At 46.3% G+C, this 62,927-nt stretch overlaps 2 protein-coding genes across 3 annotated transcripts in view; both read left to right on the top strand.

The window, feature by feature from the left end:
- Positions 1–2,446: 2,446 nt before the first annotated feature.
- Positions 2,447–40,771, top strand: ACSS1 (acyl-CoA synthetase short chain family member 1). Of its 2 annotated transcripts, XM_009562582.2 has the most exons (14): positions 2,447–2,742; positions 7,299–7,395; positions 17,910–18,109; positions 20,167–20,342; positions 23,264–23,416; positions 25,210–25,357; positions 25,653–25,790; positions 26,298–26,390; positions 32,781–32,893; positions 33,763–33,889; positions 35,731–35,858; positions 37,365–37,428; positions 38,337–38,455; positions 40,243–40,771. In XM_009562582.2, exons 1-14 carry the CDS (start codon positions 2,472–2,474, stop codon positions 40,414–40,416), a joined length of 2,001 nt encoding a protein of 666 aa, XP_009560877.2. In that variant the 5' UTR covers positions 2,447–2,471; the 3' UTR covers positions 40,417–40,771. The 2 variants fall into 2 exon arrangements, 1 of the variants encoding a protein (XP_009560877.2); XR_008449128.1 differs by lacking the exon at positions 37,365–37,428 and having other exon boundaries at positions 40,243–40,381.
- Positions 40,772–48,259: 7,488 nt separating this feature from the next.
- APMAP (adipocyte plasma membrane associated protein) overlaps positions 48,260–62,927 on the top strand; it is a 17,787-nt gene continuing 3,119 nt past the window's right edge. The window contains exons 1-7 of the mRNA XM_054063841.1: positions 48,260–48,409; positions 52,598–52,714; positions 56,546–56,661; positions 58,394–58,486; positions 60,111–60,227; positions 61,490–61,664; positions 62,536–62,670. Coding sequence (XP_053919816.1) covers positions 48,318–48,409; positions 52,598–52,714; positions 56,546–56,661; positions 58,394–58,486; positions 60,111–60,227; positions 61,490–61,664; positions 62,536–62,670 — 845 coding nt within the window. The 5' untranslated portion in view covers positions 48,260–48,317. The remainder of the gene's footprint in view (positions 48,410–52,597; positions 52,715–56,545; positions 56,662–58,393; positions 58,487–60,110; positions 60,228–61,489; positions 61,665–62,535; positions 62,671–62,927) is intronic.

Below are 62,927 nucleotides of genomic sequence, written 5' to 3'. Positions count from 1 at the left end.
CTCAATGCTCCTGTCTGGCACCAGGTGGCAAACGTGCTGCTGGTGTTTGAAATTTCACAGGGAAACCCGAACTGTATTAGCAGTGAGGCAATGCGAGCTTTACAAGGAAGTTAAAAGTCTGTTTATTCTTGTATAGAATCATAGAATCGTTGAGGTTGGAGAAGACCTCTCAGATGATCCAGTCCAACCGTCAGCCCAGCACCACCATGCCTACTAAACCATGTCCCGAAGTCTCACACCTACATATTTTTTGAACACCTCCAAGGATGGTGACTCCATCCCTTCCCTGGGCAGCCTCTTTCAGTGCTTCACCACTCTTTCAGCACAGACGTTTCTCCTAATATCCAATACAAACCTCCACTAGTACAGCTTGAGGCCATTTCCTCTCATCCTATTCCTTGTTACTTGGAGAAGAGACCAACACCCACTTCACTACAACCTCCTTTCAGGGAGTTGTAGAGGGCGATGAGGTTTCCTGTCAGCCTCATCTTCTCCAAAATGTTACCTATAAAACATAGCTGCAAACATCAGAAGTGCCAGAATTCCAAATCCTGCCAAAATCTGTACTATTTACCCCAGAATAAAGTGTCTGGTGATGTTTGCAGGACAGAAAATCTACAGAAAACACTACCACTGCCAGAACAAGCTACAGCTTAGCTCAAAGAGTAAGTTCAAATTTTTAATCTTGAACATGAAATATGCTTTGTCTGCCCAAACTCTGGGAGCAAGTTAGTGTTCAGGAACTGCTCGGGCAGTATGGCATTTCTTAAGGATGCCCAGACCTTGCCACTCTAATGTGAGTTTTCAAACTCCATCCTGGGAGACTGGACCAGTCTGCCTCTAAAAGAATTAACGTCCTCATGTCCAGCAAAGAGGTCCCTGCTATGCACAGAGCAGAAGTTCTGTGTTATCTGCTTCTCATTGTTGAGGGTTTGCAGCCAAACCTGTTAAGATTAAGATGGAGAAAGAAGCATCGTGATACCAAAGCCAGGAGCTCCACATTGTGGTAGTGAGGATGCTCGCAGGGCTGCCAAGCAAAAAGCGGATGTGTACCCACTTAGACTTACCCTATTCTGACCTGTGAAAGCAAAAGAGAGGACAAGGGTGTGACATGTGGTGGCAGACATCAATTGTGGGGAGGACAGCGTGCACGTGCGCTGTGGATTACTGTGTGTCTGGAAGTGCATGGCTGTAGCTGGGTGCCCGTGTCTGCAGTGATGAAGATGGGTGCACCCAGGGTGGTGTAAGCGCAGGGTGTATTTCTGCGGGTGTCTCTGTGGGTGCAGAGGGGTGGCTCCCAGGGCTGTGTGGACACAGGGGTGCATTTGGGTAGATGTCTCTGAATGGAGTGTACCTGTGTGAGTGCTATGGGTGTTCCCAAGGCTGTAAGGGTGCAAGTGTGTCCCTCTGGGTGTGGGGTGCTCCTGCAGCCCTGTGGATGCAGGGCTGTCTCTGTGTGGAGTGCTCCCAGGTGTGCAGAGGAGTTGCTGGGCGCAGGGTGATCTTGGGGCCATGTGTGGGCACAGATGTCTCTTGGGGTGCTCTTAGGGCCACACAGGGTGCATGGCTGTCTCTGGGTGTGGGAAGCTCCCAGGGGTGCCTCTTGAGATGCAGGGTGATCTTGGGGCTGTGCAGGTGCGGGGAAATCTCTTAGGGTGCTCCTGGGCCACGTGAGGGTCCAGGGCTGACTTAGGCTGTGGAATGCTCCCAAGCATGCAGAAGTATCTCTGGGCGCGGGATGTTCCCAGGGATGTCTCTTGGGGTGCTCCCGAAGCTGTGTGGGGTTGCAGGGCTGTCCCTGGCTGTGGGATGCTCCCAGGCGTGCTGGGCTGTCCTAGGCTGCGGAGCTCTCCCAGGACTCTCCCAGGCTGTGGGGCTCTCCCAAGGCTCTCCTGGGCTGCTGGGCGCTCCCGGGGCGCTCCCGGGCTGTGAGATGTTCCCGGGGCTCTCCCGGTCTCTGGGACGCTACCAGGACTCTCCCGGGCTGCGAGATACTCCCGGAGCTCTCCCGGGGCTGTGGGGTTCTCCCGGGCTGTGAGATGCTCCCGGGTCTTTCCTGGGCTGCGGAGCTCTCCCAGGACTCTCCCAGGACTCCACCGGGCTGCGAGGCTCTCCCGGGGCTCCCCTGGGCTGTAGAGTTCTCCCAGGACTCTCCCGGGCTGTGAGGCTGTCCCGGAGCTCCCCGGGCTGTGAGATGCTCCCGGGGCTCTCCTGGGCTGTAGAGCTCTTCCAAGACTCCCCCAGTACTCTACCAGGGCTGCGGGGCGCTCCCGGAGCTCTCCCGGGGCTCTGGAGCGCTCCCGGGACGCTCCCAGGCTGGGAGATGCTCCTGGGACTTTCCGGTGCCGTGGTCCCCTCCGTGTTTCCCCGGCTCCCCCGTGCCCGCAGCGGGCAGCCCCTCCCCAGGGCGGTCGCAGCGGCGGGGGCGGTGCCGGGCGGTGCCGGGGCGGTGCCCGGTGTGTCGGTGCCCGATGGCGCTGGCGGCTGCCGGGGCGCTGCGCGCTCTGCGCCTCCCGGCGCGGCTCCCGTTCGCTCCCCGGCGCTGCGGCTCGGGGGACGCGGCGGTGCTGCCGCCCGGCGGGTACCGGCACTGGAGGGAGCGGGCGGCCCGGGACCCCGCCGGGTTCTGGGCGGAGGCGGCGCGGGGGCTGCTGCGCTGGGACGGACCCTTCCACACCGCCTGCCAGCCCGGACCCGCCGGCACCGCACGGTGGTTCCTGGGCGGCCGCATCAACGTCTCCGGTAAGGAGTCCCCCCCCGCTGTCCCCGGGACCTCTCCCGGAGGGAGAGTTTGGGACCGTGTCCCTCCCCGTGGCGGCGGGTTCGAACTGGATGGGCTTTAAGGTCCCTTCCAACCCAACCCATTCTATGATTCTATAGTTCTCCCCAGCACCGCTCTTTTCCAGCAAAAAACTCAGAGTTTGGTTGGGTGGTGCCTGGAGAAAGTCTGCCGGGTGTTGGGACATATGAGGAAAATCCAAAGGTGGGATAACCAGTGTCGTGCCAGCAGGGATCGTAGAATCATGGAATGGTTTGGGTAATAAGGGATCTCAATGCCTATCCAGTTCCACTTCCCTGCCATGGGCAGGGATACCTTCCACTGGATCAGGTTGCTCAAAGCCCCATCCAGCCCGGCCTTGAACACCTCCAGGGATAGGGCAGCCACGACTTTGGTGTGCAGGGGTGCTGCATCATGCTATGCTGAGCAAAAGTGACCAAAGGTGAGGGATGGAGTGAATCCCAGGCTTGTACAGGGGAAGCTGCAGCTACTTTTTGCTGTCGGACAAGGAGATTGGTCTTTGCCTCCAACTTTGCCTTTGAGGCAGGGGCAGTGGGACTGGATGGGTCTCTTCTAACCCAAACCATTCTGTGATTGTATGAACTTAGATGAAGGAAGAGGAAAACTTGCTGTGGTGGTTCTAACCAACTCTGTGTTTCTTCCTGGCCGTACCTGTCTTGAAGACTCTTCTGTGCTGTGCCCCTGCTCCATCCCGTGGGAGTAAGCCGCTCCCCCCTCTGGAGCACAACTCTGTAGTGAAAGTTGTTTAACGGGGACATACATTTTCTCACCTTCTTTTCCCTATTCCTGGGAGAGTGTTTCAGTCACTGTCAGGAGCTGTAATGTCTTTGACCACTAGAGCAAAAGAGCAAACCCTCCTCAGGTCTTCCAAACAATATAGTGGAGCATCTCCTCCAAGATATTGCATGTTGAGTTGATGGAGTGGTGCATATAGCACACCTTCCAGAACTTAGCAAGGAATTTTAACTGGACTTCTGTTTTGTTTGATTCCTGTTGAAAGGTAAATCTTCAGGGTTCTGTTTCTTTCCGCTGTAGAGTGGGATCAGCACCTTCTTCTGGGTCCCATGTGGGGCAGGTGTTCGAAATCCCAGTATCGCTCGGCCTGATTTTAGATCATGTCTTAGGTCTGGTTTTCAGGAGGCACTCAAATGCCACTTAGTTTTCTTTCATAGGTAAAAAGAAATCACAGACCTTGGAGACGTAGATGCACAGTATTAAGCAGTTTTGCTGTTGCTGGCTTTCTTTTAAAGCAGATGATACTTGGCCATAGCTGACTGGCTCCTTTTCTGTTAGGAAGCTCTAACTTTGTCCCTTGATCTCTTGATTTGAACACTGGTTACAGAAACACAGCAACAGTTCAGGTCCCCGATCCAGAGCATCCTGTGTGCCCGTTTCCCAATGCAGTTGGACTGCAAGCAACCGAAACACCTGCTGCTTTTTTGCTTGGGGAGACCTTGCAGAAGGGTTTGAGGGAATTGTGAGCTTCAGCGCTTCTGGGTTTATTGGCCTAGCCAGGAAATACCCCAGCTAACTACTGCACTTCCAAGGTCCTCAGGAGCATGTTTTACCAAAATGGATCATTTCCAAGTGTGGCTGAGGAGGCAAGAAGGCACATGGAGAAAACATTGAGGTATAGTAGTACAGGGAAGGTCACTAAATTCTATTTTGTAAAATGAGAAAAAGGCTCTTGTAAGCCTAAGATCAGGAAGGAAATAATAGCATTTGGCTGTGATTCTTACTGAGCAAAGAGCTAAAGCCCTCACTTGGCTCAGCTGAGGCTTCCTGCAACAGAAATTCCTGCTGAAGGCTCGTATGGCTGAGTAAGAAATGCTGTTTGGGCAGTGAATGTCCATTAATGTGATTTACTGTAGCATGGTGCAATCCATGAGGGTGTTACTGCAACGAGCTTGGAGGTGGGAGTTGTGAAGGATCGTGGACCAAGCCACAGTGGATCCTATTACTTAGGGATGGACAACAGAGGAAACCAGTGTAAAACTGCTTCAGGTGTTCCCCATTAGAGCTTTTATCCTCCCGTATTGTGTGGGGGACGTGATAAATAATATATAGTATTAGAAATATAAGAAATGGCTTTATCTCCTTTATTTTTATAGCATGGCTGCAGGAATTTACATTAAAAAAATAAAAGACTTTGAAAAAGTGCTTTCCAGCTGTTTATGATTTTGAGATTGACTGTTGTTCTTGCAATTAAATGTGCTGAATTCAGAGGGATTTCTCTCTGTGCACCTTTTGGGGCTCGTTCCCACCCTCCGTGTGGTGGTGTAAATCAGAGAACAGCAGAAGCTGGCTCCTGGGCTGCAGGCTACTTAAATTTCACAACTTGTGATAGCCAGCTTTGGCTGCACTTAATTTTATATGGAACAATGGAATCCTTTCTGGCAGCATTAATATTTCTTGGAAATATGATCTGAAACTCAGCCTCTTTTTTTTTTTTTTTTTTTTAATAAGGGTTTTCTCTGAGCTACATGGCAGTATGTCTGACTGGTTTTTAATGGTTGTCTATTGAAAGAAGTATCTGCCTTTGGAAGATGATAATGATCGAGTAAGCATAGTCTAGGCTTGGAATCAATATTTTGCAAGGTTAATATCTTACCATCAGGCAAGTTGCTGACGAACGTGCAGGCAGGCAAGTTTCTCCATAAGTCTCTTCAGGCTGGGTGCTCTCCCGAAGTCCACTAGAGCATCTTGTGTAGTTGTTCAAGTTTTCCTGACCTTTGGTTGTTGAGGGGGGGAGAGATGTGCCTTCAGAAGGTACTGTTATACCTTCAGGTTTTAGAAGGTATAGCACACAGCTTCATAGAACTGTTTTAGTTGGAAGGGACTTCAGACTCATCGAGTTCCAACCCACCTGCCATAGGCAGGAACACCTTCCACTGGATCAGGTTGCTCAAAGCCTTACCCAGCCTGGCCCTGAACATCTCCAAGGATGGGGCAGCCACAGCTTCTAAGGGCAACCTGTGCCAATGCCTCACCACCATCAGAGGAAAAAAATTCTTTTTAATATCTCATTTGAATCTCCCCTTTTTCAGCTCTTGAGATGTGTTTATATTCCCAGATATCTGGTAATGTGTACATATCTGTACTCCGTGAGTTTACCCTAGATCCTAAAGTTTTAGATATTTTCAGTTACCCGAGAGTCAGCTCTTCCTTTACACCCTGAAACAAAATTGTTTCGCATGAGCTTTAATTAGAAAATCCAAATGATACAGTGCTAAAAACTCAATCTGGGAAAGCCAGACTGTTAGATTTTTATAGTGAAATGCTACTTTGTGTGTCACCAAAATCAGGAAAAGAAACTTCTTAACACCAACATGGTCTAAAGAAGCAGGCATTCTTTTTAATTTTTGGTACCAGATACACGAGGGGATTGTTCTGCCTACCATGTGTGCTGACAGTTATGAGTATCAGTTTTTCATACACTGAATTCATACATATGTATTAAACTTCTCCTAAAAATCATGCATATTAATCACATTACCCAATATTAATTATAATAGGTGCCCTACCCTTCGTGCATGCTCCCCACAGTCTTTTATTGAGTCTGAGGTCTGCAAAGCAGCCCCCTACTCTATTTTGTTGACATCTGTCCCCCTTTGAAGTTTCCATATAAGGTTTACAATAAGGGTTGTCTTGACCTCCTGTCTCTTTTTGGCTCCTAAAGTACTGGCCAGATGCCGGTCTTCTGCAGTCTTCATGCTTTCCCATTGTTCTATTCCTCAAATATCACGAAAGGAGAGGACGTAACTGTTCGTTAGCTCCCATGATTAGATATTAGTACAGATGCTGCATCCCACATAGCAGCTCACAGTGGTTTGCTCGGGTGCAACATGGGGAAGAGAAACATCGAAGCAGTGTTTTGTCTTTGTGCTGCTGAGAGCAAGGGAGAGATTTGGGCTGGTTTAAGCTTAACCGGTGGAACTAAGCTGAGTGGAATCAGCTGAGGCCTCTTGTGGGATGCCATCTCTTAGGCAGTTGTTCCAATTATCATAGAATCGTAGAATGGCTTGGATTGGAAAGGACCTTAAAGCTCATCCAGTTCCAACCTCCACTGTGATGGGCAGGGATGCTTTCCACTGGATCAGGTTGTTCAAAGCCCCCTTCAACCTGGCCTTGAACACCTCCAGGGATGGGGCTTCCACAAGTGAAGTTTATTAAGTGTAATTAAGTGTAGTATTTGTAATATTTGCATCCTACAGATATGGCAGGGGATAGCTTTACCAATGCTACCACTACAAAGGACAACTTCCTAGTGTTATTATATAGATGAGTCTGTGGGTCGCTAGCTAATGAATGGTTTAGTAGGCATGATGGTGTTGGGCTGATGGTTGAATTTGATGATCTTAGATGTCTTTTCCAACCTTAATGATTCTCTCATTCTGTGTTTCATCTTGTGCTAGCTTGTTGTTATGCTTGACCGTGCGAAGTTTACAGAGCACCTTGCATATGATCAGGCTTTATTTAAACCTCTGTTTTCTTACAGTAAATTGCTTGGATCAACATGTTGAAAAGTCTCCAGACAGAGTGGCTTTGATTTGGGAAAGAGATGAGCCTGGCACTGCAGTGCATGTCACATACAGGTATGGCACCTTCTCATGATGCTCTGGAATGCCGTTTCACAGAGGTCCAATTTCAGACCAGCAATATATTTTCAGCATATTTTCAAGCTTCTGCTTGTATTTGAGAGCCACATTCCTGTTTCTGCCTGATGCTCTTGGTGAGATGAGTCTGCCTTCAAGTGACACAGTTTCTTAAGAGACTTCGGTCCTAGGACATGGTGAAAAAGGTCACTTGGTTCTCTGCTTATCTCATTAAGTCAGGAATAGCTTTGTTGAAAACAGTGATATTATATGGGTGTGCACACAAGGAAAGAATAAAAAAAAATTGTGTTTTCTGTGATCTTTGGACTGCATTTTCAAAGGTTCCAAATAGGGCAGTAAGGTTTTCCAAGTTGTGCTGGCACTGACCTCCCTGTGAGGCTGAGCTGAGTTGAAAGCTTTTTGCAGTAGCGCCTTGTTTGAGCTAGAAGTTTTGTGAGGGGAAGTGTGTCAGAAAAAGAGGTGGCCCAGAAGTGGTGAGGCCAGTTGAGTAATATCTTCCAAGACCCTGCTCTAGCAGGGTGATATCTGCACTCCAGCCTCAGTGCAGGACAGCCCCGGTGTGAAGAGGGAATGAGAGAGATGCTGGGTATCAGGAGGACCCAGACTGTGGTGTCTGTAGTAGAGGTGTGCCCCTTTCCCTAGAATCTGGATGTGCAGTTAATGGGACAGCAGCACTAGGAAGTTGAAGACTTTAATTTGGCCACTGCCTTATGGACCAGCTTTGAGGAAGGTCGTGGAATCTCAGCTAGGAGGTGTCCAGGGCTTATGTGCAGAGAAATACAAGGCACCAGTTTGTTACATTATCTAGTTTGCAAAGCTTGCTGGTGTGAACTGCTTCTCCTTATCCGTAAGCCTTGGGTGGCACAAGGAAAGACATGGCTGCTGGCATGGGTGCTTTCGCTTCTCATTCTCAGGAGCAAGAAAACAGCTTAGCACTGGCCCTGTTCCCATCACAGCCTGCAAAGGAAGCAGGCAGCTCTTCAGGAAGAGGGCTGGAACAAGCTTCCTCCTCCCTGAGGGAGGGAAAAGCCTTGATCAGCTGGGCTTCCACTGTGGATTGGGAAGAAAATGCAGCTGTATTGGAAAGTGCTGTCCCAGCTTGCTCATGCTTGGGAGAAGAAAGAACCTCTGTTTGCCTCTGCTGCCCTGTGAACTGACCGGCTTGCAGCAGGCAAAAAGCTGGTGAGGCTGTGCTGTAACCCAGCCTACATCCCTTTGTACACTTTTCAGCTAGGTGGGTTGTGTTTATGGAGCTTGGTTCAAGTGTTCTGTGCTAGGAGAGGAATCCATACATCTCCTTATTGGCAAAGATACACAAAGCCATGGAGAGAGTTGAAGTTGCTCAGCCTAGAGAAAAGAAGGCTCCAAGGAGATCTTTGAGAAGCCTTTGAGTACTGAAAGAGGCTACAGGAAAGCTGGGGAGGGGCTCTTTATCAAGGAGTGCAGGTATAAGATGAGGGAGGCTGGTTTTAAGCTTAGGGAGGGATTTAGATGAGGTCTTGGGAAGAAATGTTTTCCTGTGAGGGTGGTGAGACACTGGCCCAGGTTGCCCAGGGAAGTTGTGGCTGCCCTATCCCTGGAGGTGTTCGAGGCCAGGTTGGTTGAGGCTTTGAGCAACATGGTGCAGTGGGAGGTAGCAGGAGGTTTGGAACTGGATGATCTTTAAGGTCCCTTCATCCCAAACCATTCTATAGTTATATGATTTTATGAAGCCATGGTTGAAATATTTCAGTTTTGCTTGAATAATTATTGCTGCCCTTACAAGCTCGATTGTGATGTCCTGTGATGTCCTTCTTTTTTCTGTCCTGTCTCTCCAGCAACTCAGCCTTTTGGGGAAAAACAAGTGTTCCCTGGCATCTCTTGTGTTTTTCCCTCCCTCTGGGTTTCTTTTTTATGAAGCAGAAATTCAAATAAGTTTCAAATTATCTCCAGTTTTGAATGGCAAGGCAGGAGACTTGTTTTTTGTTCTGCTTTGTGACAACAGGGCATGTGCCATCCTGGGGTTCGGTGGCTGCAGTCAGCAAAGCGGGGACAGATTGTGCCAGTCTGTTATCAGGAGGTCTGGCTGTCTGAAGGTTAAACCACGATAAATCCATTGATAGGGCAGTGGCGAAGGGGCAGTTAACCCACAGGAGTGTCCTGCTGGGAGCAGTCAGCTGAATTTGTTGGCAGGATGGTTCAGCCCATCAGGGAGAGTTTCATCCTGCCCTGTGGATGTTGTCAGAGCCCAGAAGCCTTGAAACCTTGTAGAGGAATTCCCCAACTCGTTGCTGAGCCTGAGTTTTAAAGGGCACTGTATTTTCAAGCGCCTTATATAAGCATGCGGAGTTGGTGGCTGGAGATGTTGGATTGCAGCCTCTGTAAACTCAGCAATGGGGAATGTTAAAGACAGCAGCTCAAGTTATGCCAGACCTCCCAGTGTCTGACACGGGGTTATTTATTCCCTTCAGTGTTCCTTTGTTTACCACGGTCTCCACAATTGAGCCACCTGTGAGCCACTGTTTCCTAGCGCTGTAAGATCCTATGGGCATTGCCAAAGTGAGCCATGTGAAGAAATGGGCGGGAAAAAAAAAATGCAGAAAAGATTTAAAGCAGAAGCTGGAGAGCTGGAAATTGCTCTCCGAGGCAGCTTTTCCTAGGGTGCTAGGTGGGTGGAAATGAGCAGAGAACACATGATTTGACACGGTGACCAGCAGGTTGAAGGAGGGGATTCTGCCCCTCTACTCTGTTCTCATGAGGCCTCACTTGGTGCCCTGCATTCAGTTCTGGAGATCTCAGCACAGGGAGGGGATGCATCTGTTAGGGTGAACCGGGAGAGGGCTGTGAAGGTAATCTGAGGGCTGGAGCACCTCCCATATGGAGGCAGGCTAAGAGAGTTGGCGTTGTTCAGCTTGGAGAAGAGAAGGCTTCAGGGAGAGCTTATAGCAGCTATCCAGTCCTGAAAGGGGCTACAGGAAAGCTGGGGAGGGGCTCTTCATCATGGAGTGCAGGGATAGGATGAGGGGATGTGGTTTTAAGCTGAAAGAGGGGAGATTTAGATGAGATCTCAGGAAGAAATGTTTTCCTGTGGAGGTGTTGAGGCACTGGCCCAGGCTGCCCAGAAAAGTAATGTATGGTCCCTACCCCTGGAAGTGTTCAAGGCCAGGTTGGATGGGGCTTTGAGCAACCTGATCCAGTGGAATGTCGCCTTTATTTCCAGGAATTAAATTGGTTGCTGGAAGAAATACTCAATGCAGCCTCAGTGCTGAGAAAGCAGAGAACATGGCTTGTGCTGAACCTCCTAAATGAACACTGTCAAAGCCCTTATATGGAATTGAATATATTAGGAAAATATATAGGAACGCTTTGGCAAAGGCTGCTTCCCAATGAAGGTCTTCATGCAATTTTTGGGGATATAAGAGAGACTGACTTCCTTTGTTGAGAAGCCACAGCGTGTCTTGCTGTGGCAAAAGATAGCGTGAGACTTCTTGGAAAAATGTTCCTGCCAGGTGTCCCTGAAATGTATCAGAGAAATGCCATGACTTAGTGTTGGGTTTTACAGGAGTTGTTCCAGATATTGAGCAATGGGCTTTGGAAATATCAGTATCACTGTATCTGGTGAGGGATTTGGTAATTTCTGAACAGACTCTGCTGAGGGGACAGCCCCTTGCTTTGAAATGATGCTGTGATAGGTGAGGATTTGCCTCCATAAAGGGTGATGAATCTAGCAGAGAACAGTTTTGATGCTCAAAGGCATAGTTATAGGCAAAACCGAAGCAGACTTTGTACAGAGAGAGACAAGAGTTTTATTCTTAGTATAACTGAGCCCTTAACATTCTAATCATAGAATTATAGAATCATAGAATGTCCTGAGTTGGAAGGGACCCACAAGGATCATAGAGTCCAACTCCTGTCCCCGCACAGGACAACCTCAACTTTCACACCATGTGCCTGAGGGCACTATCCAAATGCTTCTGGAATATTGTCAGGCTTGGTGCTGGGACTGCTTCCCTGGGGAGCTGTTCCAGTGCTCCACCACCCTCTGGGTGAAGAACCTTTTTCTAACATCCAACCTAACCCTTTCCTCACACATCTTCCTGACATTCCCTCGGGTCCTATCATTGATCACCAGAGAGGAGAGATCAGCGCCTGCTCCTCCTCTTTTTTTTTTGTCAAGATCTTTCTTTTTCTGTAATAATTAGAAAGAGGTCCTCTTGGTGACCACTTTTGTCCAGCATCAGTTCCATAGTTCTTTTACTGGTTGTTCGCAGTGTGGGGCCACCAGTGACAGCCTGTGCTCCATCTTTTATCATCCCATGCCTGTTCTCCTTCACACCACATCCTCTACCTCTACTTCTCAAGGCCTCTTTTCATGCCAAGCCTGTTTTTCTGTATGTTACTTGGCTGTGCTAGTAGTTTCTATGCCACAATGGTAGCATAAAAAGATAAAGAGGCATAAAAAAATATGGTTAATATTAAAAATAAAAATACCATGGTTACTTGGTCAATTAGAAGAATTAGTCTTGTAGCTAAAAGAAGCTTAACAAAGCTTCAGGTAGGTTAAGGACAGCTCAAACAGAACAAGCATCACAAACTGCATTCCTGAGACCTTGCAAACTCACTACAAAGCCTGTGGCATGTTGCTTAGCAGGGCAGTTCATGTTACAGGGATGCAACAAGGATCCTGAAAGGAACTGGTTTTCCAACAGGTTGTGACATGAGACAGCTGTGTGAAGGGTTTGCTCAAAAGCTGATGGAAATCAGCAGGCAGTGGGTTGGAGGAACAAATTCAAAAGCAGCTCTGCAATGGGGCGGTTATTGTGAATATGCAGAGAGGGATTTGTGTGCAGCCCAGCCCCTCTCAGCTCATGTTTCTTGCTGGTACAGAAGTAGAGCCAGCTATCCCCACAGAGCCTTTGTGCATGGCATTTAAAGCCTGTCGGTGTCACTTGCACTATGAGCAGCCATGTCATTGTCATTGTGGTAGGCTGATGCTTCCCTCCGATTTTAGAGGTTCTGGGTTGGGATTAATAAATTCACATGAAATCCATGTCCGGTGGCTATCTGCCCTCACACCTGTAGTGCAGTGAATTGCTTGGGCTTGTCTGCATCTTTAGTTGGAAGAGAACATTTTCTGAAAGCAAGTCCAGAATCTTATCCACGCATCATAATTTTTCACCTTCCCTGCTCATGTTCATTAATGCAGCTACTGTCTGCCTGGCTTGCTTTGGTTTAAAAGCACATACCGTATATATACTGTTCTTTCTCCTGTGCAAATGGCCTCACCTCCTGGGTCCAACTGGTAGCTTCTTCCCCATTTCTCAGCTCCACCTCGATGCTCTACCCACAGGAATGGCATGCCGCTGCCCTATTTTCTCTCTTATTTGCCCTCAGCTCTCATGGTCAATTTTTGCAGAGACATTGCAGACTGTTGCACCTTGAACTGACTTTGCGTTTTCTGGGCTGTCTCTGTCCAGAGGGGCTGGGCACTTCCTTTCGTTTTGGCACATTTCCTTATGCAGCGGCTCTGCTGAGATCCTGCTGTTGTCTGCCCAATTTGCATGCAGAGAGCCAGGCATCCCAGGACCCCCTCTGTGTTCCATGGCATTGTTCATCTGTGGTGGTTGTCCTGTCTGGTTCTGCTGAGCATAGTGCCCTGCTCTGCACAGTCTGCTTGGGCAGCTGCACTGAAATCCTCCAGAATGCAGGGAGGTGTGCAATGCAATGCACCTGGGATTTTTGCCTTTCTCTCTCTTCTTGTGGTCTGCAGGCAGCAGCGTGTGGCTGTTCTGAGTCTCTGGCCACCCTCTGCCCTCCTTCACTAGCAACAGCTGAGCCCTTTCAGGGTAGATAGTTTCACTCTATGCCTCTGCTTCCTCCACCCTTCCTCTGTACCCCAAGTTTCACTGCAGGCAGAAGCTAAGTGAAGCCTTCTCTTGCACTGCTCCAAGACAACAGCGTCCAGCTCTGTTCAGCACCTGGTCTATGTTTTTTAAATGAGCCTTGCTTCCATCAAAGCTCGAAGGTGTGGATGGGAGGCAAATCCTTCCCTGTGCACAGCCTGCCAGTGTTCAATGGCTTTGCCTCTGTGCCAACGGTAGGGCAATGCTGGGCCTAAGCCCAGAATTGCTTTGGGATCTTCTAACCTCATGTGATGGAGGGATTCATAGAATCATGGAATGGTTTGAGCTGGAAGGGACCTTAAAGATCCCTTTAAAGTTCCACCCCCCTGCCATGGGCAAGGACACCTTCCACTGGATCAGACTGCTCAAAGCCTCATCCAGCCTGGCCTTGAACACCTCCAGGGTTGGGGTAGCCATGACTTCTCTGGGCAATCTGTGCCAGTGCCTCACCACCCTCAGACGAGAACATTTCTTTCTAAGATCTCATCTAAATCTTCCCTCTTTCAGCTTAAAACCATCCCCCCTTGTCTCATCCCTGCACTCCCTGATAAAGAACCTTTCCATGGCTTTCCTGGAGGCCCCCTTTCAATACTGGAAGGCTGCTCTAATGTCTTCCCCGAGCCTTCTCTTCTAGCCTGTCCTTGTATGGGAGGTGCTCTAGTCCTCAGATCATCTTTGTGGCCTCCTCTGGACTCACTCTAACAGATCCATGTCCTTCCTGTGCTGAGGACTCCAGAACAGAATGCAGGGCTCCAGGTGAGGTCTCACAAGAGCAGAGTAGAGAGGCAGAATCGCCTCCCTCAACTGCAAGGCCAAGCTTGACAGCAGTAGCAGTCAGGCAGGGTAATGGTCGTGGTTTCCTCCTTCTCAGTTTGGTTAGGTCTGTTGCACCCAATCATGCTGGGAATGGTCCTGCAGGGTGCTTGTTCCACTCTGAGACGTATCTAGGTTAAGTACTGGAGATGTGTAACCTGCTGGTTTTTGCCTACCTGTTAGCAAAATGTGTGTGAAGGAGTGAGGGGGTCTAAGGAAGGATTGCTGACACAGAAAAACTCCCTCTCCTTGTGCAAACTCCCTTCCTTGAACTAAAGGGGAAGGTTGAGTTGCTGCTGCAGGAGCCAGAAGAAACACCTGATGCGCAGGGATTTGTGGATTTCTTTGTTGGAGTTCTTGGCTTCACCTTCTTTCTGCTTTTGTGTCTGTTCTTTCATGTGCTGCGCTGCCAAGGGACTTCCAAGGCCTTTCAGAGCACAAAGAAGGAAAACCAAATAGATCCAGGGCTGAAGACTTGGTCCTTCTTGTCCATTGGCCTGCTCACACACCTTCACTGAGCAGATGTAAAATTGGGGTTAATCATAAAAAACAGTGCCATCATGGTCACCGAGTCGTGAATGAGCAAATGAAACACGTTGCTTTGAAAGGACGCTCTGGCCAGAGCTTTTCTGGCATTTGTGTTCAGGAGAAAGGCTGCAGCTCTGAAAGCACTTGGGTATTTTCCATCGCACGTAAGTGGGGTTTTTTTGCTTTCTCACCACTGCCTGGCTGGGGCTTGTTTCACTTCCTGCACTCTGCAGTTGAGCAGCTTTAGTTTTGTTTTGGCTCTTAAATCTCAATGTGGATCAATATTATTCTCTAACACAGAACGGGATGAATTCTGGAGCAGAAAATGTGACCTTTTAGTTCAAGGCACAAACCCTAAATGCTGGGTGGGAATTCGTTATTGCATGAAGTTGCTCAGTTCTTAAGCTTAGTACTCAAAATAATACATGTAACAGACTGTGCTTATATGGATAGCCGGGACGTGCTGGGTAGTGAAACTCTTGGAAGACGTATTGAATGTTGTGCTTTAGAGTTCAGGCTGATCTCAAGCTGTGAGGAGTTAGGAGGAAGTTCAGTCTGGGGTAAAGCCGCTCCATATCTGCTTTCTGCAGGGTTGTGGTGTCTCTATGGTGGGAGCTGCTACCAGTGACTGCCAGAGAGCAGGCACTGAGCACATCTGACCACTTCTTCGAGATCCTGTGCTTCAAGAGTGTTCTGTTTACTTGATGCTACAGGAATAGTCTTAAACTAAAGAACACCGTGCTGCGGCTGGGATTCGGGGCTCCTTTTCCTTATTTCCTAAAAGATCATAGAATCATGGAATCACAGAATGGTTTGGGTGGGAAAGGGACCTTAAAGCTCATCCAGTGCCAATTTATCTGTCATGGGCAGGGACACCTTCCACTGGATCATGTTGCTCAAAGCCTCATCCAGCCTGGCCTTGAACACCTCCAGGGGTGGGCCATCCGTGACTTCTCTGGGCAACCTGTGCTGGTGTCTCCTCAGTCTCACAGGACAACATTTCTTCCTAATATCTAATCTGTATCTTCCCTGTTTCAGCCTAAAACCATTACCCTTGTCCTGTCCCTGCATTCCCTGATAAAGAGCCCCTCCCCAGGTTTCCTGTACACCCTTTAAGTACTTGAAGGCTGCTATAAGGAAGATGGCAGGAAAGTGGTATCCCTCCAGCCGTCACTGTCTTTATGGCTGTGTTACTTCACTACCTCACAGGCAGATAGATTTTTACCCTAAAGAAGTAAGATGCTAAGTTATTCTCAGCCCATGGTTTTGTTACAACATTTCTCAAGTGGTGCTCTTGGGCTTTGCCTGTTTCCAACTTGTATTGTTTTAAAGAAAGAAGCAAAACAATTTTTGGTGGACCAGAAACAGCATTTCATTTTATTTGCAGTTCAGCCACCAGCTGAAAACTGGTTTTCTTTGTTTGTTTGCTTTTTCACAGCTATGGCCAGTTCTGGGAGATAAGGATATGTGGGTAGTTTCATGCTGTACAGCTTATCGTGGAATGCAGACTCCCAAAATTCATTTGTTTAACAGTTTTTGGAGTCCCTGGTGGCATAGCTTGCAGATCCCTAAGGATTCACAGATTGAAAATGATTGTGCTAGGGAGCAGAAGATATCTCTCTCCTCTGGGCCTCAGTACTCAGCGAGTTCCTGAACCCAGAGGACAGTTTTCATTCCCATCAGACTCTGTGAGTCTTCTCCTCTGAGCTGATGGTTGGCACCACCAAGGGGTAATCTGCTGTCCCTTGTGAGGGTCACCTCCTTCCCTGGCCTGAGACCACTCCTCATCTGGCAGTTACCTGTCTTCTCAAAGCCCTTCCACTGTGGGTGCACAGAGCTGTTAAGTTCATGACAGCGTCTTGGTCCCAGGCATGCCTGCAATCACGTTATCCCTGTGCAGGCATCAGAATAAGTGTATATGGAAGTCCTTGCCCACCAACTGCTTTTTAGTTCCTTAGAGAAACATTTATGCTATTAAGTCAGCACGTTGCAGCAGAGAGCCCTCTGAAAAGAGCCTTTGTTCTTGTTCTCGATGTTCCCGAGTTACTCTCTGCAACAGTAGCTGCAGTTTTACTCAGAGCTGTGTCTCCCTTCTATGAGGCCATTGCACTCTGCCACATGGTGGGGTGAAGAGACAATGGAGGGTACAGCTGTGATGACAGTCTTGTAAAATCTGCCACACACAAGTGGCTTGGGACTTCTTTTATTCATTATCCATGCAAACCCATTGCTTACCATTGTGATTTTAAAGAGAAGTTGCTTGTTTTGAAGCCTTCCAGCAGTTCCCCAACACAAACAGTGCGGGGACTCTTTGAACAGCAGCTTCATCTTGTGTTTATCCGACTCATATTCCAGGTAGCTTATAACTGAACCTCAGAGGTAAAAAAGGATGGCTAAAATGAACACTGACTTCTGGAGGCAGTAGAATCATAGAATGGTTTGGGCTGGAAAGGACCTTTATATGTCATCTAGTCTAACCTCCCTGCAGGAGCAAGGACATCTTCAACCACATCAGGTTTCTCGGACACCCATTCAACCAACCTTATCTTGATTGTTTCCAGGGATGGGGCATCTACCACCTTTGCAGGCAACCTGTGTCAGTGTTTCATCACCCTCAGTTTGAAAAATGTCTTACCAATATCCAGTCTAAACTTCTTTTGGTTTAAAACCATTACCTCTTGTCCTGTTGCTACAGGCCTTGATAAAAAGTTTTTGTCCATCTTTCTTATAAGCCTCCTTTAAGTACTGAAAGGGTGTAATAAGGTCTCTTTGGAGTCTTCTCCCTCAGAGTCTTCTCTCCTCTAAGCTGAACAACCCCTCTTTCAGCCTTTCTTCACAGGGCAGGTGTTTGATCATTTTTATTGCCCTCCTCTGGATCCAATTCAAGAGGTCCGTGTCCCTGCTGTGCTGAGGGTTCCAGAGCTGGATGCAGTATTCCAGGTGGACAGTCTGGAATGGACAGCCATTGGATTGATGGCTGCTCTACCCACACCAGAGCCCAGCAGCTCCTGGGAGTGCCTGTAGTTCTTGCTTGCTCATCCTTCTGCAGCAAGTGTTGCTCTCCATCTCCCTTTTCTTCTCTTCCTAAGGGCAGGAGTGGTCTGACTCTCACCACTCTTCTTTAAGACTCTTAGGTGTGCCCTCTTCTGCTGAGATGATGAGGTCCAAAGGGGATAACAACGCCTCTCTTGGTTCAAGTTCATCCTTTTTTTGCTCCCCCACGTAAAACCTGATATGCAGTCGCGTGACAACGTTGCTTCTGTGCTGCAGGGAACTTCTGGATCTGACTTGCCGTCTTGCCAACACCCTGAAGAAATACGGGATACAGAAAGGGGACAAGGTGGCCATCTATATGTCTGTGTCTCCCTTGTCTGTCGCAGCCATGCTGGCTTGCACCAGGATTGGTGCTGTCCACACTGTGGTCTTCGCTGGATTCAGCGCGGAATCCTTAGCTGGAAGGATCATGGACTGTAAGTAGATGCAGATCGGGGAACAATCCTGCCTGGATAGCGCTCCAAGCCATATCCCAGTTCTGTTTTCTTGGCAGAAGAAGAAGAGGCTCATTCTCAGCTGGCGGGACAGTTCACTCTCCTTTGCAATGTACTGTGAAGAGCCTTTTCCTTAGAGACAGAGGCAAAATCCTCTGGCCTTAAAATACTTTATAAATTGTTTGACATTCAGTCTGCGTTGGGTTGCTGCCAGATAACAGTGAAGCTGGAGGGAAAACCGGGGCTTAGGAATGGAGCCCGATTTGTTCTTTCACAGTATAATCACAGTGTTTCTTTGGTACTCCTGCCCAGCGCTAATTCTGCAGTCTCAATTGTGATATTGTGATTTATGTATAGCCATGGAAGTACTGGCAGCCTGCCCTGGCTCTGTTAGCTGTTGTACCAACACACAGAGCTGGTCTCAGCCCAAAGTGCTCCAAGTGCGATTAGGTAAAAAGTAATGCTAAAAATACCGGTGGAAGAACAAAATAGCAAGTGGCTTATGTCCCAGCAGTCACGTTGGTTTCTTTATGGCTAATGTGAGGGAATATGTCTTACAGCAAGTTTCATAGAATCATATTAGCATTGGAAAAGACCTTCGTGATCATTCAGTCCAAGCATTTCATGCCTTTTTTTTTTTTTTTCCCCTGTTTTAGTTGAGTTAATCTATAGAGAGCAAGTACCTCTTCTAGTTACCCCTCACTTTTGGCCACTTGTATGGAGGAGATAGGCTGAAAAGCCATTTCTCTGCAGTCACAACTTCATAGTTAATGTAGTGTGGTAGAGTTTGAAGTGCTCTGCCAAAGTGCTGCTGTATGCTGTGGCTTCACAGAATCACAGAATGCTTTGGGTTGGAAGAGACCTTAAAGCTTATCCAGTTCCAGCCCCCTGCAATGGGCAGGGACATCTTCCAAAGGATCAGGTTGCTCAAAGCCTTGTCCAACCTGAACACCTCTAGAGTGTTTGCATGACTCCAGGGGGTGTCCACAACTTCTCTTCCAGGAGTTTTCCGCTTAAAATGTGGCTGAGTTTCAGAAGGCTGCAGGTGTCTCAGAGCAGGGTGCACCTCTGAGAGGCTGCTGAATTTGGTGTTGTTCCCTTTAGTCTGCAATGGAGCCCCAGAGACAGGATGGGAAAGGGTAGAGGTGGTGCTTGTTCACTGCAGTGATAGGAGGTCTTGCACTAGTTTCAGTGTGCATTTTGTTGGGCTACAGCAGCTGTATTCACTGTAGCTGAGGTAACTGGGAAGAAACTGTTCTGCACATCGGCTTTGCTAGGCAGGAGTTGAGGCATTTAAATTACAGTGAGTGGTGCTTAAGGTAGATGTTGGGAAATACTTTCTCCTGTTTGTGATAAGCATTGTAGTGGACTGTTGGAAGGGGACAGAATAGTTACCACTGGAGTATTTTAGGAAGTGTTTTAGGGGTGAACTTATTGCTCTCTACAACTACCTAGAAGGAGGTGTTATAGTGAGATGGGTGCTGGTCTCTTCTCCCAAGTAACAAGCGATGGGATGAGAGAAAATAGCCTCAAGTTGTGCCAGGGGAGGTTCAGATTGGATGCTGGAAAGAATTTATTTACTGAAAGAGTGGTGAAGCACTGGCAGAGGCTGCCCAGGGCAGTGGTGGGGTCATCCCTGGAGGTGTCCAAAAAGCATGTCAATGTGGTGCTTCAGGATGTGGTTTAATTGGCATGTTGGTATTGTGTTGATGGTTAGACTTGATTATCTTACAGGTCTTTTCCAACCTTAATGAGCCTATGATTCTATTATTGGACTGACAGCTGTTAGAAGTAGTTTAGCTGGTGCGGACCCTGCCTTGCGGTAGAGGAGATTGACTGGAGGTTCCTGCCATTCCTAATCTCAGTGGGTCTCAGGTTTTAAAATGTCCATCAGTGATACTGACTGTTTTTTATTGATAGAAATTCTGAGTGTTTGTCACACACATACTATACTTCATCCCTAAAAGTAGTGAAAGCAGAGTGCACATAACGAGCCTGGAAAACAGATGGTGTGTCTGCTAGTGTTTTTTCTTTTTTAGCTGAATGCAAAGCAGTTATCACCTACAACCAGGGAGTCAGGGGAGGCCGAATCATAGAGCTGAAGACAACTGTGGATGAAGCTGTGAAGAACTGCCCAAGCATCAAACATGTTTTTGTGGCTCAGAGGACAGATAACAAAGTCCAGATGGGTGAACGTGATATTCCCCTCGAGGAGGTATGTTGGTGTCGGTAAACTGTGCCTGTTTCCCTGGGTGTTTCTTGAAGTATGTGATGTTTACTGTGCTGAGGGAGAGGAATGTGCTTCACTGATGAGTGTAGGGACCAGCTAACACAGAGATCTCTGAGAGACCCCATGCAGGGCTAAGCAGAACATTGTGTGAGAATCTTCCTAAAAATGTAGATCATAGAGTCATAGGATGGTTAGGGTTGGAAGAGACCTTAAAGATCATCCAATTCACAATCCGATATTTGGCTTTGGTCTGATCTGTGCCACACTGGGTATTGGCAGCCAAGGAAAATCAGGCAGTCTTCATACTTTTCTTGCGTATGTGAGCTAAGCTAAAAGCCTATGAAGCAGCTGCTGCAGCTTGGCACTCTGATGTAGCTGCACCAGACCTGCCAACAGTGACTGCTCTTTAAAATGCTTCTGGAGCAGGTTTTCAGTGTTTCCTGCTCTTCCCATGTTGCCACAGAACCCTGGTGGGCTAATGGATACAGCTGTGCTGCAGTGACAGCATCTGGATGTCCCTGCAGTCACCACTGGCTCACTGGATAACACCTTTTAGGTCTGAGTGGTGGCTAGATCATCTTTCTCTCCATCTGTGCCTTTTGGACCTGACTTCTGCAGATGGAAAAGAGATGCCCTTTTGGCATCTGGATCTTCATCCTCAAATGGATTGCCTGTGTTTACAGCCTGCTGGGACTGTGAGTTGAAGCAGCTCAGTCTATGTCTTATTCATCATGGCGCGGACAGGGATTGTCCTGCTCTATTTTAATAGTCTTGCAAACAGTTCTGAGGTTTAAGGAATGAGAGACCCGGAGTGCACTGATATCATTGCTATTGTTATACTGTGTTCACTCTGTTGTGGTTTGTCACATGCACTGTTACGCTGGACACTGTTGAGAGGCAGTGCAGAAATAGTCAAGTTCCTGTAAAGACTTAATACAGTGTTGGGGTTACCCCATGTTGGGAGGATGGTGATGGCTTGGGAATATTTAGAACCTGTGCTTCCTGGGGAAGAAAACAGCACTCGTTTTAATGTGTTTAGCTGGTACACATGAGACTGCAGCCTGCTGCAGAAGTAGTTTTATCAGAGTGCCAGCAGCAGTAAACAGAAAGAACTCATCACAATAATGCCTGGAAATCGTCTGTCTGCAGCCAGTGTAATTACGCTGGAGTCCCTGTGCTGTTTACATGAGATACGAGCAACTACAGGGGAAGTGAAACAAAGCAGGCAGGTTTTGTTCAGAAATTGTTTTGCTCCTCCTTATTCCACAAAGCGCATTCTGAAGATTTTCTTTAACCTGGCAAACAGCCCGATGCACTTTGGTAATCCAAGAGCTGAGCTCAGCCCATTGTCAGTTGTAGGGTCTGAAACTAACAAGAATGAAACCATTAATGCTGTTAACTCTTCATGATCTTTATGGCAGTTGTGCTTTCCAGCTCTTGTGTAATGGCTCCTGCAAAATGTAAGCTCATGTTGTAATGGGGCATACGACAACTTCATCTTAGTTTCGGAAACTGGCAAGTCAGCCTGAATTGGCCATTCTGAAATGTCACAATAAATACCAGAGATGAGCAGGAGTGCTGTAATTCGGAAGCTAAAAATTACAGCTGGCACTATCAGCTCTTCATATTTTACTAATTTTTATTTGTCAGACACTTTTAAATAATTGGACCTGACCTTGGTAATGTTCCCTTGTAAATCATAGAATCATAAATGTTGGAGAAGACCTCTAAGATCATCCAGTCCAACTGTCAGCCCAACACCACTGTGCCTACTAAACCATGTCCCCAAGTGCCATGTCTACACTTTTTTTGAACACCTCCAGAGATGAAGACTCCACCACTTCCCTGGGCAGCCTCTTCCAATGCTTCACCACTCCTTCAGTAAAGAATTTTTTCCTAATATTTGATCTAAACCTCCCCTGCGACAACTTGAGGCCATTTCCTCTAGTCCTATCATGTAGCATGGAGATATATATAAATAAAGCATGTTTACAGTGTACACCTGTAAAAAGGCAGTGCCTAGAAATCCCTTCAAAGAGCCACTGGATAACCCTTGCAGGAGTCATTATTCATCTAGAACAGGGCAGAGCTTGGGAGAAGCAAGCCAGCTGTGGTTTTTACAACCATATGTTGAACATCTGGATACACAGGGATTATTGCAAGTTTGTGCATGCATAAGAAAAATGTTCTCTTTCTGAGAAATCTACAGTGTGGCAGACAAGTCCTCTGCTGCTACAAGGTGTAGTGACCATTCAAAGCATGTTGTTTCACTTTCCTCTGCAGGGCTGGGCACATGGGCTGGACTAGAAGTGTGCTCTGACCTCACAGGACATTGCATCCTGACCATAGCATTGAGGACATGAACTCTCCCACCTGACCGAACGGTGGAGTATGAGGAGAGCAACAGAGGGAGAGTAAAACACTCTTCTTGTCATGAGTAGAAGCTGTTGGTATCTGAGGATCAAATGGACAAGACAGCTGTCCACTGCTAGGGCCAGGGACGGCTGATGAATGTTGCAGCACTGTGGTTTTAAAAGGAAAAGGAAGATCCTGCACAGTGTCCAGTCAGCTTTGCTGCTGCTGGCAAGTGTGGTTCATGTTTGCAGTCACACTTTGGTTTTCTACCAGCAGCTTGCAAAGGCTTGAAATGTAATTTTTTTTTCCTGAAATGTTATTTTATCTGGCCAATTTCCCTTGATTTCTGCATCTGGCAGGTGCTGTGTGCGCACATGAACCTTTCCACTAGATGAGCACGTATAACCTATGATACCATGGATGTTTGTGAGGGGGCAGCAGCAACAGTGGTTCTTGTCTCTGTACACTGCTGGCATGCTTACAGATGGAGTATTGGTTGGCTTTGTAGATCCAAAGTCTTCCTGTTGTTACCACCCTTTTATTGTCCGTAGGAGATGGCCAAGGCAGCTTCTGTATGTACTCCGGAGAGCATGGACAGTGAAGACATGCTTTTCATGTTGTATACCTCTGGCAGCACTGGGAAACCCAAAGGCATTGTTCACTCCCAGGCTGGATACCTGCTGTACGCTGCTCTCACACACAAGGTAATTCAGCTGCACCCTCTGGAAGAGGTTCGTTTACCTTCTGACAGTGCTTAACGAGAGGGACGTGGACTGATGGGGGTGGTGGCTGCATTTTGTGTTTGGTGCTGAGTTGGCTCACTGGGTGCAAACAAACTGAAAAACATCTAAGAAATTGTAATTAATCTTTGAGATTTGTTCCTGGGCAATACAATACTATGCAAAGCAGAGGAAGGAAACTGTGGTGCTGTTGCTTCTGCTTTTAAAACGTGCTAGTGTTGCAGGCCAAAGTTTGCGAACATTAAAGTGATGCAACTAAGGAGATTCTGGTAAGTATCTTACTGGCATTGTTAATGTGGATATTACTGTACTATTTTGCAGTGGAATGCTGGCCGTTTTTATTTCAGAAAGGATCTGGACCCTTAGAACAACCTGTTTGCACAGCACTTAGGATCATAGAACCATTAAAGTTGGAAAAGACCTCTAAGATCATCAAGTCCAAACCTCACTCCAACACCACCCACTAAACCATACCCTAAAATGACTTGTCTGAAGATCAAAAATTACAATCATGCTCTGTGGTTGCACCTTTGCGTTGCTTTTCTATGTGATTGGGGCTAGGTGTTTTACCACCCTTTCTCATAAAAAAATAAAAGTTAAGTCACTGCTTCTTGAAGCTTCTGGTCCGAGATCTGCATATGAAAAGGTAACAGTGAGGTGTGGAGAGGACTGCAGTGAGTGGTCTCCATCTGGCTTTTGAGGTATCACCTTGTTTGTAATCACGTTTTCTTTCTTTAGGCTGACACAGTTGAACTTTTAGAAGATTTAAATGTGTAAGTGTCAGACTTCTCTATGTGAAGGGTTTTTGTTATATCAGCTTTTCTAAGTGACTGTGTGATTGCCAAGGCATCTCTTCATTAGTCCAGAAGGTAAACCCTGCACTCTGGTGCAGATATGCAGGGAGGCGCTGTAAGCAGTTGTGGTCTCTTCAGAGCCTGACAGGGACGGGGAGTAGCAAAGGTAAGCGAGAATTGGCTCCTCTAGGTAGAGACATCAGCTGGTCTGTGTGGCCTCTGGGGTCTTGCACACTCATGGGTGATGCTTCTGTCATACACTCCTGGACTGGGATTTTTTTTGGTTCTGATCCATTTTCTTTCATTTAAAACATAAAGCTGACTGTGCCTTAGGAGTCAGGACCTCTTCACACAGTTGAGGAGTTAGATTTACAGTGGGGAGCATTTTCCATAACTGAGACAAGATAGTGAGTTGTCCAAGGTCTTTATCTTGAATTTAATGAGCAGGGAGAGGGGAGCATCTGGAAAGCGATAAACACTGATAGAGAAGCTGAGTAGATAAGAACGTTTTTCAGAAAGCATTTAATGGACGCGTATCAGTTTCACCAGCTTTCTCATGGAAACCTGTTAATATTGGTGAGGGGTCTAAGTCTCTGAGCCCTGCAACTGCGGTTCGGGGTCATTCCTCCCACATGGACTTACCTAAGGATGCTTACTCCAGGATCCAGGGCTCTGGGCTTTGGTTGTAGGTTTTTTTTTCCTCCAGTCTGAGCAGCTCCTAGTAAAGCCATGCTCCCTGGCTGTTTGCAAAAGAAGTCAGGAGACTGAAAGCCCTGGTACTGCCCCTCTGATTTGCTTCCTCACCTTGGGCTGGCTGTTGTGTTGCTGTGTCCTACATGTCTGGCTCCACTGGCCCTGTGTGCTCTCTTGCTCCCAGGTGGATATGATGAGTCCAGCACCTTATCTTTAAGCTCTTTGTGCCTGCCAACAGAAAGTCAGCTGGCCTTACATTTATCTTTGCAGTATGTATTTGACTACCAGCAAGGCGATGTTTTTGGCTGTATGGCTGACATTGGCTGGATCACAGGACATAGCTATGTTGTGTATGGACCACTCTGCAATGGAGCCACCTCTGTCCTCTTTGAAAGCACTCCAGTGTACCCTGACCCAGGTGAGGAAGTGATGGGCAAAGGTTTGGCTAGACATGGCAGTGTGACAAAGGAGATGCAGAAACTTGTCCGGTGTGACCTGCCTCCTCAGTGGAGGTAAGCTTCATTTCTTGGGAACGTGTGTCTAGAATATTCAGGAACATCTGTGCATCCAGGGTGAGATAAAAACATTGCCGTTGGTTTTGTTCTATACTCACAGTATGTGCAGCTTTTGCTTTGGTTGTTAACCTTCCTGCTTAGTGTTTGTGGCGGTGTGTCACTGTGAGACAGATTAAAAGACTGTTTGTGATCTTGCAGGTCGTTACTGGGAAGTGGTACAGAGGTTGAAAATTAATCAGTTTTATGGAGCACCTACGGCTATAAGATTGCTCCTGAATTATGGAGAAGAGTGGGTGAAGAAATATGACAGATCTTCCTTGAAGACTTTGGGATCAGGTACTTCTTCTGAAAAAGATATGGAGTTTTGTCTGGTGAAATGAAGGAACCAGAGCAGCTCAGCTGACCAAATGGGACAAGCTTAGAAATAGATGCTAAATCAGGCCCCCTATCTGGCTTTTCAGATATTTTCTTAGCAGAAGGAGAAACAAACTGAAGTTGGGGCCATTGAACCTTAGTGTGATTGCCTGTTTCCTGGCTTATTTTGCAGGATTGCATTCTTTGGTAAAAGGATTTAATCCCAAGGTAAATAATATCACTTTGAATTTTATTGGCATAGGTGTCCTAAGCAGCATTTTCCTGCATTATTTAGTTTTCTGAAAGTTCTTATACATGACTTGCATTGATTAATTGCTTTCAGGGATATTTATTGCTTACCTTTTGGTCTTTCTGGATAAAGTCAGTCCTTTACACATCCCGGCAAAAATGCTGCTTAAAGATCATGCCTTCAGCGTGTTGTGCACCAAACCCCAGTTACAGTCTGCTTCCTTACTTATTTTGATCCAGTTGGAGAGCCCATCAACAACGAAGCCTGGCAGTGGTTCTACCATGTGGTGGGAGAAGGGCGCTGCACCCTTGTCGACACGTGGTGGCAGACAGGTAAAGGGCATCACTGGGGAGTCTGGACAGGTTGCTAATGGGGAGAGAAGAATTAATAACATTTCAGTTCAATCCCATGAGTTTGTCAAACCCTGGCATTTTGTTCTGCTTTTGTAAGTAACTTGGGAGGTTCAGCACATAATAGCAATGTAATAAAAGCACTAGCGGTCTTGTTTTTTTATTTTCCCCTCTAAATGTTCTTTGGTGTTTTGAATGCTGGAAAATCTCAATTGGTTCTAGAAACAGGAGGTGAAGATTGAATTTCTGGGTGAAGCTGGGAGGAGGCAGCTTGAATTGCAAACCTCATTTTCAATTATTTATGCAGCTGTACTGACCTTGATGTGGTCTTATCATGAAAAGACATTTATAGCACCATATAGCCGCAACCCGTACTTAGGTGTGCTTTGTTTCCCTTCTTGGGAATGGTCAGAGGAGGATGGAAAGTTAAGTTGTGTAGTCAAAGTGACTCGAGCAGCTGCTGTTGTGGATTGACAAGGAGTGAGCTGAGGCTTGCTGGCTATGTTTCAGGTGGGTAGGAGACAGTGGCCATCGCCCAGCAGGGCTGCCTGGGAGCAGGCAGCCCAGGAGTGAAGTTGTATGCTCTAGTTGTTTTGGACCTGGACATTTGATGCCTCAAAGAGATGCGCGCTTCTGTTTTGGTGGACATGCTTGATGCAGCTGTGTGTATATCAGTTAAGGTTTTTTTTGCACTTAAAACTAGTGGGACAGAGTGGCTGGCTCTCGTAGATACCTCTCCAGTTAGAGCTGAGCTGGTCCCTGCCTTCTGCCGGCCCTGGCCTGCAGTGGAGAGAGGCCACAGTGTTGCACTTTGGCTGGGGCTCTGCTGGCTTGTGGGGCCCTGCTCTTGAGAGGCCTGCAGTGGAGAGAGGCCACAGTGTTGCACTTTGGCTGGGGCTCTGCTGGCTTGTGGGGCCCTGCTCTTGAGAGTCCTGCAGCTTCTTCCCAGCTTCTTCCTCAGCACCCACTTCTCTTTTCTGGGCACCAATATTCAAAAGTTGCTAAGGGTGTCTTGCAATATGTCCTCAAGTCTTGCACAGTTTGCCATGGAGCTACAGGCTTCAAGGATTATAGGTTCATAGAATCATAGACTCATAAGGTTGGAAAAAAACACTAAGATCATCCAGTCCACTTGTGAGCACTCCTGTGTCTACTAAACCATGTCCCAAAGTGCCACATCTACGCATTTTTTTGACACCTCCAGGGATGGAGACTCCACCCCTTCCCTGGGCAGCCTCTGCCAGTGCTTCACCACTCTTTCAGTAAAGAAATTTTTCTTAATATCCAATCTAAATCTCCCCTGGCACCACTTCAGGCCATTTCCTGCTGTCCTATCACTTGTTACTTGGGAGAGGAAACCAATACCTGCCTCACTACAACCTCCTTTCAGGTCCTTGTAGAGAGCTATGAGGTCTCCCCTCAGCCTCCTCCAGGCTAAACAACCCCAGTTCCCTCAGATACTCCTGTAGCCCCTGTACTCCAGACCCTTCCCCAGCTCTGTTCCCCTTCTCTGGCCATGTTCCAGCATCTCAATGTCCTCCTTGTACCAAAACTGATCACAGGATTTGAGGTGCAGCTTCACCAGTGCTGAGTTCAGGGGGATGATCACTTCCCTACTCCTGCTACCCACACCAAGGGTGCAGCACAGCTGCTGGCATTCTGTCTCTGCTGAATAAAAGCTATGTCTACTCTTAAGTTTTCAGCTGCCATTGGGTGGAATATTCATTTTCTTTCCAGTCAAGTTGGTCCTGATTTCATCCTTATCCCAGCTAACAGCCTCTCTCTTCAGAATCCCTGTAGTCCATCTCAGTGTCATGAATTAGCTTCTGGCACACAACCAAGCTCCATTTAATCCAGACCAGACTTTTTATTTTCAGAATTGAAATAAAACAACCTCAGAATTCAGAGCAGCAATGTTAACTACTATCTACTTCAATTACTGATCTCATAAACCATCTGGGTTCTCACATGCTGGGCAGAAGGAAAGCTGACTGGTTAGGTGTTATATGCTTTCCTCCTCACTGTTCTGAAATAAAACAGTAGAGAAGCAGTTGCTTACTGTACAGTGATGGAGTTGAGAAGAATCTGTTTTTGCCCTAATACTTTTTTTATTTGTCTGCAATTAACTGGTGTGTGCAGTGTGCAGGCAGTGTCTCTTATTTCCTCTAAAGTACGGGGTTAGATCTTATGTTAAACTGTATTTCTCCTGGGTTTTTTTTGGAGCCAGAACTGTTATGTGAGAGTTTAAAGAACATTTGCTGTACAGTCTGTAAGTGCAGAGTGCTTGATCTTACCTTGAACCACGCATAGTTTTGCAGATAAACAGTTACTGGCTCCTCAAAGCATCATATAATGATAAATATTCATTAAATTGATTTTATTAAAAAGTGGAATCAATCTTTCTCCACAGTGGATGCTTCCAATAACGAGTAAGCCAAATTAATCTTGGAAACGTTAAATATGCCATTTGAAAGTAAAGGGAGCATGGAAAGAGATCATAGAAACCGTTTGATGGATGCTGGCTGTGAGCCTGCAGTGTCACCTCTCATAGACAATTCCAATAAAGCTTGTTAATTGTAGTGTTGTATGCAGTGTCCTCTACGGTCTCTTGCTTTCTGAAGCGGCAGCATGTTGCCACCTAATGAAGCCTGGAAGGCATAAAGTTCAGCAAATGGTGATTTAAGAATCCACTTGAAAGTCTTTGGATCAGCAAATGAATGAGATAGCGATTATAAGAAGCAATTTAACTAGCATGGTATTTGCAGATGAGAGAGATGGAAAATTCCTATGGCTCTTACTGTTAGAATATTAGGTAATGCTGTGCTCTGATTGACAGGAATAGAATCAAAGCTGTGTGAGAGTTTCATGTGTAGTTCTCAGTGCAGAAGAGACATGAGGTTTTTTTTTATTGGTTTCATAAAAAAAGCACAGCTGTTCTATGCAGCTGGGAACAAAAGCTGTTTTTTAAAGACATCTCTGAATAGACGGTGGAAGCTTTTTTTGTTGGTGCCATCCTATGATGATTTAGATTGGGCAGGTGCTTCTGAGATGGATTCTTTCCCCAAAGCAGTCAGCCCAATCTGTCTGTGGTGGTGAAGACAATAGTGGCAGAGTATGTGCTTCACTCTGCTGTCAGAGGCAATTTACCCATAGCAGAGGGAAGCCTGTTTCAATCCATCGCCATCTCTGCTCAGATTCTTGCTGTCCTTGCTTAAAAGGACATCCTGGTGGATGAGAAACTCAACATGAGCCAGCAGTGTGCATTTGCAGCCTGGAAAGTCAACTGTATCCTGGGCTGCATCGAAAGCAGTGAAACCAAGAGGGCAAGGGAGGGGATTCTCCCCATCTACTCTGCTCTTATGAGACCTCACCTGGAGTCCTGCATTCAGTTCTGAAGTCCTCAGCACACGAAGGACATGGATCTGTTGGAGAGAGTCCAGAAGAGGCCATAAAGATGATCCAAGGGCTGGAGCACCTTCCATCCGAGGACAGGCTGAGAGAGCTGGGGTTGTTCAGCCTGGAGAAGAGAAGGCTCTAGGGAGACCCTGTAGCAGCCTTCCAGTACTGAAAGACGCTACAGGAAAGCTGGGGAGGGGCTTTTTATCAGGGAGTGCAGGGATAGGATGAGTGGGGACAGTTTTAAGTTAAAAGAGGGGAGATTTAGATGAGATCTTGGGAAGAAGTATTTTCCTGTGAGGGTGGTGAGGTGCTGACACAGGCTGTCCAGACGAATTGTGGCTGCCCCATCCCTAGAGATGTTAAAGGCCAAGTTGGATGAGGCTTTGAGCAACCTGATGCAGTGGAAGGTGTCCCTGTCCAATGCATGGGGTGTGGAATTCGATGATCTTTAAGGTCCTCTCAACCCAGACCATTTTATTTTTCTGTGGTTCTAAAATCTCGGTGTGTTTGCTGTATGGTGACAGCATGGGCACAGGAAACGTGGAAGTAGGGCTTTTCTTCTGCCAGCTCTGCCCCTAAAGAGACAGACTTCATAAGGGCAAAGCAGAGCCTGGAAGCCTTGCTGGCTTTGTCGTTTGTCAGAGGCTAACTTGGTACTTTTAAACCAGTTTAAAATAGGTCTTTGCCATGCAAATAATTTTTAAAGTATGCCTGCCACTGTGCAGCTACCTTTGGACATCACTGCCTTTTGTGAAGCTGGCTGCAGAATGTGTAGGATGTGGCAAAACCCACGCTGAAACATAGCTTTCAGTGCTGTGTTCAGAATGAGTAGTGGCTTACGAAAAGCAACCATCAGTTTCATAGAATCATTAAGGCTGGAAAAGACCTCTAAGACCATCCAGTCCAACCAGCAGCCCAACACCACCATGCCTACTAAACCATGTCCCAAAGTGCCATGTCTGCATGTTTTTCAAACACCCCCAGGGATGGAGACTCCACCACTTCCCTGGGCAGCTTCTTGCAATGCTTCACCACTCTTTCAGTAAAGAAATTTTTCCTAATACCCCATCTAACCTCCCCCCCCTCAGCACAACTTGAGCCATTTCCTCCTGTCCTGTCACTAGTTTCTTGGGAGAAGAGAAGAGACCAGCACCCACATCACTACAACCTCCTTTCAGGGAACTGTAGAGAGTGATGAGTTCTCCCCTCAGCCCCCTCCAGGCTAAACAATCCCAGTTCTCTCAGCTACTCCCATAGTGGATACATGCCCATTACTGAATGTGGAATAATTTTGTATGTAGGCCACACGGGAAACTATTTTCTGCAGGCTTGAAGCTTAGGGTTTCTCAAAGAGACCCTACCTTCTTACCACATCTGGGCAGCTGCATGCAAGTTCGGGTCAAATTCAGCCTTTCCAGTCTCTGGTTTCAGTTTCACAACTTCAGCAAAGACCAGGTAGAGGAATACACTCTCAAAGTGGCAGAACATTTATTTACAGAGCTGTATTTTTAAAAGCCTGATGCTCTTTGTTTTTGTTTCTCTGTTGTGTTTCTGAATTAGTTTTAGAGTAAATAAGATCTGATTAAGGCTGAAATCTGATTTAGTGCTCATCCCAGCAGGAATGAAAAAGGATGATTAAAAGATTCAATTTGGAATAGAAGATAAGCTCGACCTGCCTGTCAGGGGTGGTTTAATCTCATACTCTGTAATAAAAGTAATTCAGACTCCTAAAGTGCTTTTCATGCTAACTTTAGACAGCTGTAAAAAACAGCACTGGGAGATAAATCTCCTGATATGCTTATAGTTTCACTGTAAAATCATTTCTAGTGTAGGACATGGGGCTGGTGAGTCCTGTCCCTGCCTTCAGGCAACCCTGTTAGTGTGAGAAGGAGCTGTGTGGGTGTTGGTGTGCTTTAGAGCTGCCTGCAGTCTCTGGGGATCTTCACTGTTGCTGACTGACTTGCCACGGACGAGTCTGTGGGAAGGCTCTGGAACCTGCATGTGGTGGCTGCCACTGCTGCTGCAGGATCCACAGACTGAGGTAAACCTTTGAAGAGTTAAGCCGGATGACGTTCTGGAGCATGAGGAGCTGCTCTTCCCCTGAAGTGACTGCTTGGCCACCCTCTGTGGTTTGTCACTGATGTACATGGTGGGCAGCAATTTTTGCAGCCAGCACTGAATAATGCATCATGCAGAGAAGGGAGTAGGAGTAGTTACTCCTTAATCCAGGCTCACCAAGGTGGGGGCCTGCCTGCAGCTTTCTGCCTTCTGTAGGTAGAACAGGCCTTGGTGCTGTTGCCCTGGCTTGCCAGACATTTTCTGTGTTTAAGCCTTTGTTGTATTCACAAAGAGCTCTTGGTTTATCAGGTCTGTACTGCTTCCATAGGATGACAGAACTGTAGAATCATTAAGGTTGGAAAAGACCTCTAAGATCATCCAGTCCAACTGTCAGCCCAACACCACCATGTGTACTAAACCATGTCCTGAAGTGCTATGTCGACATGTTTTTTGGACACCTCCAGGGATGGAGACTCCACCACTTCCCTGGGCAGCCTCTTCCAATGCTTCACCACTCTTTCAGTAAAGAAATTTTTCCTAATATCCAATCTAAACTTCACCTGGTGAAACTTGAGACCATTTCCTCTTGTCCTATTGCTTGTTACTTGGGAGAAAAGACCAACACCTGCCTCACTACAAACTCCTTTTAGGTCCTGGTAGAGGGTGGTAAGGTCTCCCCCTCAGCCTCTTCTCCAGGCTAAACGATCCCAGTTTCCTCAGCTGCTCCTTGTAAAACTTGTTCTCCAGATCCGTATTTCAGATCACTGTGCTACTTGGTGTTGCTTAGTTCCTTCCTAGGGGCTTTTTATTGCAAGAAGTCTTCACTATTCCTTTCTTTAACTGAGAAAAGCTGGCATTCATTTTCATCCAGCATTGGATGGACCCCAAATATTCTGTTTTTCATTATTCTTCCAGAAACTGGTGGTATCTGCATTGCCCCACGGCCTTCAGAGGAGAAAGCTGAGATTCTTCCGGCTATGGCTATGAGACCTTTCTTTGGGATTGTGCCCGTGCTGATGGATGAGAAAGTGAGTTGAAGCTGTACTGGGTCTCTGAAAGAGAAGCCCCTGCACGTCACTGCCTTAATCGCCTTCCTGGTGGCAGAGGAACAGGATCTAGAAGGGTGTTTTTCCTCAATTGAAATGGTAGAATAGATGAGGAATTCATATATCAAGCACGTCTCAAATGTCCACTGAGATTGCCAGCTGGGCATTGCAAGCTGCCTGCAGATCTCTAGAGGGATATTTGCTTTTTCAGCACCACTTTTATTGTCTTGCACTGCTTCTAATTAAGAGCTGCTGCCTCCATTTATGAGAGCAGTCTGAGGTCACACAGCTGGAGCAGCGCATGCAACATCCAGTGATGTGGCAAGACTGATGCAGCCAATGGGACTGATGGAGTTTTCCAAGGGAAATGCAAGCCATGAGGCCCTGCAAGTGTGTGTTTCGGTGACAGAGCTGGTGCTGGTCTATGAAGCCGTGCTGTATGATCCCTGTCTGGGCTCCAGTGCTCTGTTTAACTGTAAAGCATATTATCTCCATACGTGGCTTAGTAAGGGAATGTCACAATTAACAGAAGTGAAAATGGAAAGCAGGGATCTGGCCATTTCCTTGCTAGCCTCATCCTAGGCATCCTCTGGCTGCTTGACTTATCTTTGCTGGCCTTGCCCTTTGGAGAATCAAAGCACTCCCTCGTCTTTTAGTCTTAAAAGTGTCTTATCTGCTGTGCTACTAGCCTCAAAGGGTAAGGAAGGAGTGGGTTCATTTTCTTCACCTGTGGCCCTCCATGAGCAGTCTGCAGTGATTGGCAGGGTGGCTGTTGTCACATCAGAGACACAGAAGCGCTTACTATTCCTATTTTGTTCACCTGATCATTCTTCCTGTGCTTGAACCTGCAGGGAAAGGTTATAGAGGGCAATGATGTGTCCGGTGCTCTTTGCATTGCCCAGCCATGGCCTGGCATGGCAAGAACAATCTATGGAGATCACCAGCGATTTCTTGATGCCTATTTCAAAGTCTACCCAGGTAAGGAAAGAGCTAAAGGAAGGTAGGCTGCACTGCCATATAAGCACACTGAATGTTTTCAGCAACGCTTTGTGATATTTCTGTGCCAGCCAGATCCTATTTGCTTGGGGCTGTGGGTCACACATTGCAAATGTGCACTAACAGTCTGAGATAGTGTTGGCCTTTCTAGCTGTCGAAAGGAAATTTGTTTTTTAGACATGTTTAATGTCCCAAGTTTTAAAGTCCAAACACATTTTCTTTGGGCCATTTGTGTGTCGGTTGGAAATAGGAGTATTGGGTGGGAAATTACCCCCACATCACTGAATCTCACTGCTGCTGTCACAGGCTGTGACGTCCTTTCTTTTTTTAAAACATGATCAAGTTGTACCTGGCAATAATTAGAAGTGGCAGGGAAACATTTTATTGTAGGAGATTGGACACTCAGGGGAGCAACTGAAAGGGATTTGAAAGGTAGACAAGAATTAGAGAGATAATCCTGTAAGTTGTAAAAAAAGAGTTGGAAAATAAGAATGGGAAACTGGTAGAAGAAGTTGAATGACGCCATAGCTTCTCATAACTTACTATGTGTTTGTATCTGAAATCTTGTTAGTGGATCATTGTTTAATTGATTTGGAAAGGCTGGAGGCATGACTGAAAAGTCATGAATTGGCCAGTAATGGGTTCTGGCAAGAACCACCTTCAGATTTCGCAGCACTAGCTGGCTGCTGCTGCTCAGAAGTGCCACAGTAACAATTCAGATGCCGACATGGCTTTGATGAAAAGCCAACACAATCTGGTGTTCTCAGTGATGCTGGAGTTTCCTGGAACCACTGTGTCTTTTTCAGTTTCGCTCAGAAGTTTTAGACTCTCTAAACACCTTGCTTATCATGGGTTTTCTTTTTCAGCTAACTTGATAACAGTGTTTCTGCAATACTCATGTGATGGAGAGGGACTGAATCTTTGATAGCTGGAAGGGAAAATAACTTTTCATCAGTCCCAGTGTAAGCGATTAAAAAAATTGGCATTATTCCCACCTGCAAAATGTAATAGAACTGCTCCCTTTCAGCTGGGCAGTTTTAGTTTTCTATGTCTGTTGGGTGTAGCTAGCAGCCCAATAGCCTATGGCCTGCTGGCGGATGGCATTCGAAGTGGTTTTATCTTGGAGCCATAGGCACCAGGCCTGAGCTGTGTTGCTGTACAGCTGTGGATGTGTAAAGCCTAGAGAGATCAGAGACCACCCTTCTTGGTTTTGTCAGTCCAACAAAGCATCACTGTTGTGTTCGTAGGATCATAGTATTGTTTGGTTGGAAAAGACCTTTTTGATCATCAAGTCCAACCGTACCTGTCCACTACTAAACCATATCTCTGAGCCCCTCATCTATCTGTCTTTTAAATCCCTCCAGGAATGGTGACTTGGCCAATTCCCTACACAGGCTGTGCCAGTGCCTGATAACCCTTTTGGTGAAGAAATTTTTCCTGATGTCTAATCCGAACCTCCCCTGGCACAACTTGTTACTGGCCTTGGTTTTACTACAGGGAACATCAACCACTGTTTGCTGCTGATTGCCTGCAGCGATTTTGCACATCTTGGCAAAGATCTGACCTCCACTGCCTTGGTGCTGCTCAGGTGCTTGCTAGTAGCCAGCAGAGTGTAGGCAAAGCAGACAGAGGCTGGGGATGGCAGAGGGAAGTGGGAAATGGTGTGTGGTAGGTCATGCAGCTGTAGGCTTAGAAGTCCCTGCAAACTGCTTGATCCACCCCACCCTACTTGCCATTCTAGAGCATAGTCTGTTCTGTGTTAGAGCCCAAAGCAACAGGCTGGCACAGTTCCTGCTGCTGACCACCATGTGTCTTTGCTGTAGGTTACTACTTCACAGGGGATGGTGCTTACAGGACCAAGAAAGGCTATTACCAGATAACAGGGCGTATGGATGATGTCATTAACATCAGTGGACACAGGCTTGGGACAGCAGAGATAGAAGATGCAATGGTAAGTTCTGAGCAGGTAGAGGTCCCTTGACAGGGTGTACCTGTGGGACAGAGTGGCCCCTTGAAAGAAGCTTTATGACTTTATGCAAGCGCAGGGTCTGTTGCCTTCAAACGCCTACCCCTGCATACATGCAGCAGTTTGATGCGTCATGAATAGCAAATGTGGAAAAGGAAACAGCATCCTTATTCAGGAGATGACAAATGGGCAAGTGAGAGAGCGGTCACTCCATGGGTAGTCCCTGCAGTGGAGCTGTCAGAGCTGTATTTGTCCTGTTGCAGTTGTAATTTTAGATGCTGGTGGAGTCTCCATAAGGGATTGTCTCTCCTGTTTGTTCTTTCCCCTCTGCTAACATCTAACCTCTTCTTCCCAAATCTGTCATTCTTGCTCATCTGAACTAGCTGAGTATGCCTGAGAATTCAGCAGTGTTAAATATGAAGCAGCCTTGATTCATGTCAGCTGCAAAGCTAGTCCCTTATTTTAAGAGAAAAGTAATATTAGCTCAGGGAATAGAAAACAAAAAGTCCTCAGAGCTTCAGAGCTTGACCTGAATATTTATTTCTATATTATGTCCCTTGCCTGCAAATGGCACTAAATGTAACGTTTGATAAACCTGAGCTGTTTTTGCATGGCAAACAGGATTCTGTTGCCTCCTCTGTGAGTAAATCTTTAGTCCATGTGGGTTTGTGATTGTAGATACAAGATCCAGTTCGTCTCCCACTCTGTATGTGTGCGTGCATGTGTATATGCAACCATATTTATGTACTTTGATTGCTCTGTGATGATTTCTTTCATATTTTAATCTAGGATATCATAAGCCAGTTTTTGGAGGGGCATTCAGATATGCGATTTCTTCTGGTCAAATTGTGTTTTTACTGCACAAGAATGTTAAACTCTAAAGTGTGACAGAAAAACACTGTTGTGTAGCATACTAATAAAAATATGCATTCAGCAAAACAACCCTTCTCCCTTTCTGGGAAGATGAAGAGGCCTATTATTTCTGCCTTCTGGTGCGCTTTGGGCACTTACAGACCCCACTCAGATGTGGGCTGTGATGTTGGCAGCTTTGCTTTTGCTCTGTTGGCAGCAGTACCCTATGGCCTGGAGCAATTTAGGACTGGTTTTGCTTGTGATTTGGCAATGGTCAGTCCCCACTTGGGACCATAGCCACGCACACGCAAGAGCACAAAGAAAGCATGTTTTGAGCTGATGTAAATTCAGCTTGGCGTGCAGTGGGCTTAGCAGTGTAAGAGTTCTTATTCGTGTGTTTAAAAGCAGGGCAAATCCAGTGGGTAAGTACTACTCCCAGAGATGTGGCCATGGCTGTGCCACCAGCTGACCATGTGGTAGGAAGGAAGATCCAACTTTCCTGTTGTCCTTTCAGTAGGATTGCCTGAGAGGAGGGTGAGATACGGCAAGGTGTTTTGTTCCTAGAACAACTGGTGCAAACTCTGCAGGGCTTGAAGCAGTTGTTATGCTCTGTCTGTTTTTATTTCACTTTCTATGAAGGCTGATCACCCTGAGGTCCCCGAGACAGCTGTGATTGGGTATCCCCACAAGATCAAAGGAGAAGGTATGTGAGAAGAGAGGGCTCAAGGGAGACTTTATAGCAACCTTCCAGTATTTAACGGGGGGTGCAGGAAACCTGAGGAGGGGCTTTTTATCAGGGACTGCATGGAATAGGATGAGGAGGAAGAGTTTTAAGCTGAAAGGGGGAACATTTAGATGAGATCTTAGGAAGAAATGTTTTCCTGTGAGGGTGGTAAGGCACTGGCCCAGGTTCCCCAGAGGAGTTGTGGCTGCTCCATCCCTGGAGATGTTCAAGGCCAGATTGGATGAGGCTTTGCGCAACCTGATCCAGTGGAAGTTGTCCCTGCCCATGGCAGGGGAGTTGGAACTGGATGATCTTTAAGGTCCCTTCCAACCCGAAGCATTCCATTATTCTATGGTTCTATGACATCTACATACACTTTCCTTAATTTCTAACCTGGGCTTTGTGTTAAGAGGTCCCTAGGGAGCGGGAAGTGCAGTCATCCTCAGATTGATTTGCGTTGCCAAGAGGCAAAGCCAGCCATGTTCCTAAGCCAAATGCAGGTGTTACTCCCCTGAATTGGTGTTATATATAGAGTTTATGATTGTGGTAGAGCTTCCTTAAAAAGGGTTGTGCGTCTCTTAGAAAGGGATGTTCTTTGAACAGAATGGAATAGTTGGTTTGCGCTGGCCAGCTTTTGATCCCAATGACACTTTGGTAATTTACGTTGAATTGTCATTGTCACTGGCATGAGTCTAGTCCATAGATGTCAAGACAAAGCTGGGCCATTGTTTGAGGGCTGGAGTCCGACTCTTTTGTAAACCGATGGTTTTCTTGGCAGTCCCTAGATTGCACATAGGAATAATGTGAAGCCTCCCTTGGCATTCGAATGAGCATCCCTGGTCTTGCCAGCTAGGATCTGATTTGGCTTCTGCTCATTTGTCTTCCAGGTGCCTTTGCTTTCGTAGTGGTAAAGGAGCAGACAACTCATGTAGACCGTGTCAAAGAAGAGCTCAAAACCATAGTGGCTTCCAAGATAGCAAAATATGCTGTACCTGACCACATTCTGGTAAGTTGGAGACTGCAGCTGGGACCAGGAGCAGGCAGGGGCATATTGAGCAAGTCTCACCTTCTAGCCTGCAGTGCTGCTGTTGTCCCTCTCTGGCTGAAGAAGTCAAAAACCAGAAGTAGCTGGAGGGATCCCTGGGTAGGGAAGGGCAGATGCAGTGGTCTGCATGTCCTCCTTCTCCATGCCTGAGGATCAGCAGCAACCCAGAGGGTGATTGGGATATTACAGCTGTTCCAGCCTGCACAGCAGTTTCTTGGTGGGGCTGTTACAGAGCATGTTTCAGAGCTACCCCAAGGCTGCTCTGTCTGGACCAAGTGCTGAACCATCCTTCCTTCAGTTGGATGCACAGAGGGTGTTTGAGAGCACGGTGCTTGGCAGGAGCTCTGGCAAGTGGGAACCCCAGGCCCACCCTGTGCCTCAAGATGTTCGATGTCCCTGTTCACTGTGCAGCAGCATTACTGCTCCACGTAACTAACGCCTTGCTGAAGCAATGTAGCACTGGTCCCAGTGGCCCTGTGTGGATCAGATAAAACCCCACTGGACTGTAGAGAAATGCCACAACCTTCACTGTCCCTCAGGGGCAGAGTGAGACTTTCCATTGCCCAATTATTTAGCACTGATAATTAGCATCAACTCCACGTCCCAAAGCACCGTTCCTGTTGCGTAACTCAGCTGTTCAGCCTGACCCTGGGAATGCTGATGAATTCCAGGCTGTTTCAAGCCTTCTCACCTTTCAGCTTTGTGTGTTTGGGGAGAGTGCCCAAGGCTGTGCTTTAGCTACTTCCCAAGGCCTATCTGCATCCACTCCACTCAATGCTTGGAGACTGACCAACCACTTCTTTGAGGGGCTCTGCTTTAGCGGTGTTCTGGGAAGGTGAACACCAGGAACACAGGTTACAGAGTACAACGGGAGCGGGGAAGGGTGGCTTATTCGACTTGGAACAGCCCAAGAAATCCTCAGTGGATTGGAGCAGCTCCCAGAACTTGAAGGGTTGCAAGGAAGCGTCTCTATTTCCCTGTGTTTGTGCATAGCCTTGCAGAGAAGTCCTGCAGCTCTTTCCTTGTCTAATGCTTGGAGTTATGTAGCCTACTGGCCTGGTCCTGTAGCAAAATGTGAGACTTACTAGCATCTCTGTTCAGTGCCTAAGAATTCTTCACCGGGCTCAAGGTTGTGCTAAAGCTTTGAATCTACTGCTAAGTCTTTTGCCAGAAGCATAGCCAAGACATTTAACACTCTTCTGGTTATGAAGGAAGGTGTGTAGGCTGACAGATACAATGAGGCAGAGAAACATCAGCAAACGGGAGTTATCCCTTGACTAGGAGATTCTGCAGCTGACGTGCAGTATTGTGTGTTTTGTATTCCTGGCCTGTGAAGGGGAATATGAATTTTCTGGTAATGCATTGAGATCTGTGTCATCATCAGTGCCTGAGTTTTCTAGTGCAACTAGCTTTGTAGTGCAATAGTTAACAACTTATTCAGGACCTGATTCTCCAAAGAGCTGCGCGTCCTGCAGCAAGCACCCAACCTGGAGATACGCAGCCACGAGGAAATGGGGAACAAAGTCCACTTAGATAAGGATAAATTATAACACAAAGAATTGATGCTAGTGACACTTCTTTCATTGGACATAAACCAATGTACTCAGTGGGCTGGTATTTCCCAGCAGCCTCAGAGAAGTTGTGGCCATGAGATAGTGTGCCAGGCATAGGGCAGTTTAGACAAATTTTCTTGTGGTTTCCAGCAGGAGCCAGATTCCAATATGGGTGCATCTTTCCCTTCTCTGCAGGTGGTGAAACGTCTTCCTAAAACCCGATCGGGGAAGATTATGAGAAGGCTGCTGAAGAAAGTGGTCACTGAACAATCAAACAACATGGGAGATGTCACCACACTTGATGATCCAAGTGTTGTCAATGAGATATTGGATGCTTACCAGAAGTACAAGGAGAAGAGTTCCTCCTAGCAAGCACTTCTGGAATCTTTCTCCTCTGGAAATGTGGAAGGTCTCGAGCAACCAGGCAAACAACATAGTTCTTTCTTGGTGTTGTTTAGAAAACCTGTGTTCCCTTCTAGGGAAATGAGATTTTCTGCTCCACGATGTATTTTGAGATGCAGAGCTAAGAGCAGTCTGCAGTGTTGCACAGTGGGTGAACTCCCTTTCATTGCTCTTAGAGCTCTTGTACAGGAGCCACTGGTGGTTTCCTTTAGCTATGAGAAAATTTAATACTAGCTGAAGCAAGATGCAGATGTTAATGTTTCTCATTTTAATGTTACTGTACACGGAAATGTTTTTTATACAATACTTAGGCTATTTTAAAGGAAGCCCTGGAATATACTTCTTCAATTGTTCCTTTGGCTTGGATATCTGAGTTCAAGTAGCTGTATTCCACTGCAACTGTGGTGCCTTTCCAGCAAAGCTGGGTGTCCTAGCAGGTGTTTCACATGTGTGACTAGGGAAATGAGAAGGACATGGAGTCCTTACCATAGTCCGATAATTCTGTCTTGTGTTTACCCAGTTGCCTAATAGTTCCTTTGGCTTTGTTCCTAACCACTATGTGTCCTGGGACTTGCCAGCGATGGTGAACCTGTGTCCTTTCATGTTCCACCCAGGCAAGCCAGCATTAGCACTTCCAGCTGTGAAACTGAGCCAAAAAGCCTACTGCCAGGCTTCCTACGTGTCCTCAATGCATTGCTGGTTGCATAGGAGGGATCTGGTCCTATGTGTTTTCATTCTGCCTTGACAAACGGAGTTCACCAACTGGTTTTTTAAAGTAACTGTCCACTTCCTCATTGGTGATGGCAGCTGGATCAATGTTGTCCATCGTGGTTCACTTCTGGATATTAGGAGTGGTCATCTGCAACTGTTAGATCTTTGTTGCCAGTTGGTGATTTCTGGAGGTGCCTTTGTTGCTTGAAGTTGCTATGAAAAGGGATGATGTTTGCTTGCTGTCTGCACTGGGAAACAAAACCCAGAAATGTTCAAGAGAGGTTTGAAGCTGAGAGAGATGTGCTGGAGGGTTCACTGTGACTTGCCAAGCTGTGTGGTTTCTGAGCAAGGCATGGTTATTTTAGCCATGGTTCGTTTGGGCCTGTAATCTTGTTTGCTTCTGCAAAGACTGGCACTCAGTTTGGAGGTAGGTTGGTTCTCCCGTCAGAAGTTGTGACTTAATGCTTATCATTTCAAGTGGGGCCCTATCATGTGTGCCCCTTCTGTGTGCTGCTGTGCTTATCTTCCAAAGAATTAAGTGCCAGGTGGGTATGCACAAATTTCACAATCCACAAAAAAGAAGGAAGTGCCTCTTAGGTGCCTTCTGGAAAGCCAAGGTAGCATTCCAGATTGGCAACCTCAGAACAGCAGGGAACGATAGCCTTTGTCTTTCATATGCTTTGAACATTTCAACTAATATGTTAAGTGTTTTGTTTCTGGACTTGTTTTATCATGAACATCTTTTGAAGCACTGCTTATATCTGGGCTCTTTAGAAGAATTTGCTAGTGGGTCTCCTGTCCTCTACTATGACATTAAAGGTCTCCTGTCCTCTACTATGACATTAAAGGTCTTGGAAAAGCCTGTAGGTGCCAGATGCTTTTAAAAGTTTTGCTCTGGCTGAATTTGGTTTAAACTGGCTAAGGTGTTCAGCCTGGTTGGAGGGGCCACAGACCATGCCGGGAAGGCATGAGGGGAGGACTTCTCCCATCTCCCTGGCTGCAAAAGCTCAAGGTCTGTGCCAGTGTAGCATGTGTTGCGCTGATCGTGGAGTGTGTGCCTTGTCAGGCAGAGCTGCTCCATCTTGCCCTGCCTAAGCCAAGTGACTTGTTTCCACCATTCCGGTGCTGTGGCTGGGGGTCACTCCATGAAACCTTGTAGTCCTGCCTCTGTCTTTCTCAGATGACCGTCTGCTTATTTTTACAACACCGTGTATTTTAACCTGCCAAACTCCTGAGTAACTGGCTGAATTACCAATTTTTTAGCCACAGTTTTACAAGGGTGACTTATTTAACTGGAGTGGTGGGGCTGTGTACTAGAAAACAAAACTATGCGCCGAACTGGAGGCAGGAAAGGCAAGAATGATGTGGCGAGGTGATCCTGTAGGACTGAGGAGAGAAGTGGTGAGGTTTTTGGCCAGCAGAGATTCTGATACAAAATGGCAAAGCAGGATGCTTGCAGTAGGTTGTGTTCTCAAAGACAGATCCCAAAGTTCCTCTGAGTACACTAGCTGTGTTTGCTGGGGCTTTTGTTTGTTTTTAAAATTTATTTTGCATGTCTCTAGGGACTGGGTAACGGTAGGGAACATCATACTTCGTTAAAATTCCCACCCTTCTGACTGCAATCAATTTTTGCGTAAGGTAAGTAGACACCCTGTGGACTTTGTGGAAAGCTGAAGATCCAAAGGTTTGATAGAGTTGGTGGGATGTTAATATTTTAGGGGACAGCTGCTACATATATCCTCTATTGCCATTGCAAAAGAAACACTTCCGTAGGGGATTTTCAAGGAGTTAATGCTTTTGGAGAAAAAGGAGACTGCCTTGTTTACAAGTTGTCTCCACGCAGCCTGAAATACAGTGTGGAGGAAGGAAAATTGCTTTTAAACAAGGTTACACACTTTCCTTTTAGACAAGAATGCATTTCCTACATTAAAGATACAGAATTTCCTTGTCCCATTCACCTGAAATTTCCATGCTAAAATGTGACCCAGCAGTCACAGACATGTGGTCTAAATAATAGACGTGTGGTCTAAATAATCTGAACTGTCTCACGAAGATGAGCTATGTGAGGAGCAATGTGCTTTGATGCATTTGTATGTTTACCACACATTTTCTCTGCTCAGGGAAAGTGGGAGATGTGCACACTCCCTCACCTGCATCCATGTTGTCTCAACTTGCATGGGCTTAGGGACCACAGCTGCCAGGGAGGTAAGACTGACCCCGTTAAATCCACAGCCATGGCAGCTACGGTGTGGAGAGACTGTAGTTACAAATAAGCCTTGCACTGTGAACTTCTGGAGCTTTACAAGCACCTTTGCTTAAATCACATCACCTGCATGTGATTAGAGTACCACGCACCATCTGGTACCATGAGGGCTGCTCTCTCTTCCTTGCTGGTTTCCACAGCTGAGCTGTGGTCCTTGGGGTGTCCATCTGCTCAGAGGGCCCCTCAAGGTATTCAAAGAGAGCATATGGTGCTGTTGTGCTACAAACACGGTGTTCTGCAGTGGGCACAGCTCCTGCTGGACAGCCTCAGCCCCCACCTCTCCTGGTAGAACTGCACTGTTGCAAATATCCCAGCATTGGGAGCTAGCACCCTGTGCTCAGTTCATCTAATAGTACCTTCAGGCTGGTAGAAACAGAGCTACGCAGGGTTTGGAACTAGTACTTCTTACAAAAAGAAGAATGCTGTGCTTCACCAGGTAGCCTACTCATAGAAGGCTTTGCCAGAAAGATGAAATTTTCCAGCCAGAGAAGCCCCCCTTTCTTCTTTTTCCACGTGATCTCTGCTAACACCAGCGGTTGCATCTTCACTGCGAGCAAAAGTCGAGCTTTGCATTTTCATTATGTCCTGGATGTCATGAACATCAGCACTGGTGTGTGGTGACAGTGCTTTCTATTTGGCATGCTACTATCTCAGCCCCCCACCAGGCTTGTGGGTCAGGGAGGGGTTCAGCCCACAGAACTGGCTCTAATGTCCGCAGTTCCTGAAATGCTAGGAAGAAGGGAGCTTGTGCAAGACCCTAGGCCTGCAGTCTTAAGAGCAGATCTTCACTAATCACAAAGGAGACAATGATATATGGAATACTTTACAGTGGGGTAATGGACAAACTCGTGAGTAATTGCTTCATTTGGAAAAAAACTGTTGAGACTCTTGGAAACCTTTGTGTGTCCGTTAGCAAAGTGAGTGTTCTTTGCCAGGTTTCCTTTGTAGCTTTATCAAAAGAGATCCAGAGTCAATTTTACTTGTTGCGGTTTGTTGCAAAAGACAAATGTGCTTGCTTTTTTTCCCCTGTTGGTCTTATGAGACCCAGTCACGGTGCCTTTTGTCCCACTGGATGAAAAAGACCATGGTTTTGTTAATTTTAGAAAGGGAAACTCCCTCTTTCTAGAACTGAGGTGCGCATTTTACAGTCTAACATTAAGCCTTTCATTTCATTTTGTTGTGTTCATGCTTTAAACGCATTTATTGTTCTTGATCTAAAGATCAGTTTCTTCGATGATCTCTGTATTCAGATTTTCATTAAAGCATTTATCTTTCTCCGTGTGGTGGGTTGCCTTTGCATGATAGGCGTCCATCCCTCCATCCCCTAAAGGGTCTGGGACTTCCTTAGTTCTTTGGACTTGCTTCAGCCTGTCCTGATTATTTTAGACCAAAGGAAGGCAAAGGAGTTCGAGATCAGATGAGTCATCTTGTGGTCCCAATTGCTATTTTGCTTTGCTGCTTTTCTCTAAACAGTAGCTCACAGGAAATGAGTTACTGCTGGAAAACTGCCACTGCAAAACAACTCAAAAAGATGAAAAACTAGCATTTGCATGTTAGTAAGATGTATGTCTAGTGTAAATCCCAATAGCTTGTGTAAATCCTGAGTTCCTAGAGCTCTACACTCATTTTCTTGTGTGATGCAAACAGAGAACAGTTAGCGACAACGATTAATTACCATTAGTTGATATGGATGGGTCAGCTACTAATCTCCTTGTCTTGGGCACAAGTAGAAAAGGAGTGAAAATGGGATATGTGTGTGGGGAACATGAGATGAATTGAGTAGAAAGTGAGTGTGTAGGTGTCCCAGAGCCAGGCAGATGAGAGAAGAAATTAATTTCCACATGCCATGGATCATTTGTAAGTGCCAGGCATACACCCTCTGCAGGTACCTCATCCATTAAGAAGTGAGGAAGATTGTGTTTCACCCTCTGCGTGTCAGGTAGATAATGCTGTGATTGTGATGCAGGGATGGACACTGAACATCCTCATTAGCCCCTTCTCTATTGCCTCCGGCAGTTGCTTCTGGAAAACTTCCAATGCCACGCTCAGCGGTGAAACCTTCTGGCAGGTATCTGACGAGTCACAGAGCTGGATAGAAAGGCAGGAGCCCATCTTGCTTTGTGTTTTGCTGTTGCAGCTGCCCCGATTAATTTACTGAGAATTTGTTGGGAAAACAGAGACTGTTTTCCAGCCTAACACAATTCTATTCAGGGACTGTCTACGTGGCCAATTAAAGCCACAGAAACTGATTTCAGCAACAAGTTTCTGGTGTTAAAATAAGCAGGAACAGATGATTCCTTTTCAGCTTCAAAACACACAATTCTGGACAGAGAATTCTCTTCTGGTTCAGTCTAGAGGCCCAGTGTGTTTTTCATGGCCGTGAGCCTAGCCCTGCTTTTTCTACGATGGAAGGATTTGGGGATGTGACCGCCTTTGGGGGTGCAAATGGTCAGGCTATGCAAAATCAACAGCCTATAAACACTGGTAATGAAAGATCTGCCACAGCAACTTTTTCACTCTTGCTTCTATTCCTCTGTAGCTGTTTTGTACCTGACTGGACATCCTGTGTCTGCAGTGATGAAGCTTACTTTATTTTTTCAGACTGCCGAGGCTGGCAGAGTGGAAGCCTAGTGTGTTTTAGGGCTCATCCCACATCGGGGATGCAGAAGACTCAACTACCTTTCAGACCTTGGGGATGCCATTTTACTCCTCTGTGCCTCAGCCCTCTGCACTCCTAGGAATGGGAGTAGCCTCACAGCACAGTTGGAAGGAGAGCTTGTGGAATACCACTTACAAGGTCCTGGGATGAGATAGTTGTTCAGGAAAGCGAGTGCCTTTAGGGAACAGTGCTACTAAGCTCTCTTGCAGCTGCTGGGCCTGTTGCCTGAATTTAACCTGAAAAGAGAGGAAAAGCCACCCCTCCTTTCTTGGTTGCAGCCTGTCTCTGTGGAAAACCACATGTTTTACAATAGGCATGAAGCCAAATAGTCTTTCCCATTCCTTGGCAGTCTCCTGTTCCAGTTGGCTTGCAGTGTTCAACAAAGCCTTCAACAAAGACAAGTGCAAGGTCCTGCATCTGGGTTGAGATGATCCCAAGCACAGATACAGGTGAAACAGATACAGATAATACAGATAGAGTCTGGGTGGAGAATGGACCGAGGGCAGCCCTGAAGAGAGGGAGTTGGGGGTGGATGCTGGTGGATTAGAAGCTCAGCAGCGAATAATGAGTACTTACAGCTCAGAAAGCTGTGTCCTGGGCTGCATCAAAAGAATGTGATCAGCAGGGTGAGGGAGGGGATCCTCCCCCTCTACTCTGCACATGTGAGACCTCACCTGGAGTCCTGCATCCAGTTGTGGAGTCCTCAGCACAGCAAAGATCTGCTGGAGCCCAGAGGAGGCCACAAAGAGATGATCACAGGGCTGGAGCGCTTCCACATGAGGACAGGCTGAGAGGGTTGGAGTTCTTCAGCCTGGAGAAGAGAAGGCTCTGTGAGACCTGTACTGGAGACAGCCTTCCAGTACTGAAAGGGGCTACCGGAAAGCTGGGGAGGGGCTCTTTGTCAGGGGGTGTAGGTATAGGAAGAGGGGAAATGGTTTTAAGTTGACAGAGGAGAGGTTTAGATGACATCTTAGGAAGAAATATTTTCCAGTGAGGGTGCTGAGGCACTGGCACAGGTTGTGCAGAGAGGTCGTGGTTGTCCCATCCCTGGAGGTGTTCAAGGTGAGGTTGGATGAGGCTTTGAGCAACCTGATCCAGCCCATGTGTCCCTGCCCATGCAGGGGGGTTGGGATTGGGTGGGCTTTAAGGTCCCTTCTGACCCAAACAATTCCATGATTCTATGTTAACAAAGCTGTGAGTCTGATCTTGGCGCTGCTACCCAGGGTCCTTCATGTGATGTTGCTGCTCCGGAGCAAGGAAAAGAAGGCAGAAAAGTCTCATCACGTTGTGTTACCAGAGAGAGAAGCACAGGTGATGTTCGAGGGAGCCCCGCGGCTGACAACGCTGGGTGGACGGGTCACCCTTCGCCTCTGGCTGGGTCACCCCGGGCTGCACAAGGCGTGTATGTCGGGGGCGGGGAGGAGGGGCAGCTCTGTCACCTTACACCCCGGGAGCTGGAGAGCCATTTGCTCTCCCCGTTCTACTGCACCGGGAAAAGCAGCCTCTCCGTCCCTGGCTCCCTCCCTGGCGGATTCGTGGCGCCACCTTGCGGGCACGGCGAGGAGCGGCTCCGGCACCGGCCTTGCCCACGGAGGCTGCCGTGGGGCATCGATGGGAGTTAGTGCAACCCGGCAGGTACCGACTCGCCGCGGCACCGGGGCGGCTGCGACCTCCTGGGCTGGGGCGTGGCCAGAGGGCGGAGAGGGCGTGGCCAGAGCGCGGGGGCGTGGTCATAGAGTAGAAGAGGCGTGACCAGGTAGAAGCGAGCAGTCTTGGCCAGAGGGGGCGTGGCCATAGAAGAGAAGGGGCGTGGTCAAAGGCGAGAAGGCGTGACCAGAGGAGAGGGGTCGTGGCCAGAGACGAAAGGGCGTGATCACAGAACAGAGGGGGAGTGGCCAGAGCACTGAAGGAGGCGTGGTCGTGGGGAGGCTAACGAGTGTGGGTGGAGGAGGCAGGTCTGCGGGCGCTGGCGCAGCCGGGCTGTGATTGGAGCGTGTGGGCGGGCGCGTGGCCCTTGGGGCACCCGGGTTGTGATTGGAGCTCGCGGGTCAGGGGGCGTGGCCCAAGGGGTCCTTGGGGTGTGATTAGAGCGCTTGGGCGGGGGTGTGGCCGACGGGCGGCAGCCGCGCTGTGATTGGAGGACGCGGTCAGGGGGCGTGGCCGACGGGAGCAGTTGGGCTGTGATTGGAGAGCTTGGGCGGGGGGCGTGGGTCGCAGCGCGGCGGCAGCGCGAGGATGAATGAGGCGGAGGGGCTGCGGCAGCGGCGGCCGCTCCGCCCGCAGGTCATCACCGAGGACAGCCCGGCGCAGGAGGCCAAGGAGGGCAGGTGGGCCTCGCCGTGGCTCCCCGTGGCGGGAAAACGGGGATTCGGTGCGGCTGGGGTCTGGGTAGGGGATTGGGCCCGGCCTGCGGGAAGCCCGACGTGAGCCCGCAATGGGCGCTGACAGCCCAGCAAGTCAACGTGTGCCCGGCTGCATCCCGAGCAGTGTGACCGGCAGCGTGAGGGAGGGGGTTCTGCCCCTCTGCCTCTCTTTGGTGACACCTCACCTGAGGCCCTGCGTTCAGCTCTGGAGTCCTCAGCACAGGGAGGGTAGGGACCTCTTAGAGCAAGTCCAGGGAAGGCCACGAAGATGACTCGAGGGCTGGAGCATCTCCCATACAAGGACAGGCTGAGAGAACTGGGTTGGTTCAGCTTGGAGAAGAGAAGCCTCCAGGGAGACCTTAGAGTAGCTTTCAGTACTGAAAGAGGCTACAGGAAAGCTGGGGAGGGGCTCTTTATCGAGGAGTGCAGAGCTAGGATGAGTGGGGACAGTTTTAAGCTGAAAGAGGGGAGATCTGGATGAGATTTTAGGAAGAAATGTTTTCCTTTGAGGGTGGTGAGGCACTGTCACAGGTTGCCCAGAGAAGTCATGGATGCCTCATCCCTGGAGGTGTTCAAGGCCAGGTTGGATGGGGCTTTGAGCAATGTGATCCGGTGGAAGGTGTCCCTACCTATGGCAGGGGGCTTGGGACTGGAATATCTTTAAGGTCGCTTCTAACTCAAACCAGTCTGTGATTCTGTGAGATCTGGCTGGGACGGTGTGTTGGGAGGAGATGAGGGACGTCCTGCCTTGGGCAAGAGTGGGTGGACAGGGCTGGCTGGATGCCCCGGGGTTGAGCAGGCTGCTGTGGATGAGGGAGCAAGGCCTTGGTTCCCTTGCACCTTGGTTGGCAGCACCGGTTGATGCTGGGTCTCCTCTGTGTGTCATCCCTGGGGTGTCCTTGATCTCCCAGCTCCCCAGCTGGCAGAGGGAGCAGAGTCTGTACAGCTGCTTCTGCTAAACTGTTGGAAGAGCTTGTTACTGAAACCAGGATTTAATTTGTGGCTGATAAGTTTGTTTTTTGAAGGAGTCTTTTTAAGTCCTATTTATCATCTGCACAGGTCTGTTGTGGGCGTGGTTAAGCTCTGTGCAGCTCTAGTTAGTCTGTTTTTATTGTGTAATAGTTTAAAGAGTAATCTGCAGTTTAAAGACCAGTCTATGTGTCTGAGATAGAATAACCTTATAAGCAGTCCATTTGTTTGTGACTAATTTAAAGATGATTCCATTTACATTTTTCTGTTTAGAAATTTCATTGACAATTAGCTTCACTATAACTAAAGACAATAGTTGTAATAAGAAGGTAGTGGTGTTTGCTTTGCCTTCTGCTGAATAAAGTAGCTGATAACTTATAATACTTTGGTTCTTCACCTATTATATCTCTTCTGGTTTGAGCATCTTGCAGATTCTTGTCTCTGCTCTTCAGGGTCATCAGGATGAAAGACTGCGTGTGGTGGCTTGCTTGCGTGCGTAGCCTCTGTTTTTGAAGAAGAGCATCATCATTTCTCAGCTTAGGAGGCTGCTCTTCCTGGCTCCAGCCTCACTTGGTAACTGTTCAAATCAGCTGAATTTCTAGGGCTCCAGCAATCATCCAGAGTATCCACGGGTCCCATTCTCATGAGTGTGTCCTGCATGATACCAGTGGAAGGAATTCTGGAGGCTGCCCTTTTTCTGCCTGGGAGCCATGGAAGAAACTCTTCTCATAGAATCACTAGGGTTGGGAAGGACCTCTAAGATCCTAAGTCCAACCATCAGCCCAACACCACTGTGCCTACTAAACCATGTTATGAAGTGCTATGTCTACATGCTTTCTAAACACCTCTTAATGGCAGTTGCTTTCCCCTCTGGCCTCCCAATAGTTCTTCTGCCAAGAGGATGAGGCAACCCTGACTTCTGGTTGTGGGGACCCATAGCATTGTCTGCCCAGCTTCCTCTCTCTTTTTAAATGCTAACTTCTCCCTTTAGTTCTTAGTGACAACTGAACTGCTGTTATAGCTGGTGTCCTGGTAGGTTGCGTTATTGAGATTGGTGGCTGGAGTCAATGCCGAATTAATTATCAGAGACACAATTAGCTAAGGATTTACATTGTGCTTACCAGTGTTTGTGAACCATTACTTCAGTGAATATTTTTGGTAACCAGTCAGTAATTTATTTGTCTGTATTCTGTGTTTGGTATATTTTGTTTATTGACTTTTGTAAGGATTCCAAGCAGATGAGTTTTGTTTTTTATAGGTTTTGGATTTTATTTATATTCTTACGGTTTCAGCAGTTTTTGAAAGAGGTCTAGCAGTTTGCAGGCTTGGAAGTGTGAATTTGCTTGTCACCTCATTCTTCCTGCCTTTTTTCTTTATTGTCAACTCCTTGCAAGTTTGAATGAGGATCGGAATCACACACAATTACAGAATCATTTAGATTGGAAAAGACCTTTGATCATAGAGTCGAACTCTAAACTTAACATTGCCAAAGTCCCTACATGCCACATCCACATGTCTTTTAAATATGACCTGTACTTAAATCATGCTTTCAGGAGTTACAGTTAAGCTGATGAGTTCCCACTCATCTTTCTCCATTTCCTTTTGTGTGCACTGTTCTCAGCTGTCACAGAGATGCTCAGGTGTCTGCTGACAGCACTCTTAGAGTGTTGAGCATTCACCTTCTGAAGGATAAGTGGAAGAACAACGCTGGCATCTGAACTGTTCTTTTCATGTAAATTTGAGGATCCCCTCATATCTTTACCACCCACTCTTGATTCGATATCCAATAGAAGACAGACTGGGAGTTTATTTTTAAGATCACTGAGCACAGGAATACATAGATGTGCAGGTGGAAAAGTAATAGGCTCAGGTGGTGCTGGGGAAAGTTTGGTGACCCACAGCAGCAGTGCTAACAACGCTCCTTGGAATGAGGGGGACCGTCTGTGGCTTTGAGCTAGCAGTAGTGGAAGCTCTTGTCATGGTATGCTATTGGCATCCTAGTAACTATTCCCTCCGCTTGTTTTGGTGATAGTCCATTGTGTACCATGTGGAACTGGGGGTGGGCTCCATCCCAACCACCTGCATCTGCTGCCAGAAGAGCAGCGTTGACAGGAGCTGTGCCATCAGGAAAGAGCTATGATGAATTATGAACTTTGCAACTTCTGTACGTTGTGGATGCAAGCAATGACCAAATCCATGCCAAGTTTTTTGTGTTCTATCTGCTAATCTGTGCTGAGTTCTGTCATTCCTGTTCCATCTGCTAATCCCAAAGGTTACCTTGAGGCTGGTGTCAGAACTGCAAGTGCGCGTCATTAGCTCCCCGGTGGTGATATTTTGCTCTGGACAGGAATTCACATTCCCGACTGGCTGGATGATTGGCTGATGAAGGACAAAACGGTGGAAGTGGTCCAAGGATTAATGTAAAGCCATCAGGCACTGCTTGCCTTTATTTAACTGACGCTGCAAGGAGACTGGCTGGCTGTACAAGCAAATGGTTCTGAGGACCTAAAACTATGGGAGCTGCTTTTCCAGTTCAAGGCTAGGATTCATTGAGCGTTGTTCTGTGCTTTCTGCTGTAAATGCCTGATCGGTGCCTCTCAATTTGAGAATAAACCCTGTTTTTCTCTTGTGGAAGAACATTTTTTACTTTTATATTCTGTGTTTTGATCGGTAAATAGAAGATGCTTACTTTCTGTTGCATGCTGGGGCTTCAGTTTCAAACCAATTCTCACTAATTTAAGCAAGTATTCATTTAAATTCAGCTAATGTTTGTTGATTTAGTCCACTCTTTTTTTTTAGGTAACTTTTAATCCAATCTTTCTGCTGGAGTAGAAACCGTTGCCCAAAATGGAGATCAAATTAAAAAAAAAAAAAAAACCAACCAAACGTTATCACTTCTCCCTCTACCTCAGTTCTTTGGGGTTTTTTTTTTAGTCAACTTGTAACTTGTGGCATATGTGAAACTTGTACATGAGAATTCTCTGCCTTATATGATGCCAGAGACTGGATAAATATCCCCTACTCTTATCCTTACCAAGTCAAAATTGATCATTCAAGGTGGTGTTTGGGCAAATGTATTTCTGGTTCCTTTTGTGAAGAAAATAAGCTGTTAAATATTTTAATGGATATTACATCTTAGAACAGCTTAACATGTTAATCCTATTTCTTCTCTGGTTTTGGCAGTACTTACAGTGGCAAGGTGTTCCGGGTCACCTTCCTGACTTTGGCTGCGTCTCTAACTGTGCCTCTACTTGGAGTAACTGTTCTGCTGGATTGTCCTATAGACCCTCAGCCTATAAGGTAAATCATTGCTTTTGCTTTGTAATAAATATTATTGAAAAGTAACTTCTGTCATGTGTTCTGTGGTTTTGAGTTTGTGAGGTGTTTTTTTGAGCAAACAAGAGCCAAATGTGTAAATCGGTTCTAACTGGATTAAGGAATTGAGGAGTGATTGTGCTGTTATCCATCGCCATGGCTTGGCTCACATACCTGATCTGTTTCTGAGACATCTTGTGCAGCCGTGTGTCACTGCTGATCACTGAAGGAGCTGAATTACCTCCTCTGATCATTAATCTAGAAAATTATTTTCTGCTGTCCAAGCTGTCAGTGGAGCTTGCTGTTACTTACGTGTTCTCTTGCTTTCTGTGAACACAAACTGCATTTTCACTAAGGACCAAACTGTACCCTTTCTGTCATAGCTCTGTCAAAGAGAAACTGTTTATCTGAGGGATGGAATTGAAATGGGTAACCTGACTGGGTTGATTTGGTGCTTTGTACCAGCAGAACCACGTGGTGATGTTACATTCAAATGCAGATCTCATAAAGCAGTGCAGCTGGGTGATTTCTGCCCTGTCTGAGCTCATAAATGTCTGACTCAAGGTCTGTATTGAATGTACAACCTAACAGTGAATTAGTTGCATGAGAAGATATGACCTGTGTTGGGAGAAGTGGTCTGTGAAATGCTTTAGCAGTGGAGGATAGAGTCAGGCTGCCTAGTGCTCCTGGCATTTTGAACTAAGTGAAAATGCTCAGTCTGCTACATATTTATGATTAACTCGATAATTCCTTGATGAAAAGGAACAGCACCGCTGTAAACACGTCTAGAGTTGAAAGAAACTGTCAGTGTGGTAGGGTAGTAGTTACAAATCTTGCCAAGAGGCTATTAGACATAAGCTGCCTCATTGCAAATCATAATGAAATGCTTTCTGCTGTGGTTGGGTTTAACAAAGGCCATTTCCCTAAGATATATTGCAGCTGAATGGTAATTCTGAAAGCCACCGGGGTGTGTGGGCAACATCAAAAGGAGTATCCTGGTCTGCATCCAAAGCAGTGTGACCAGCAGGGTGAGGAAGGGGATTCTGCCCATCTGCTCTACTTTCATGAGAACTCGCCTGTAGTCCTCAGCCCAGGAAGGACATGGATCTGTTAGAGCGAGTCCAGAGGAGGCCACAAAGATGATCTGAGGGCTGCAGCACCTCCCATATGAGGACAGGCTGAGAGAGTTGGGGTTGTTCAGCCTGGACAAGGCTCTGGGAGACCTTAGGGCAGCCTTCCAGTACTGAAAGGGGCCACTGGAAAGCTGGGGAGGGATTTTTTTACCAGGGAGTGCAGAGTAGCACAAGGCAGAGCAGTTTTAAGCTGAAAGAGGGGAGATTTAGATGAGATCTTGGGAAGAACTGTTTTCCTGTGAGAGTAGTGAGGCACTGGCACATGTTGCCCAGAGAAGTCCTGGATGCCCCAACCCTGGAGATGTTCAAGGCCAGGTTGGATAAGGCTTTGAGCAACGCGATCTAGTGGGAGGTGTCCCTGCCCATGACAGGCGGATTGGAACTAGATGGGCTTTAAGTTTCCTTCCAACCCAAACCATCCTATGTTTCTATGTCTATAATCTTTTTCCTATTATATGGTCGTCATCTAATTCTGGTCTTGAGAAACAGTATTCTGCATACTTAATTTCTTACTTCAAGTCTTGTTTATGAAATGAGGAGAAATATTTTTCCTGCCCAAATCACTGGCTTATGTTGCTGTACATTCTTCATTAGCTCCTCAGCTTCACTGCCAGTGTGCAACTGATACGATGACTCCGGGTGATGTTTATGAAGTGTTTTGAAGAAGCTCAAGGAGGTGGATGCTCTCTGAATCAATCCCTTCAGTGAACGAATGTGTAGAAATTTAGTTTGCCAATGGTGATGTTATTCCTGGAAGCTGCTGGAAATAATGAAGCATAAGAGGGGGAGGATTTTCTTCTTGCGAACACAACTGTCCAGTTCGTTCCTAGTGAACGAATTCATTATGTGAAGCCTGCTACCCTCATCTGAAACTCTATGATGTTGAAGAGAGGATGAAAACCAAATTTTTTAGTGTTGTGAAGACAACTCTGCTGTAAATCTTCTTTGGACAGGAGCTACTAATTCAATTGGCTTTGCCACTGCAGTAATGCATAGAATCATAGGATGGTTTGCATCGGAAGGAACCTTAAAGGTCATCCAGTTCCATATTTAAAGGCAAGTTTTCTGTCTGTAACCAGACAGAAAAAAGTATGTACTTTTTTCTCCTTTTGAATTTTTGTTGTAAACCTACGTTCAATTGTCACAGCTTTTATAGTTTGCAGTTTTGGGTGACTTTTACCCCCAGTCACTGAAGCTCTAGAAATTGTTATGATTTTAACCATTTAAGCAGTTGAGTTGCAGTATGGTTGATGACAAATGGGTTCTGGATCCTGTGGAGGTGCACAAGTTTTTGAGTCAAACTTCGTCTTTTTAGGATTCTACAGGCGGAAGGCATTCACTTGTGGTTATGTAAGGAATTATTGAAAGAAAGAGTTGCAAAATTCCTTCAAAACTTAGGAGCTTTAGTGTACTCTTCTGAACAAACCCCTAATGAGCTTACCGCCCTGTGCGTGTGCGCAACTTTGAGTAATAACTTGAAATCCTTAACTCATGGAGGCTGAGATGCCTTGTGTATGAAACTTATTTGTCAGCAGGTGGATGTTGAAGCACAGTACTTCGGAGCCTGCCATTTAAGTTGAAGTTGTGTAGACATCTTCCTCCCTTCTCCGTGTCTCTGTAGCTGGCTGGAACTCCAGTTGGCTTGAACCTGCCCATTCATGTGAACAAGGGCTTGGAAGATTGGACTGCATTGTGTCATTTGGAGATTTCAGTTCAAGGCTCTTTATGTGCAATGAAATCCTTTCAGTTTATCTTTGTGGGACTACATTCAGGTCATAAATGAGAATATATGTTTCTATATGGTACAAAAGCATGTATCTCCTAGTGCTCAAACTACAGGAGTGCTTTTTTCACTAACTCTAAGCTGATCATTAATTAAAAATTATATTTTTGTTATTCTGAAAATGCTATGTGCTGTGAGATCTCTGAGTAGTGTTAAATGACAGGTTTTTAAATTTAAATTTTTTTTAGAAATTTGCATATATCAACTTAGGAAAAAATGGTTTTGTACAAACAAATAATTCAGGTGAGTAAGGAAGCAGTTATTCTTTTGTGTTGTGGCCATGCTGAGATCCTTTGCCTTTATGTAAGATAGGTGAGCTGGGAATGTACTAAAATTATAGAATCCTTGAGGTTCGAAAAGACCTTTAAGATCTTCCAGTCCAGCCATCACCCCAATGCCACTGTGCCTACTAAACCATGTCCTGAAGGGTCATGGCTACACATTTTTTGAACACCTCCAAGGACAGAGACTCCACCACTTCTCTGGACAGTCTTTTCCAGTGCTTCACCACTCATTCAGTAAAGAAATTTTTCCTAATGGCCCATCTAAACCTCCCCGGTACAACTTGAGGCCATTTCCACTCATCCTATCACTTGTTGCTTGGCAGAAGGAACCAGCACCCACCTCGCTACAACATCCTTTCAGGAATGTGTTGTTGGACTTGAAGCTGTATAGATTTCCATATATGTCTTCAGAACACATAAATGTAATTTTTCTGATCATCAGAACCAGAAAATTACGATCCTTGTCAGCTGGGTTTTCTTTCTTGAAATATACTGAAATACATAGGTCAGGTTTGCAGAAGTTGGTAAAGTGGGGAAAAAAAATAATCCAATATATTGCTCAAGAGTGTTTGCAGATTTGCACAAAGGATCATGAGGTTTGTGCCCTCTTTTGCAGTTTGAAGGAGCCTCCCCTCCTGACGGGCGTGCTAGAGCCCAACGTCGAGTTACGAAAAGCTGAGCGGCTATGGGAAAACCAGCTGGTTGGACCGGAGTCCATTGCCAATATTGGGGGTAAGCACTGCCAAAACAACCTTTTAAAGAAGGGTCTTTGATAGTGCTCCAATGATTTGCTCAGCAATATAGCTCTTAGATAATAAACTCTCAAGCTATTTTGAATACGGAGGTTTTAAAAAAAGTAACTTTGTTTTGCAGCTGCTCTATACTGGCTGCTCTATACTTCTTTTCACCTCTTTCTCCAGTGCAAAAATGAATCTTGTTGCCAGATTAAAAATACCTGTCTTCCAGGACTGAAAGCATCAGCAATAGAGTCTAGGGGCTGCTTATGTCTGAAGGAGGTGGTCCTGTTTTACATTTGGCCTGCTGTTAACTGGGAATTAGTATTTACAGAGTGCTGTCTACCCTTCTAATGCTTGTTGTCTGAGTTTTGTAGTGCTAATTTTTGCTTATATGACAGAAAAAATAATAATCTGAGAAGCAGCATATATTGTGTGTACTACAGGTCCCAGCCTGTACTCCTCTCTTATGGCACGTGTGTTCTCACCACATCACAAAGGCTCTGAGGAGTTTCCTAATGAGGTGGCCGAGCTTATAATGGGGAGACACTCACTTAGCAATAAAGCAGTTTTGTGCAGAGGCTGTTCCCTGTGCCTCCTGAAGGGGATAAGTCTGGGAACTGCTCTTAAGACTTAAGTTCTTGACTGTTTCAGTGTGAAAAGGAGATGGTGTGGGAGTTGGAAGCAAGGCCTTTATTGAAGCATCCTTCAGTACAAGATGTGCTCAGTAGCTGTATAATTTATTTCCATTCTGCTATATCTTCTAATAAATCAGTAAAATATTAAAAAAAAATGTTTTAACTAGCAAGAAACTACTGTAAATTCCTTCCATTATGCTTTATCTGCTATTTCTATTAACAACGTGTTGAAGGGCTTACTGATTGCTTTCTGTTACCTATCAGTCTCATTGAAAACTCTTTAAGCAAACCTTCCTGCAAGGACAGTTGACCCATGGGTGAAATAATCAACCTATCTTGGAATAAGTTCTGTATGAATAAATGTCGGAGTCTTTTTATACCCTTGTAAAAGTGTAATTAGCAAACTTAAAATGTTAATCAAATTGGAGGTGGAAAAGTACAAGCAATGGAGTCTACTAATCCAATGGTCTTTTGCTTTGCTTGGTTATATAGAAACGTTTGTGTTGTTTGTGAATCAGTCTTACGCTATCACATGTTTTGGCACGAATACAGCGATTTGGCAATGTTTTTAGTTCGGGTGATCTTTGGATTGCTCTGGGTTTTGTAATTCTTTGCAAGAATGGATACAATATGGACATCGGTGTGTGCCCAGCAGCTATGTAAGCTGTGTGATGATGAGAAGCTTTATCTGGTCAGTCTTTGAGTGGTGAGATGGATGCAGGATCTGATTATACGTTATGGTGATGTAGACGTTTGCCGAGAGGGATAAATCCAGTGACTGGTCATTAAGCTGCTAAATCCACCTTTAACCAAAGAGTTGGAGCACTTAGGGGTGAAAAGCTTTATATCCCGTATTTATAACTCCTAAAGCTTAAATCTTTTCTTCTCTTTGAATTGGAAGAATTTGAGCCAAATACTCTTATTTAACTTCATCTTTCCCCTTCCCTCTTTATTCTTCTGCTATGACTGAATAAGAGTCTGTTACTGTATCTTAAACATGAACTCTGCTTCATGCTATGAGAAGGATCATGTAGAAGGACATTTGCCACTCCAGTTTTGTCATCAAGCTTATCACGTTGTTTGTTTTTGCAGATGTGCTGTTTACTGGGACAGCTGATGGGAAGATTATCAAAATTGAAGATGGAGAAATACACACAGTAGCCAGAATTGGCCATGGTCCATGTGGTGAGTGACAGCTCCTCAAAGTAGTGTGTCTGAAAACATCTGGGTCAGGGCTTGTGTTGATTAGACTGGTGTTCTGTCTGGATTACTCATGCAAGTGCATGTCATAGAATCCTAGAATAGTTTGGGTTGGAAGGGGCCTTAAAGCCCATCCAGTTCCAACCCTGCTGCCATGGGCAGGGACAGCTTCCACTCCATCGTGTTGCTCAAAGCCCATCTGGCTCATCCCATCTGGCTTTGAACACCTCCAGGGACGGGGCATCCACGACCTCTCTGGGCAACCTGTGCCTCACCACCCTCAAAGGAAACATTTCTTCCTAATATCTCATCTAAATTTCCCCTCTGTCAGCTTAAAACTATTCCCCCTCATCCTATCCTGCACTCCTTGATAAAGAGCCTCTCCTTATTCCCCTCTTCCATTGGTCATGATACTTCTGTTTTCTCCCTGTTACATTGCAGTTGTTCCTTGTTGAATTCCACCCCTCTTTCTGAACCACTTATTTGCTTCATTTAATGGCATTTCTGGAACTGAGTGAGGGAACAGTGGTAGTAGCTTGTTTATTAACAGAACCATTTCTATGGGGAAGCTTAACATTGGACATCTCTGTACCACCTGGCTGCTGTTTGTTGAGACTGTGGGTGGTTTTATTTATGGTAGCGATGTAGTAGCTTACATGAGGTTCTGCAGGCCTGTGCTGGTTGCCAGTTAGACAGAAATGATGGGTAGGAACTGTTTCTGTCCATGTAGCTCATACATTCAGCATTTTAACTGTGTAATTTTGCATGGATGTTCCGTGTTTGGGCTCTGGACTGATTTGGAAGAGCTCCCTTGGCTGCTGAACAGGTAGGAGAGCCCTGGTGCTGACAGCCAACAAAGTGTGCTGCTGGCTGATAGGATGCTGGACTTCCAGCTGCTCTTTAGGTGTGAATGTGTGTTGGGATGGATATGAGAGTTGCCTCCTCATTTCTATTTGACTTGTACCGCTTGGGAGAGGTGGGAAAGTTACGCTGTCCTATTTCTTTGCGGCCAGAGAGGTAGCGAGGAGCTTAGATTTCTGTGTTGCCCTCCTCAGGCTTGGGAGAGAAGTGGAAAGGCTGTAGACGAGTACCTTCTTCAGAAGTTTATCTTGGTCATCTTTCAGACTACAGATGTTCTAACTTTGTAGTTATTCAAGACTCAAGCAGACATCAATTTTTCAGTTTCAGAATCTTCCCTTTCTTCCTCATGCAGATATCTTATGTATCTATGTCTTGAAACCGGCTGTTTCATGACAGCATTAGACCTTTGTATAAAAAGAAGGTTTCAAGGTGTACGTGCATATTTTTATTTTTCCTTTCTTTCTGAGAGGAAGCATTTGGTTAAATCCAATTTTCTGACATTTCAGCCCTACTTGGGGCACCTGTGATCTAACTCCTAGCCTGGCAATTTATAGGATTATCTCTACAGTGGTGAAAACATGGGAATATCTGTTCCACTCACGACTAGGAAAGAAAGAATAATTTCTTTAGTGAATGTGTGCGGTGCTGGCCATGGAGTTTTGTTAAGCTACCGTTTGATCTCTGTAAGCTGCCTGAATGCCTTGTATTTATTTCTATTTAGAAAACCATTTTACAATTGTTTCCTAAGGAACCCATGAAGATGAGCCAACGTGTGGAAGGCCGCTTGGCATCAGGGTGGGGCCAAATAACACCCTTTTTGTGGCAGATGCTTATTATGGACTCTATGAAGTTGATCCTGGTACAGGTATGACTTTCCTGATCAGTTCTCTTCCACTGCCAAATCTGGGCTTCATTTGCAGTTTTGCCAGACGCTGCAGGCAAAATGATGCCTGCCTTCTTTGTAAAGTGGTTTTGAACAGTCTGTGTGAAATATGCTATGAGAACTCGATATTAATTTTATTATAGCAAACATTTCCTCTTTATTTCTGTCTGGATCAGGGTTACCAGTGGCTTATCTTCTGCTGATGTATGCTTTTGGTTGTCAAAATTGGTACCTCAGGATCCACGAGAAAAGCTCTGAGCAGCTGTTTCAGTTTTCATAAAGAGGAGAAAAAAAAAAACCCTGAACATTGCTGTTACATAAAGCTTTTGTGTGTTTGCTGTACTGTTGTTTCTGCCTTGATCTTGTGGTGTGGTAGTGAAGAGCTCTTAATTTTCCTGTGACCCTAATCTACAGCAAGTGAAGAAGGGTATATTTTGGTATGGCTGAAGATAAAGTGGTTTGTTCTTGATGAAGAAGGTGCTGTTGCATCCTGTCCTTTGCTGGATGTCTCTGAGCCAAATCTCAGTTTTAGGAGCTGTATTATTAAAAAGGAGTAGTTGCTTTCATGTAGAGTTGATTTTTTTCTGACAATTAGCATCTCCAGGTTGCCTTCAGGTGAGAAGAGGGAGATGAGCAAACACTGAGTGAGATGTAATTGAGGAGCTCAGACTGTGGCTCTGGATCAAGGTGTCCCCTTTGGATCGCAGACAGCTACCGTAGCAGTTCAGTCATGACAAAAGCAAGTGAACAAACAAACTCAGACCCTATGCCCAAATAGATTTTGGTTGATTTGTAGATATTTGACCTTAATTTGTCTGGTCATGTGTGGCAGAGCAGTTTAGTGCACCTGCTGTTTTAACATTTAGAGTGTAGTACTCCTTGTATGTACAGATTTATGAGGAAAGAAGGGGCAGCGATTAGCTTGTCTGCATCCTTCTACAAGACTGGCACCCAAGCCTGCACTCGGCTTCATATGGGCTTCAGAAATGTGAGAAGTCTGGCACATCAACAGGGAACATCATCTACTGTTTCAGTTTTTTTGAAGAGTATTTTCTCCTGGTCATTCATGTTTGGCATTGTTCCATTACAGCCCAAAACCTTATTACTTAACAGAACCATGAATAGGGGAAAAAAAGTGAGGTGCCTGCTAATTTCATGTTTGTATTTAACTAATTTCCAAGGCAGGACGTACAAAAGATTGCCTTGTATACCCTTTTTTTTTCCCTTCTTCTTTTTGTAACCAGGTGAAACAAAAATGCTTGTGTCCACCAAAATGCCAATTGAAGGCCAGAAGTTAGCATTTGTGAATGATCTTACAGTGACCCGAGACGGGAGGAAAATCTACTTCACTGATTCCAGTAGCAAATGGCAAAGACGGGATTACTTATTCTTGCTTATGGAAGGCACAGATGATGGACGGCAAGTATCTCCTCCCCTAGGCATTTAACTTACTGTAAGCTCAGCTGTAGGAGTGGAGTAGGAGTGGAATCATAGAATTGTTTGGAAGGGACCTTAAAGCTCATCCAGTTCCAACCCCCCTGCCATGGGCAGAAACACGTCCCACAGCTTCAGGTTGATCAAAACTTGATCCAACCTGTCCTTGAACACCTCAGGGATGGGGAATCCATGCCTTCTCTGGGTAACCTGTGCTAGTGCCTCACCACCCTCACAGGAAAGCATTTCTTCCTAATATCTAAATCTCCCGTCTTTCAGCTTAAAACTATTCCCCCTCATCCTATCCCTGCACTCCCCCATAAAGAGCCCCTCCCCAAGTTTCTTGGAGGCCCTGACTTCACTACTTCCTTGGACCTTAAGATTTTTCTCTTTATGAACTACCTGTGCAAATATTGCATTGTCCTGGATAGTGTGAGGGAGTGTGTGGATGTTACTAATGAGACCTGCAGTGAAGTAAGAGATCCCTCTTCTTCATCTGAGAGGACTTGCACGAAACATGTGTTTTAAAAGGGAGTGTGTTAGCATTATATTCAGCCTAAATCCTTCCTGAATGCTGCCAAAACAGGTTGCCAAGAGGAGTCCTGGATACCCCACCCTTGGAGGTGTTCAAGGACAGGTTGGGTGGGGCCTTGGGTAGCGTGATCTAGTGGGATGTGTTCCTGCCCATGGCAGGGGGTTTGGAAATAGATGATCTTTAAGGTCCCTTCCAACCAAAAGTATTCTATGATTCTGTGATCTTACGTGCATGTGCGAGAAGGTAGAATGCCTGGAGAATAAAACCAAGATGAGTAAATATTTGTCTTCACTCAAACCCATATATACACTTTCTTTTTAGGCTACTTGAATATGACACAGTAACGAAAGAAGTGAAAGTCTTAATGGTGGGGCTGAGGTTTCCCAATGGCGTCCAGCTATCTCCTGCAGAAGATTTTGTCCTGGTCCAGGAAACAACCATGGCTAGAATTAGAAGGCGAGTATGACTTTGAAATTCTTGCTACTCTCTGCTTAGAGATTGTTTAAATAATGAGTTGAATGATGAAAGAAAACCCTTACATGCTCTTCATGCCTGCTTATCAAGGACAAAGAAGGTGGCCTTCCTTAATACGTAATTTTTTCTTTCACTGTTAGCATCTGGACTGCATCATCTTTCCATCATGAGTGCAGAGAAGTAAGCTGACTTTCTGGAGAATGTGACTGTGCTGTGTTTCCCTGTACCAAAATAAGGAA

The sequence above is a fragment of the Cuculus canorus genome, chromosome 3, assembly GCF_017976375.1.
Source record: "Cuculus canorus isolate bCucCan1 chromosome 3, bCucCan1.pri, whole genome shotgun sequence".
Taxonomy (NCBI): Eukaryota; Metazoa; Chordata; class Aves; order Cuculiformes; family Cuculidae; genus Cuculus; species Cuculus canorus.
The sequence above is the reverse complement of the archived record's forward strand: the minus strand, read 5'-3'. Positions and strand labels throughout refer to the sequence as shown.

Excerpts from the sequence above, each read along its gene's own strand:
- ACSS1 (XM_009562582.2), top strand. The coding sequence starts at position 2,472 with ATGGCGCTGGCGGCTGCCGGGGCGCTGCGCGCTCTGCGCCTCCCGGCG. Across the intron at positions 2,743-7,298 it reads CGGCCGCATCAACGTCTCCG|TAAATTGCTTGGATCAACAT; the intron begins GTAAGGAGTCCC and ends GTTTTCTTACAG. Across the intron at positions 7,396-17,909 it reads GCAGTGCATGTCACATACAG|GGAACTTCTGGATCTGACTT; the intron begins GTATGGCACCTT and ends TCTGTGCTGCAG.